Source organism: Trachemys scripta, chromosome 2, assembly GCF_013100865.1.
Source record: "Trachemys scripta elegans isolate TJP31775 chromosome 2, CAS_Tse_1.0, whole genome shotgun sequence".
Classification (NCBI taxonomy): domain Eukaryota; kingdom Metazoa; phylum Chordata; order Testudines; family Emydidae; genus Trachemys; species Trachemys scripta.
Window position 1 is genome coordinate 207,449,680 of NC_048299.1, and position 63,415 is coordinate 207,513,094.

The following is a 63,415-nucleotide window of genomic DNA, read 5'->3' on the forward strand; positions in this document are numbered from 1 at the left end:
AGTAATCAGAAACCTGCTAAAACCAGTTAAGGCGGGCAGGCTAATTAGAATACCTGGAGCCAATTAAGAAGAAGCTGCTAGAATCAATTAAGGCAGGCTAATCAGGGCACCTGGGTTTTAAAAGGAGCTCACTTCAGTTTGTGGTGGGAGTATGAGGAGCTGGGAGCAAGAGGCACAAGGAGCTGAGCATGAGAGGGTGTGCTGCTGGAGGACTGAGGAGCACAAGGATTATCAGACACCAGGAGGATGGTCCTGTGGTGAGAATAAGGAAGGTGTTTGGAGGAGGCCATGGGGAAGTAGCCCAGGGAGCTATAGCTGTCATGCAGCTGTTACAGGAGGCACTAGACAGCTGCAGTCCACAGGGCCCTGGGCTGGAACCCGGAGTAGAGGGCGGGCCCGGGTTCCCCCCAAACCTCCCAATTGATCTGGACTGTGGGTTCTTCCAGAGGAGAAGGTCTCTGGGCAGTTTCCCAACCCACATGGTGAATCTCTGAGGCAAGAAAATCCGCCAATAAGCGCAGGACCCACCAAGATAGAGGAGGAACTTTGTCACAATGGTTAGAAAGCTAAGGTACCATTTGTACACTTCACATTGTAGTTCTTTTTAAAACATCAATCACACTCTGACACTCTTCTCTGCAATGATTGGACAAGTCATTGTTCTGAATGCAGCATAAACCCCAAAGTAATTTTTCCTTAATTATTTTGGTATACTCTAGAAACTTCATAAAAAGTTCTATGGTAAAGGAGACTTGAGAGCATTTCCTATAAACAGTGAGGCTTATAGGAAAAATAAAACAACTTGTTATCTTTACTTCTCATCCTTATGACATCTTTACTCCTTGTTGTTTACTCTTTATTTTGTCACTTTTACTACATTTTTCAATAAGACAGACACTACATGATGATGAATCTGCATGAGATAAACTTGCACGCATGCAGGTTTGAATATAAGCAATAGAGGGAATGTAGTGAAACCTTCTCTTTTGTCCATCTTTCATGCTGAATTTTTATGCAGGATTTTTCATCTCATAGACAACCACAGTGCAAGTAACAAAAATTTGTGATATCTGAAATGATCTTTCACAAAGTAATCTGCAGGAAGCTGCAGTGATAGACAGCATTGCAAATATATGCACACATCAACCTACTATGCTTGGGAATTGTTACTTTTTCGAAAGAACAAATTGTGTCAACAAAAAGCTAATCTTTGAATGCATAGAACAGGGAGAAACGTAGTGGTCAGAATTTATAAAACCTTAACAATGTCAGGTCAAAATGAATAACATACAAGCCTTACAAAGGCATGATTTAATTCAACATCAAGTGCATTTTTTAAATTTTCATATTTCCATAGTTTTTACTTTTGCGCTCTTTGCAAATAGAGCAGAAATGTGAACGATATAATGCAAATGTAACTCTGAATTGTATTAGCACCTTTGGTATTGTATGTGTAAAATCTGTGTTGTATTAATCACTTTCTCGGCATGCCTGCAAAAAGCATAAAGCACCAGGCTTTCTGCAAATGTAAAAAATAATCGACTAGGAAAACAAACTGTGCAGTGTTTGGATCCAATCTCAGTCATATATTCAAGGCTCAACTTGAACAAATCTTGACTCATTCTTGGCAGGATTTAAAAGCCAACTTGCTCTCCCACAGTTATAGAAATTTGACAGCATGTTACTGTATAGATGTTCAAGATGAAGTGCCAGCAGCTGCAAATAAATCAATTATTTTCTTGGTTAGATATACTAGAATCTAAGGACAAGTATCACTACCTTGAATTCCTCCAGAGAAGGAAGAAAGGGATATGAAAATCATGGATAAGATAAAGTGGAGATTACAATACCTCATCACAGAACACAATTTACACTTTGAACTGTTTTGGTTTTAATATGGAATTATAATTTATTACTAAAAACATGTTTACTTATATACAACATACTATGGAACTAGCACCCCCCCGCCCATTTCTTTGTATTGTGTTCCAAAAAACTCTAGGTCTATTTCAATTTTTGCCTCACAGTGAGGAATGAGATGCCATAGTCATTTGAATTTGTAATTGTGAAAGCCAAGATTCATACAGCTTAAATCAGGCGGTGGCCATCCCACTGATCTCCCATATGTTCTCCCATATGAATAGGAGGCTACTCAGGTTAATTAGTCCATTGTTCCTGGTCTAGGAGATATGACACCAGCCCTGGTAGCAAATCGCTGGCTTCATATCATTGAAGACTAGATGTATACATAGAGCTCATAAATTCACATTGATATTATAAGTTGTACATGGACAGATTCCCCAAAGCATCACACCACATATCATGTTCTTTCTTCATTTGCTGTCAAAGGTGCTACCACTTTATAAATGTCGTGGTAATTTGAAATGCTTGAGAGAGATAACACAGAGGAAGGGGAGGGAATAATACTGAAGAGGTAATAATATGGAATAACTGACTTGAAACTATAAATATTATGATAGTATGCCTTGAGTGCAGGGGACTGGACTAGATGACCTCTTGAGGTCTCGTCCAGTCCTATCAGTCTATGATTAGGAAAACACATTTCTAAGACTGTTAATTTGAATCATTTGAGTATGCATTGAGATAATGGGTCAGTTAGGCCCTACAGATGATCTAGAGAGGCTATTTATTATTTTTATTATTATTTCTATTACAGTAGCACTTAGAGGACCCAAGTAAGATCATGGCCCGGCTATGCACTGGGGCACTGTACACATAGTAAGACAGTCCCTGCCCCAAAGAGCTTACAATCAAGATGAGAGAGAGAGAGTGAAAAAGGAAGTTTTTTCCTACATATAACAAATGGGGTCTGAGACACAGAATGATTAAGGGACAAATTATGGACTGGATAGAGTAGGAGAGCAGGGGCATTAGAGGCTACAAAATGTTGAATGTCCCCTGTGCCAGCTTCCTGGATCATGGGTAGCAGCATGGGAGTGGCTCCCCAGGGTCACGACTCCCTTCCCATGCAGGAGTGGGCAGAATGGGCTCCTCCTTTCCTAGTTAAAGCTCTTATATGGATAGAGCATAATAGATAATAGATGAGAAAGAGAGCAGCAACCCAGAGTTCATTTCCTGCCATGTCACTCATGATTCTGATGCATGTGAACACACAGAATCACATTTCATATGTATTATGAAGTAGTGATGGATATTCTACTCCTGGGGGAATTCTGCGCACCTTCTGCAGATTTCTTGGCTCCCCCACAGAAAAATAAGGGGGCTGAGGGTGTATGCTTTCTCACTTTTTTTTCCTGTGCCAGATAGGCACAATGGGGTTAGATTACAGCTCAGGAACTATTTTACTTATCCACTTAAAAATGCAGAACAATGATTAGCAAAACTGTATGACTTTCATGTGTGAAAGTCTGAGCAATTTAAAGTGACATTCTACATTACAGAACATCAAACACCAAAATAAAAGTAATATAATTTAAATGAAAGTCCAGGATTATAACTGGAATGCAGGGTACTGGTTACCAAGCATTTGTAACTTAACTTTCATGTGCTGAACAGTTGGGGGGTGGCGGGGTGGAGAGAGGGTTGTATGGTAATTTAAATACATTACCAAAATAAGTGAAACTGATTTGATTATATTGCATTATTTGACAAATAAAATATGTAGAATTTGACAGAATGTTGCAATCTTTTGCAGTTGTTTGCATTTTTTTGGCACAGAATTCCCCCAGGAGTAATGTTCAGAACAACTGATCAGCTGAACATTCCTCATTGTATAATACTAGATCAGACAGTACCCCATACAAAAGCTTTTTTCATTTGCACATCGGAAGGCAGAGTGGAAGAAGGGCAAACAGGTAAAACTAGAGTTTAAACTTTTGTGTATTTTAACAACGCAATCATTTTAAAATTAAAATTGCTTTGCAACGTGATTAAAAGGTAGTGGGAGACATATTCACCTGAATAATAGGCAGAAAATTATTAACAATATATCTTGTTCATATTCTTACTACCATGAAAACTGTTTAGTTTTGTTTGTATAATCGCATATTATTATTCCTACTTGGCATTTTCAAAATGGGAGCTGGAAAACACATGGCACAAAAAGAAATTAATTTTAGATGTCTTGTATAGATTCAGAGGAGACTTATAAGTTCAAAAGTCTTATACTAGCAAGAAGTCACCTGTTGCACTAATGCTGACCCAATAAAAGCACAATCCAGCAACCCTAGCCTTGTCTCTGGATCACAGAAGCCCAGGGAAACAGGTAAATAACAGTGATTTTTTTTTTTTTTTGCCTTTCTGCATAAATATTTGACTGTATCCTGAGTTTCTTGGAACTTAATACTCAGAACATCTCTGTGTTTCTCCATTCTTTGCTCATCACGGATATTTAGCCATGCTATTACAGAAGGGCACTGGGCATAATATCAGAGGAAGATAAGAATAGTAAAGAAGAGAGGAACTGAGTTAAAGAGAAGCACAGAGCATTATCTAGAGACTAGAAATCTATCTTGCTTCACAAAACACAGCTAGAGGTTGATACTTTTCTTTTGGAATGGCATGTGTATGTGTTTGAAATAATTCATTCAATGCTGGTTTCCCTGAAGTAGTCTCTCTTGGAAAGAGCATTCTTCATTTTCCCTCTGAACAAAACAAACAGAATGGCGGCTTCGTTCTGCCCCTCCTTTCCCTAGCTCTACTTCCTAAAAACATCACTATTCAGAAAAGCACATAAGCACAGCCTTAACTTTAAGTATGGGTTTAAGTCCCACTAGAGTTGACTGGAAAGCTTAAAGTAAAGCATTAAGAGCCAGTTTTTCAAAGGAGTCAATAGGAGTTATCTGGCTATATCATTTAGGCATATTTGAAAATCCCACTATCTATCAGTTTCTTTACCTGCCTAAATATTTTTGAAAATCTGGCCCTAAGTGTTTTCCTAAATAGGGCTATTCTTAAGAACATGAAAGGCTGGTTCTTAAGTGCTTTCCTAAACTGAGGCCTGGGTGATGTGATCCCTGTATAATATATAAACATTCTGTTAAGCGTTAAGAGATCTTTGTAGAAAAGAAGATGTTATAGACATATAAAATACAGTGATCACCTTTTATCACATAAATACAGAGGACTAAGGCCTGAACTGGGGTAAATTGGCATAGCTCCATTGACTTCAATAAAAGAACAATGATTAATACCATCTGAGAACCAGTTTCAAATACTTAAAAGTTGTATTAATTATCTGTATATTTGCCTCCTGTGTGGATGTTACACAAACGACTATTGATCTTTTAGCTTTTTGCCAGAGGTGTTGCTATTAAAAAATGTGTATGCATGGTAGACCTGCTTCCCTGCTGATTGGCAGAAGTAGCACATGTAAAATAACACATTCTGGGTGGGGGATGGGGAGGAATTAGCAAATATAATTTCAGCAGAAAATGAAGCAACTGAATAAATAAAGCCTCATATCTAATATTTTAAGAATGCTATTATTTATGCAGAAAAAAAATCTTCAAGCTAGTCCTTATGTTACTTACACAGTTTTTGCTTGATGGCTTTGCACAGATATGTTAATGTGGAAAGGTCCTCAGGCTCTTAGTCTGCATGGCTGAAGTTTATAGATGTGGTTGGTTTTCTTTGTTTGTAGGTTATCCCTTCCCTCCCCCGCTCCATGCACACACTCCTTGTAGGAAGAAAGAGAAGGGGGATTTGAGTTTCTATGGTGCTAACCACTGGGGGAAAGAATGAGGGAAGATTCACACTACATAAAAGGCTTGGGGTCAGCTCCTACAAGGAGCTGAGTACATGCAAGTGGAGTGGAGATGGTCCAGTACTTCCTGGAACTACTCAGCACCTTACAGGTTCAGACCCTCGGGCAGCACTCCGGTAGGAACAGGAGGGGAAAATGAGTAACTAAACAAATGTCACAGGGAATACATGGAGTATGTATCAGCTAGAGAAAACACATAGAGGCAGATCCCTAGTCCTGTCTAAGTGTCCATGTGTTGCTTGACTAATAAAAAAGGCACTTAAAACCAACTCCAGCAGCAGAGGGTTCCTCCAATGCAGTAGAATCCTTGGATAGCATAAAGGCATATACTACCTTTTCCCCGCTCCTCAATGTAGGGAGCATGTTGGGGTGGAGGGAGCATGTTGGGGTGGAAAGGGACACACCAGAAGTATTGGAGGTGGGCCTGGAGTGCACAGTGCCAGCCAACTCATAGGTGACTGCACCAGCCAATCTAATTCAGAGCAGCCTTTACACTTTTGACCTCCAGTGGTCCCAGGCTTGTGAAATGAAAATATGGTTTAAAACCTCCATTCCCTTTCCCCTTATCAGCTGTACTAGCTTTGGCACAGCTGAGGATCTCAGTCCAGGGATATCTAATTTTCTTTTCTAGGAGGCATGTTAGAGAAAATTAAAATAAAATAATAAAGGGACAACTGTCTGACATAAAATATACATTAATGAAAATTACATGTTTTCAGGCCTTATAAAAGTTCAATAATGTAACAAAATAGGGTAGAGTAAAATCACTAGTGCCAAAACCTGATGAATTAGAGGCATTATCTGAACATGCAGAATTCCAACCAGTACTGATATCCCAAATGCACTGATAAAACAACCCGTAAACTACAATATTCTTCCAAGTTTTATCTTTGAGCAGAGGAGTCAAGTCCAGCAACTGTAGGGGGAGGGGTTTTATTGTCAGGCTTGTCCTTCTGAGGTGATAAATGAGCACATTAGACATGGCAGACAGAAGCAGTTTCATCAGTATGTCCAACTCCAAATTAGGTTGGGACATGACTGTTAGAAAGTGCAGAGGAATTTTTTATTTTCACATCTTTTTATGAGTTATTAGCTCTAACAGGTCTGATTTCCTGGTGCAGCATGATTGCTGAGCAATGCACAACCAGAACGAATTGTCTCTAAACAGTTTTGCCAAGTTATACCATTTTATCATGAGTCTCACAATATTTAGTTTAGTTCTTAGGGCCCCAGCTCCCAGAGTCAAGTGATTACATTAGACTCTCAGCTATCGTTTAAAAAAAAGGTTTTAGCCCTTTTGGTTGCTGAGAAAAGTTTGACCCAACTGCACCCTAAAGGTTCAAAAACCAAAAGGCAAATGCAAATAGCCCAAAATGTAGTACACTTTTAAAATCTCATCATTTTTTGTGCAACCGGGGCCGCTAACAGGGAGTCTTGAGAGGGAGTTTGGAAGGGGAGTGGGAAGAGGGCGAGGTACACTTGCCATTCTTTAAAACCTAAAAAATAAACTACAATCAAAACTTCTGATTTAAACAAAACCCCTATCATTTACGTAGGTAACCATAGGAGAGAATGCAGGCAGAAGCCCAGCAGCAGAGTGGGGGCTATCCTGTTTATTGCGCTCAGTGCAGCATGTATGATTACCTGCCCTGTGGGCAGGTGGCGTATGTGAGCATTCGGTGCAAGGAGCTCCTGGCCCTCAGAGACCGCATACGGGCTTTGGAAGCCAGGATGGCGGAACTGAAAAAGCTAAGAGAGGCAGAGAGGTATGTTGATGAGGCTTTCTGGGACACTGTAGATTTGTCCTACCTCCAGTCAGACAGCACCTGCGCTGTTAAGGAGGACGAAAGGTTCAGGGAAGGAGAACAGTCAACAGGAGCTGACAGAAACCTTCCCAGAGTTGGGACCCTTCTTCCAGATGATGTTGGGGTATCCTCTCACACTCCAGGGGAGGGAACTCCAGTCATTAGGAAAAGGCAGGTGTTAGTATTGGGAGATTCGATCATTAGAAACATAGATAGCTGGGTTTGTGATGACCGGGAGAACCATATGGTGACTTGCCTGCCTGGTGCGAAGGTTACAGATCTTTCGAGGCATCTAGATAGCCTTATGTGCTGGGGAGGAGCCGGTAGTCGTGGTACATGTAGGTACCAATGACATAGGGAAGGGTAGGAGAGACGTCCTGGAGGCCAAATTTAGGCTGCTATGAAAGAGACTGAAATCCAGGACCTCTATGGCATGCTTCCAGTTCCACGCGCAGGGCCAGGTAGGCAGGCAGAGTTTCAGAGTCTCTATGCGTGGATGAGATGATGGTGTAGGGAGGAGGGGTTTAGATTTATTAGGAACTGGGGAAACTTTTGGGATAGGGGGAGCCTATACAGGAACGATGGGCTCCACCTAAAGCAAAGTGGATCCAGACTGCTGGCACTTAACATTAAAAAGGTTGAAGAGCAGAGGAGCATGTGGATCGGACAGAGACTTCTCTTAGAGGAGAGTCTATTGATAGTGATTCTCTAGGTTTTAGTCAGGAGGAGAGGATGGAAGAGGATAAAGTATGGGCCAGATCAGACGAGAAACATTCACATAAAAAAGAATCTGACACATCAGAAAAGGGCAGACAAATAAACAGTGACAAGTTTTTAAAGTGCTTGTACACAAATGCTAGAAGTCTAAATAATAAGATGGGTGACATAGAGTGCCTTTTGTTAAAGGAGGATATTGATATAATAGGCATCACAGAAACCTGGTGGAGTGAGGACAATCAATGGGACACAATCATTACGGGGTACAAAATATATCGGAAGGACAGAACAGGTCGTGCGGAGGGCGGGGAAGAGGAGGGAGTGGGAGAGTGGCACAATATGTGAAAGAAATCAAATGAAGTAAAAATCTTAAATGAATCCACATGTTCCATAGAATCTCTAAGGATAGTAATTCCATGCTCTAATAAGAATATAACAGTAGGGATATATTATCAACCACCTGACCAGGACAGTGATAGTGACTATGAAATACTAAGGGAGATTAGAGAGGCTATCAAAATTAAGAACTCAATAATAGTGGGGGATTTCAATTATCCCCATATTGACTGGGTACATGTCACCTCAGGACAAAATGCAGAGACAAAATTTCTTGATACTTTAAATGACTGCTTCTTGGAGCAGCTGGTACAGGAACCTACAAGGGGAGAGGCAATTCTCGATCTAGTCCTGAGTGCAACACAGGATCTGGTCCAAGAGGTAACTATAACAGGACTGCTTGGAAATAGTGACCATAATATAATAACATTTAACATTCCTGTGGTGGGAAGAACACCTCAGCAGCCCAACACTGTGGCATTTAATTTCAGAAAGGGGAACTATGCAAAAATGAGGAGGTTAGTTAAACAGAAATTAAAAGGTACAGTGACTAGAGTGAAATCCCTGGAAGCTGCCTGGACACTTTTCAAAGACACCATAATAGAGGCCCAATTTAAATGTATATCCCAAATTAAAAAACACAGTAAAAGAACTAAAAAAGAGCCACCATGGCTTAACAACCAAGGAAAAGAAGCAGTGAGAGATAAAAAGGCATCTTTTAAAAAGTGGAAGTCAAATCTTAATGAGGTAAGTAGAAAGGAGCATAAACACTGCCAAATTAAGTGTAAAAATGTAATAAGAAAAACCAAAAAGGAGATTGAAGAACAGCTAGCCAAAAACTCAAAAGGTAATAACAAAATGTTTTTTTAAGTACATTTTTAAGCAGGAAGCCTGCTAAACAACCATTGAGGCCCCTGGACGATCGAGATACAAAAGGAGCACTTAAAGACGATAAAGTTACTGCGGAGAAACTAAATGAATTATTTGCTTCAGTCTTCATGGCTGAGGATGTTAGGGAGATTAACAAACCTGAGCCATCCTTTGTAGGTGACAAATCTGAGGAACTGTCACAGATTGAAGTATCACTAGAGGAGGTTTTGGAATTAATTGATAAACTTAACAGTAACAAGTCACCGGGACCAGATGGCATTCACCCAAGAGTTGTGAAAGAACTCAAATGTGAAATTGCAGAACTATTAACTATGGTTTGTAACCTGTCCTTTAAATCAGCTTCTGTACCTAATGACTGGAAGATATCTAATGTAACGCCTATATTTAAAAAGGGCTCTTGAGATGATCCTTGCAATTACAGACCGGTAAGTCTAACGTCAGTACCAAGCAAATTACTTGAAACAATAGTAAAGAATAAAATTTTCAGACACATAGAAGAACATAAATTGTTGGGCAAAAGTCAACATGGTTTCTGTAAAGGGAAATCATGTCTTGCTCCAATACTTCTGTTAGTCTTAAAGGTGCCACAGGACCCTCTATTGCTTAATTTATTAGAGTTCTCTGAAGGGGTCAACAAACATGTGGACAAGGGGGATCCAGTGGATATAGTGTACTTAGATTTCCAGAAAGCTTTTGACAAGGTCCCTCACCAAAGGCTCTTACATAAAGTAAGTTGTCATGGGATAAGAGGGAAAATCCTTTCATGGATTGAGAACTGACAGAGAACAAAAGGGTAGGAATAAATGGTAAATTTTCAGAATGGAGAGGGGTAACTAGTGGTGTTCCCCAAGTGTCAGTCCTAGGACCAATGCTATTCAACTTATTCATAAATGATCTGGAGAAAGGGGTAAACAGTGAGGTGCAAAGTTTGCAGACAATACTAAATTGCTCAAGATAGTTAAGACCAAAGCAGACTTTGAAGAACTTCAAAAAAATCTCACAAAACTAAGTGATTGGGCAACAAAATGGCAAATGAAATGTAATGTGGATAAATGTAAAGTAATGCACATTGGAAAAAATAACCCCAACTATACATACAATACGATGGGGGCCTAATTTAGCTACAACTAATCAGGAAAAAGATCTTGGAGTCATCATGGATAGTTCTCTCAAGACGTCCACACAGTGTGCAGCAGCAGTCAAAAAAGCAAACAGGATGTCAGGAATCATTAAAAAAGGGATAGCGAATAAGATGGAGAGTATCTTATTGCCCTTATATAAATTCATGGTATGCCCACATCTTGAATACTGCATACAGATGTGGTCTCCTCATCTGTATAAAAAAGATATACTGGCATTAGAAAAGGTTCAGAGAAGGGCAACTAAAATGATTAGGGGTTTGGAACGTTTCAAATATGAGGAGAGATTAAAGAGGCTAGGACTTTTCAGCTTGGAAAAGAGGAGACTAAGGGGGGATATGATAGAGGTATATAAAATCATGAGTGGTGTGGAGAAAGTGAATAAGGAAAAGTTATTTACTTGTTCCTATAATATAAGAACTAGGTGCCACCCGATAAATGAATGGTCAGCAGCTTTAAAACAAATAAAAGGACGTTCTTCTTCACACAGTGCACAGTCAACCTGTGGAACTCCTTGCCTGAGAAGGTTGTGGAAGGCTAGGACTATAACAGGGTTTAAAAGAGAACTAGATAAATTCATGGAGGTTAAGTCCATTAATGGCCATTAGCCAGGATGTATAAGGAATGGTGTCCCTAGCCTCTCTTTGTCAGAGGGTGGAGATGGATGGCAGGAGAGAGATCACTTGATCATTACCTGTTAGGTTCACTCCCTCTGTAACACCTGGCATTGGCCACTGTCGGTAGACAGGATACTGGGCTGGATGGACCTTTGGTCTGACCATTCTTATGTTCTTATGTAAAACCAGTTCTTGTGATTTATAAATCCCCCCCTTGGATTAGAAATACTTCTTAAAGTCAGAATAACCAGCCAAGGAGTATATTCTTGATATAAGTGGGATCCTCTGGTGTTGCAGAGCTGTTATGGAGGCTCTCACACAATTCCACGTCTCTGCTCTTGCTGTAGCAGGGATATGTGGGTGTGGCTAGAAGCAAAAAGGACATTGCCAGGAAATCCCAGTGCTGCACTGGTCCTTAGCTGCCTTTGCAACTCGGGTCCATTTACAGTCATCATAAACTACAACAGCCCTGGAGTAACCAGGAGGTTGTTTGAACCCAGTGCGGGGGATGGAGCCCTGATCACAGCTGCGGCAGGATGAGAGGAGTATAGCAGGGAGCTTTATGCCACCCTTGCATGCACTATGCTCTGTACAGTTCAGGCACACCTCAGGATCTGGGCCAGGCTCTTTAACCTGTCATTTTAAATCCAGAATTTTAAACACTAAGAATCGCTGTGGGACTAGCCAAGAGAGTTGCAAAATAAGACAATCTTCTGGGGAGGATGAGGACATCTCGCCTACCGCTCAATTTGCCTCAAGGTTGGGAAAGTCTTTTTTCCTCACTTATCTGCTCTTCTGAACTCCAGCAGGTCTTATTGAGCAACATGAAAAACTATTTTTAAAGAGCTTCCAGACTGCCCCTCAGGACCATCTGTCTGAATTACCCAGGTGATTTTTTTCTCCCTTTGTGTACAAAGGAAATTGTCATTTCAAGCACATTATAATTACAGTACATTAGCAAAAAGCAAGAAAACATGTTGCCCTGTTTCCTGGCTGGTCCACTGTTTTTGTTAGTAGATTATTGGAGGCCCTATGGGCTGGTGATGTACTTACCATATTTCATGTGGGTTTGGTTTCTCCCTGAGTTAAACAGAACACATACGAAGGCCTCTGCACAGCATTGCACTGTCCATAAGAAAAATACACATTCTGCATTTAATAAAACAGGCTCAGCACTATTTCTCATTTAATAAACTTTACCTTATGGTGGGATAAAAGTTAGGTCTATGCTATGTCCCCTAGTACCAAATGGGGTTAAAATTTCACATCAAAACAGATGATAAACTAAGCACACAATCTGGATTTTTGTCAAATTCGTGAGGCCCCCTTTCTCTCTCTTTCTCCTTTTAACAATGTTAAATAAACATGGGGCTAAATCCTAAAGCCATTAGTGAATTGTGACTCAGTCCTCATTCAGGCAAATTGTTCTCTGAAGCAATGGGAGTTTGGCTTGAATACTGGCTGTGTAAAAACTTAGGATTTAAATTATTGCACAAACACTTTCCTATAAATTCTTTTAAAATGTAATTTCCTCCTCTTAAGATGAAAGCCTAAGTGTGGTGGCATATCACAAGATCTTCTGCACCATTTAAGCCCTTCATAGGGGCTGTCTTAGCAAGGAAATGTTGGTCTGCCAATCGGAAAGCCACAGGTAGGATATCCACCCAGCCTGAAATACATCAACACAGACCAGTTTGTCACAAATATCTATGAGAGTCTCTCTAAGTTTCATTTGTTTGTTTTTTTGTAGAAAAAATATCACCTCAGGGTCCCACTAACATCATAAATCATTTGAGCTTCATTCAGTTGTTTTTATGATGTTAAAAACATCTCAGTAGAATGACTTCATTGTATCACATGCTAACCCATGTTTATTCTCCATTTATTCTCAGTGACAGAGGAATTGTTAGCCTAACTTGGGTGAAACTGGCATGGCAGGTGAAGTTCTGGACCTATTGAAGTCAATGAGAATGTTGTCGCTGATTTCAATGGGGCCAGAATTTCAATGCTTTTGTTTCCAGGAAACTAAACTATCTACACATATATCCAGACCCTAATACTTAGCATATTTTGATTTGTTCTGAGCATTAATATCTTATTATTTTTCCTTGTATAGTTTTATTAGCTCATCACTTCCTTAACAAGACTTTTAGTCAACAGATAATAATGCAACGTCTAGATTCCAATTTCTGAATTGAGAATATGCCAGTTTTCTATTATAAATGGTTGCTTTTCCATTTTCACTTCTTCGGTGTGCAGTCATGTGTGTTTCATTCGCAAAGAGTGAAGCAGAATGCAGTTTAAGTAAAATAAGTGAAACATTATTAAACTGTGTGTACTGTTCTGTCCATGTGGTACTACCAGCCTAACTCCCTGCGTTCCCCATTCCACTAGTGTCCCATCAATAACAGTCCCTCCAGAGAAGATTGTCCCTCAGATTCAAGTTACACTGCTCATGATATATCTTCCCTATTGTCATTGTCTATGCAATTATGTTCACCACTTTTACAAGACTATGATAAATTTTGTACAAAGTATGCCTTGTGAGGTATTATTTGAAAACTGCTGAACATTATTGTCCTAGTAAAATATGTGTATCAACACTGTATGTGAAGTTATAAGATTCTGCTGTACAGCATTGTTATAACATTCATCAAGGTTAAGAAAAGCAGGCCCAAACCAGTTTTTCAGAGACAAAGACACACTTACACGCCAGCAAGGTGTTAAAGAGCTATCACCAGCTTTAGTAGCCATTCTCCAGCAATGGGAAGGTGTGAATGACAAATTTAAATTTAATCATAAGGATGGTTCAACCCTCCCCTCCACAAAAGACTGCTTTTTGCCTGCACCACAACTTGGGGTAATCCTCAAAGAGGAGACAGTGGTATGAAAATGAGAGACAGTGGCCTCCAACTCACCTCTCTCCTCCGTCGTCTGTGCTCAGGATATCAATGACTCTCAAAGAACTGAACTAAGGGGGAGGTGTCCCAGACTGAAAGGAGACCCAGCCTGTGAAATTTACCGCATCGTACGGTGCGACAAAACCTTTTGCTTTTAAGTTCACTTAGCTTGTTACGTTAGGTATTAGCTTGCATTTTACCCGTTTATTTTCTTTTGTAACCAATCCTGACTTTTATGCATCACTATTAAACACTTCAAATGTATCTTTCTGTGGTTAATAAACTTATATTATTGTTTTATTTTAACCAGTGCGTTTGCATTAGAGTGTGTGGGGAAACTCCATTTAGGATAACAAGATTGGGGTATTATCATTTGCCTTTGAAATGGTGGACTTTCTATTAGCTTGTATGGGTCAGAAGAGTACTGAGCAGTACAAGACATGCATTTCTGGGGGAATAAGGCTGGAACTAAGAATTTGTGAGTGTCCCCCGGTATGTAATTCATGAGTGACTGGTCAAAGTGCTCATGTATTTAGCTGGAGTGAATTTCCATGCTGAAGGCAGTGTGAGAAGGCCAGGAGTGGCTGTTCTGACAGCAAAGGAGAGAAAAAGACACACCAAGGTAGAGAATTAAGGGGACACAGCTGTTCAATGGTCCCCTTTATACCCTGGGGAATGACACAGATCAACCATCATATCTATTTTACATAAATTTTAATATAAACATTAAAAACAAATAATTGATGCCCAGACTCCCACCTCAGCCAGAGGTTGTTAGCATATAGCTGAATTGGAGTCTCTCTTCTTTACCACAGACTCAGACAGTTACATAGTCTGTGAGATAGCTTGGGCTCCTCAACAGGTGATCACACTGGGAGTGACCTATTTCTGTCTCCCTGTCATCCGTCTCCAAGTCTAGCAAACTATCTTTATGTGGAGGTTCCTCCCTCCCTATAGGGTTGGCATCCAGATGGCTCACTGTCTCTCCATTCTGTGATTATCTCAGTATCTCTGCAGGGTCTCTCTGGGTATTGTATCTGATGGCTCGTAAGTGCCTCCAGTTCCTTCAGATCACTTGTCCCTCTTTTGTAGTCAACTACTATGACCAAGAGGCCACTTCACTCCTCACTACTCCTTTAGTCCATTCCTTCTGGTCTCTCTCTAATGGCTGTTTTTTATAGGCGTGCCAGTCTCCAGGACTGGTAGTTGCTTAACTGACCTGTTGTACTCTAGTGCCTGCTTTCTTTGATTGTTTGCAATCTCCTCTCATCAGCAGTATCTCCATCCTCCTGGCTGCAAGAGGTCTGCCTTCCTTGGTAGCAGGGTTCCAGTCTTCCTCATTAGTACCTGTGCTGGTACCCCTATGATGGAGTACTCCTGTGTGCCAAATATGCTAACGAGGGGTCTGAACCAGAAGACACAGCCTTATGTAACAGACTTTTAGCTGTCTTCGCAACTGATTCCATCTTACCATTCATTACACTGTGGGTATGCTGGAGAGGAGGTGTTGTGGTCAAACTCCCATTTGCATGCAAATATCTTGAATTCTTCTGATGCAAATTGGGGTATATTGTCAGTGAATACAGTGTCTGGAATGCGATATCTCACAAAGCAGGCCTTCTGTTTGCCAATCACTGATTTGCTTCTTGTACAGGGAGGACGTCAACCTCTCAAAAATTTGAATTGTAGTTCACAGTAAGCAAGTACTGCTTTTCCTTGAAAGTAAATAAGGCCATTTCTATCTTCTCCTGTGGTTGGGAGGGGAGCTCATGTGGTAACAGAATCTTTTTCTGATGGTGGTTATCACATGACTGGCTGGTGTCACACTCTTCTATCAGTGAGTGGGGGTGTATTCTTTCTCAGCCAGTAAACACATTCTCAAATCTATCTAAGAAAACTGCTATTGCCCAGCTATTAGGCATTTATTTCTTTGCATAACATCCTTACATAATGAGGCAGGGACAACAACTCTCTGTCTTCAAACTATGATTCTATGTACTTAGCTCATCCTCATTTTGAAAATGTGGTTCTGCTTCTACTGGTACTTGGCTTTTGTGCTCTGGCCACTCTAGTCGCTCTCTCTCGTACTCGTAGTTGGATGTCCTTTTCCGTTGCCTCTTTGAGTTCCATCAATTTCGCTGTTGAAAGAGAAAGATAGTGCAGTATGTTAATGGAGTCAATGACCTGATCTTCTTTCCCCAGTTCACTGATGCTGGGTATCTATGCCCTGTTCAGGATGTCAGTGAATACCAGTAATCATCCTGGATAATATCTGATCTCTACCTGGCAGTGCTGGGGTTGCACGAAAAGGCACTGCAATCTCTTTGGAGCTCTAAGAAGAGGCTTTGCCAAGACTTTCTCTAGGGATTTGTGGGTCTGCTTGCACTATTACTATGGGTGGCCATAGGTGTACTGGTGGAATCACTCCACTCTAAAAGCTCTTTTTTTTCTAGTTGGAATAACCCTGTTCAGTCTCTGACAAGGCTTTGCTGGCATGAGTGACTGGCTGCTCCTGAAAAAGATCCTTTCTCCAATGCATCACACTGAAGTGTCAGTGGCTGTCCTGGCTGGTAGTACTCTAGGACAGGATCATTCATAATCATTTGTTTCAACATGTCCAATGTTTGGTGTTGGGCACCTCCCAGTCACACTCAACATCCTACTGTGTAAGCTGACATACATGTTCCACTACAGCAGCCAGATGTGGACAGAACTTGCACAGAAAATGTATCATGCTTATGAAGCAACCATACCCCTTTCACATCCACTGGAGCTGGCATGTCTGTTTGCCTTGCTGTTGTTGGGATCTGCTTTCAGTTTGTCCGCTGTGAGTAAATGTCCATCGTATGTCACTTCACACTGTTTGAGTCACATGTTTTTTCAGGGTTGAGTTTTATGTTCTTGTCCCTGGATCTCTGGAGACAAGTTTGTAGTTTTTGTTCATGTTTTCATTCAACTTTTGTATCAATGCTCCCTTGACTTACAATGAGGATTTCATCTGTCATTATTTTCATCATAGGCAATCCTTCCAGCTTTTGAGTGAATCTTCTCTGGAACACCTCTCAGCTGAGCTTATGTCTATCAGAATGCATAGCCATCTGTAGCAAACAAATGGTGTTGCAAAAGTTGTCAGCAGGCTGGACTCTTTATCCAGGCTTATGTTCCAAAACCTTTTCCTCACATCACAGTCTATAAAACTCTGCCTTTGGAAAGTTCTGGAAAGATGTGATCAATTGTGGGTAGTGGGTAGTACCCATTTTAGTGTCTTTGGGTCTATGCAGAGGTATAATTTGCCTGATAGTGTCTTTACCACCATTGTGCTGCTTACCCAGGCTGCAGTGGCCTCTAAAGGTGCTGTGATACCCCTGTACTGTGGACATTCAAGTTTCTTGCATACTGAATTACGTAGTGCCACTGGAATTCTCCTTTGTAGTAAGCACACAGGTTCCACTGTAGGGTCTACTTCCAGTCACAGCTTTCCTTTGGACACCCATCTCTTTTGAAAACACCCTATTGTGCTTTTAAAATTGTCTCTTTTGTCCATGGGATTCCCCCTTTTGCTTCTTGCACTGCAGCTATAAAATTCTGATACTGCGCCCTTCTATAGCTGTTTTCCCCAAGAGGAGCCTGTGATGCTTACCAGGCACCACCATAAACTTCACTTGATACTACCTGTCAATTTCTAGGATAGTTACTACGAGACCATATTTTCCAGTGGGCTACATTATGCTTTCATTGTACTTTATTAGATTGCACCTGCTATCTGTAATGGGAGTGTTCAAGTCCAATTCACCCCAAGGAATCACATTGCAGGAATGCCCTCTATCCTATAAGTCTTGGAACACCAAGGACATACCAGAAGAGTGGAGGGAAGCTAATGTTGCATCAATATATAAAAAGGGTAAATGGGATGACCCAGATAATTATAGACCTGTCAGCCTGACATTGATCTCCAGGCAAAATAATAGAGTGCTCTTACGGGACTTGATTAATAAAGAATTAAAGAAGGGTAATATAATTAATGCCATTCAACATGGGTTTATGGAAAATAGATCCTGTCAAATGAACTTGATACATTTTTGATGGGATTACAAGTTTGGTTGATAAAGGTAATAGTGTTAATATAATATATTTAGACTTTGACTGAGTACTTCATGACATTTTGATTAAAAACTAGAAAGATAAAAAATTAACGTGGCATACATTAAAAGGATTAAAAGTTGCCTAAATGAAAGGTATCAACATCTAATTATAAATGGAGAATCATTGCTGAGCGGTTGTGTTCCTAGTGGGGTTCAACAGGGATCAGTTCTTTGTTCTACACTATTTAACATATTTATTAATGACCTGGAAGAAAAACTAAAATCATCACTGATAAATTTTGCAGATGACACAAAAATTGGTGGAGTGATAAATAATGAAGAGGTCAGGTCACTGATACAGAGTGTTCTGACCCAACAGCCTGGACCTGATATGCTCTCAGACTCAAGGAAAGAGTCAAGTTGTGATCATTGCTGTGTGGTGTGCCATCCGCCCTTGTACAAGCCTGACTGAAACTTTCTGGCACCTTCCTCTGCTCTTACACGCTGCTAAAATGTTTCAATTTGTAACCTTCCTTTCTATGCTGTCCTAGTGCAGGCACTTCTTCTTTACCATCTCATACTGCCTCCCACAGAAAATGCATCTCACTATGAGTATGAAACCTTGGTCACCTGCTCTCCTTCACTGTTGTCTCATTGCATGTACTTCTGGGTTTGTTGTGCTTCCCAGGACTTTCATCCTTTCTCTTGTGGCTTCTCCTATACGCCCCATGTCTAAGCATCTATTGATTGTGAGATCACTTCCCAGAGCAGCCACTCCCGCAGGTGGTGATCTCAAGTGCTGAAGACTATCCTGTTTCAAATCAGGGAGTCTGTCAAGTCTCCCAACTTACGTGTAGCAGCCAATGCATGTCAGGCAGTAACGTAGGGGTCTATCCCCTCCTAAGATTGGTCTCTAGTGAAAAACCTGTGTCATGTGGTATTTTGTTTTGCTTTGGGGAGGCATAGTTCCCCAGGATTCTCAGGACTGCTGTAAAGCTTGAGGCAGTGGTGGTGAGTGGTTCACAGTGCTGCAGACACCTGCTTTGTTCCCATTAAGGTAAAGTAACAGTTTTACTTTCTTGCTATTGTTGTCCTCCTGTTTGGTGAGTTCTGGCTACAGCTCAAACTCCTCCTTCCACTGGGTCCATCGCTGGGTTAGGTTTGTGTCTGCAAAATGCAGAGCTCCAGTGGGCTTCAGACCCAGTTCCACGGCTCCTGCTGCCAGCTGCTGCACTTCAAAGAACTTACAGCTCAGCCACTGCCACCATGTTTCATTGACAAAATGTGAAGCTGAATGCAAGTTTAGTTGAACAAATCAAACATTATTAAATCCCATGGACTGCTCTGTGGCCGAGTTCTACCCCATGTGGCTGAGTTCTTTCCAGCCTAGCTCCCCATGATTCCTGTTCCACAGGTGGTCTGTCAGTAACAGAGACTTTTTGACTCCAGTTCCAGTGATCATGATACAATGTGTTTCTATATAGTTGCTGGTAAAGGTAGGCATTTTCTTGGATCACATAAGCCTCATCATTATTAGAATAATGGGGTTGACCCACTGATTTGGTATGAAAATGAGCTATGTTTCTTTTCTTAAAGCACACAGAAAGGGTACTAATAGCACCCTGAAGAAATATTTAATGTGTTTTTTATGAATCACACCTAGTAATTTATTGCAAGTTTGTGGCAAATGGATTTCTGATGAGGCTTCTGCTAAATCAGGAGCCTCTCTACTCTGAGATGATGTATAATTAGAGCCTGATGAAAAGTTCTGGGGACACTCAAGTGCCAACTACTTCATGTGATTACAATGTTTGGAATTCTTCAAGTACTTCAAGGAGAGCCAGCCAAAAAAGTTCTTTGCCAGGAGTAATGCCTTTAGAGCAAGTGATGCTCTACTTCTCTAAGAATCTAATTAATCTTTTTTGTTTTAGTGCTTCCTTGTGGGTTGCTGTGATAATCACTGGCAAATTCCTAACGAATTCCTATGGAGCCATGTGCTCTTACACACAAGCACAAACTCTTCCCTTAAGGAGCTGTCTGTGGATGATTACAGATGTGGATATAAAAAAATATATTGTCTTGTTTATTCTAGGTAGGATTGATGCAGTATTACAAATAAATCCTCCTTTACCTGTTTGTTTTTTCATTTAGTGGAAAATTAAAGCGTTATAAAACAACAAGTGTCTCTGCAGCATTTAAAAATTACTGTGCATATACCACACTAGTCTTTTTGGAGTATATTTGTCATTTTGTGATTGTAGCAAAACTAACAGCTTTCTGGTTTTGTTGCCTCTCAGTACAACAAACTAGAGTGATTCTGTTTTGGTTTAATGCCTGGATAACATTCTTTTTTATTCTGAAATTTCAGATTCACCTTTATCCAGCTGATATTATTTAAATAAATATCAATTTTTGGTATGCAGTTCATATACTTTTAATTAAGTTATTTGCTTTAAAACCAGAATTTTTCCCTTGTGTTTCCGCTCTGGACTATCTCAGATCAATGTGTAAGGATGACAAAGAACTCCAGTGTCAAAATTACCCAGGCTACAGGTGATATGCAGGGTATTAATAGTGTAGCTTTTGAAGTAATATTTTATTTTGAATAGCGTAATAAACAATAGCTGGCATCATCAAACCTGAGAGTTATTGTGAGCATGAAGTGAGTTTTGAAACCTCAAGATAGAGGGTAACCACAATTCCATTAAAGTAGAGAATTGAGTCAAAGATGTTCCCATTACTACTGCAGTGATACAACAAAATGAAATATGGGGCTATTTCCACATATCACTCCCATGATGAATGACAATATAAACGTAGATGCACTTGGAAAAATACAACACATTTGAGCTTTGTGCCTGATAGAAGCTACAGGAAAACTCTGTGAGCCTTTTAGATCAGAAGTTAAAAAACAATATGAAATAGAAATTTAGCAAGATGTTCTTAACAGATTGCTGGAGATGTTAAATTAATTGAAATGGGAACTAGGGATGAAAAATACATTGTGTGACTGACATTTAAACTCTCACCTTTGAAAAGGAAGCAAGACCTGAGTCCAGAGTAAATGCTCATTATTCACTAACCTACGTTGTCACTTGGTGACAGTACCATATACTGCTCCCAAATTGACATTTTAGAAAATAAAATCATTTTTTCAATAGGATCAGTAAGAGTGTATTAAACCTTTGATAGAATGTTTATTCAAAGGAATGTTTAAGTGGCTCAATGTTTATTGGTATTAAGGCCAAGAAAGCTATCACCAACATTTGTGCTAAATCAATGTCAAGCTCGCAAAGTAAAGGCCTCAAAAGTAATGAAATTCTAAATAAGGTTTCTTCTGCAATATTAACTTGCCACATGGAAAATATTACCATATTTTAAGGTTACATTGATGATACAAACACTATTAAAACACATTTTAAATTTAATTGGGAACAGAAAAGGAAATAATTTAATCACTGCTACATTAGGAAGCAAAAGTTGTGAAGCCAGGCTAACCAGCGACATCTACTTCCTGAGAAAACATCATCCCAAGAGGACTTACCCTCTAATGCTTAACTATCTGGTCCAATTTCCATTTAGTTCAAACCCTCTTATTTCTTTCCCCAGACCTGAAGAAGAACTCTGTGCAGTTTAAAAGCTTGTACCTTCCACAAACAGAAATTGGACTAGTAAAAGATATTACCTTATCTACCTTGTCTCCATCATATCTTGGGATCAACATGACTATAACACCACTGCAAACAGTTTATCTTTTAGACAGATATCCTGTCTTGATTTAAAGACTTCAAGTGATGGAGAATCTACCACATCCGTAATTACTCTGTTACGACTATTCTTATTCATTATTTGTATTAGACTAGCACTCAGTCTGCCCAACAGAGCTTACAGTGTAAATAGACAAGACAGACAAAAGAGAAATAGAGGCACAGACAGGTGAAATCATTTGCCTGAGGTCACCCAGTATGTCAGGGTGGCAGAGCTGGAAATAGAAGCCTGATATTCTGAATTCCAGTGTGGTGCTGGGCCAAATAGTTGTAATGGAGTAATTAAAAATGTGGTAGATTCTCTATCACTTTGAAGTCTTTTGGCATAGTTAGTTTCTCAGAAACTCTGCTTTTGTTTCCTGATCTTTGAGTGTTTAATTTTATATCCTAAGCATGACATTAATGCTAGCTTTTAAAAATAAATCCTCCTCCCTCACCCTCCCCTTTTTTTATTTGCAAAGAAAACAAAACCCAAAAATCCACAGACTATGAGTTGCCTAAGTCATTTTGAAGGGGACTCCCTCATTATGGAGAAACATTAAAATACTTTATAAACTAGCTGTCTAGGTTCTCCTACTATGCCCATCTGCAATAGGGTGTTCATCCCACACAGAACTGGAAAGGGTTAAGATGGCCAGGCAGGCCAATTCACTCCACAGGCTGCACCTGGAGGAGGAGCCAGGGAGCAGGGAACTAATTAGAAACAGGTTCTGCTTTTCAGGAACAGGCCGGGCCTGTATAAAGCCAGGTAGCTGGCAACAGATGGGAGCTGCTGGGAAAGGTTTCAGGAAGGCAGTCAGCAGAAATTTCCTGGGAAGAGGGAGGAGGGTTTTGGAGCTGGTACACCTAGATAGAGAATGGGAACCAGGAGTCAAGGAAGCAGTCTAGGGAAGGAGCAGTCAGCAGTCAGTCTAGGGAAAGCCCGGAACTGCTGAGCTGAGGGTCCCTGAACTGGAACCCAGAGTAGAGGGCGGGACTGGGTTCCCCTACCAACCACTGAGGGAATGGCACCATTGGACAGTGAGAGGGAAGACTGCCTAGGACTGCTAAGGAGAAGGGACTTTGCTACTCCAAAAGGAGGGAACACTGAGTGACCTGGCTAGAGGTCTGAGTCATGAAGAGAACGCTGCGGTTCCTGGAATGAGAGGGAGTCTGCAGACCAGAGGGAGAGACAGAGCAATGGCATGTAAACCACAGAAGGGGGCGTTGACCTCGAGAGCTAATCTCCAGAGTGACCAGGAGAAGGTGCCAGACCAGCGGTGAGTAGAGCACCCTATCACATCATTATTATGGCATGAGTGCCTATTTCGCATTGACATTTAAGTCTTGCCTATACTTTTTTTTGTAATAGCTTTCATTCACATTGACCCAGCATGGCACCCTCTAATAGTCCTCACAATACAATATTCCTCATATTCATCCTACATTTTATTACTTATAATCAAAAAACATTGTTACTAAATCTTTCCATATACTGCACAAAAGAAAAGGGAGAGTGAAATATCACATTTCTTTCAATTATTCATAGGTGCGAGGAAATGAAACGATTCGTTGTGCACTGCCATAACATAATAAAGCTGTCAATGCCTGACAAAAGGCAGCCAATACATGGCCATTGGGTTTCCAGTTAGAAGATGAACTTCAAACACCTTGTTGGACGTGGTTTAATTTTGGGCCAGCTCGATCTAAATTGTTCACCTGATGACATAAATTTAACAAGTTAAATACACTGTATCCATAGGACCAGATTATGCTCATTAGCCACTGCCAGCATGTGGGGCAATATGGAATTTCACAGCCCTGAGGGGCACTCCAGGCACTACTGTATACATACATCAGCATAGTGGGGTGCGGCGTACTCTACTCTGCACAGCCAGCTAGCTCTGCAGGCCAGTGTGGAGGATGGAGGATATAGCCTCATCTCACCCCTTTGATTCGTTGCAAACTGTGAGCAATAGAGAGCCCAGAATCTCCAGTTGTTCCTGTTCTCTGCATGATGGTTTGAATGGGAAGATCAGGAATAATCTGGTCCATAACAAACACAACCAAGGAAAGGCATTTCTTTCTTGTTTCATCAAGAAATTTACAACTCAGTTCTCAGTCCTATCAGACTGCTGGGTAAAAACCAGATGACCTGTTCATGTGAAATACTATTGCCAGATTTCATTTCAGCACTAAATACTAGTGCCAGTGCTACTTTCAGTGGAGGTGACTAGTTTACCTGGGGAAAAAAAGAGAAACTAAAAAAATCTCAACAAAAGCATATTTAATGCAGATTTTAATGGTCAGCATGAGACTCTTAAAGACCTGAATTATTTGTTTAATAGACACCTAAATTAATCACCAGAAAAAGATTTTTAAATGAACGTTTGTATTCCAGGCTATTAGGGAAATATGTGGCCACTGTAAAGTACAACTAGACACTATATAACAAAGAATTATTTCTGCCATTATTATACACATAATGAAAAAGAAAAATGTGACATACATGTTATTATTACCTCAAGTCGATTCCGTGAATATTTGAGACATATATGAAAGGGTGTGTGTGTGTGTGTGTGTGTGCAATATGAGTTTCAGAATATAAAGAATTCAAAGCAGATAGGGATGGGATCAGAATTAGACTGGTGAGGTTCAGAAATAACTGGGGACTTTATCATGGGTGCTTTAGAGACCAGTAAATATATATCTTGCATTTTACCTTCCATACTCCCATCTGTACCACAGATATTTAATTCTACGATATTTTGAGTTTTCTGAAGTACTCCTCCAGAAAGTGGTACTTCCCCCAAATGCATTGCAATGTGAAATATTTCTATACTTTCCTATTTAACAGTACCTGCTTTTCATTGCAAAGAAGAATGTTCAACTCTTGGGGTAAAATCTGGCCCTACTGATGTCAATGGGAGTTTTGTCATTGCATTCGATAGGCCCACAATTTCACCATCAATGTGCAAGCATATCTCTCATCAATATTAAATAACAGTTACCATGGGTGTAGGCAATGAGAAGAGATTCTACCTCAATGCACAATCTATTCAGGGTATCATATACACCCATTTTATATAAAAATAGTGCATTAAAGCTTAATATCTTATCATTTTATGAAGTACTGCATGTATTAGAAGAGGAACTAACCACATTTTCAGTAGTTCAGTACAAATATTAGCAGCTAGTTTTTGAAAATTTTCCATTGTAATCCAGTTAAACTCAGAGGAGATAACTGCACTGACCCCTATGGCAACAAGAGAGCCTCTGAGCAGAATAGTGCAATGGAGCAGCTAAGCAGGGGATTAAAACTCCCATCAGCCACATCTCCGTAGCACTTCCCTTTCCCCGTGTAAGATAAGGGGAAAGATTCTGAACCAGGGAGTGTCTGGGCTCTATTGGAAAGCAGTGGCCACATGCTGAGCCTGGAACTGCAGAGAAGCTGAATGTAGAGGGAACTGTATGCTGCATGTGGAACTTTCTGTGACTGCTGGATTTTACAGGTGAGTTCAGGCCTGTGTTGACATATGGGGGAGCAGCAGTGACTGGGCAGGGAGCCACGCTGAAGGGTCCCAGTGAGAGATACTAACTGAGCCTGGCTTGGAAACTCCTATTTACTTGAATAGAGACTGGACTGGAGAGGGCATCCCAGGTACTAGTCCTGAAGAGCCCTTACTTTTGATTGGACTACCCTGTGAGCCCAAACAAGAATTGCTGTTGTTTTCTTTGAACTCTTAGCTGATTATGCTTCTGTGCCTAGAATATTTGCAAACTTTCCTTTTTATGCCAGCCCTAGTAAAATACCTTTTCACTTACCTATTGTCTAGTGGGTCCCAATATCCACTCAGTACTAGCCCATACAAGGCACATGTTGATAAATGGTAGTCAATTGCTTGACCACACTTTGGTTTGTGACAGGGTATACCAACCTTGCACTGGTGAAGCGAGGGATAACGAACTGCTCTGGGCCCAAGAGGCCATACCCACTTGCTCCCACTGGAGGGAGCATTCAAAAGAGAGCAGTTTAACTCAGTCTAGTCTGACTCAGGAGAAGAGCAGTTCGGTGCAACAGCTTCCTGCTGGGAAGCTGCCAGGACTCCAAGCCACCTGAGTCGAGCCTTCTGGCAGTGCCACAGGAAGCCAGTTGACCATTGGAACCAAAGGGGACAACTCACTGTTGCCTGTAGAGGAGCCTCTGGAGACGAATCAAATAAAACACAAGAGGGACCCTACCTTGAACCCCGAGACAATGCCGGAGGGACTGGAATGAGGCTAGGGAGTCACCCAGGGAAAACACTTGGGGTTATTGGGACCTGAACCCTGTGTCAGGGTGCACTGTTCAGAATCCAGTGTAGTAGGGTGGGCCCAGCTTCTCCTACCCTTCCCTCTCTCACCACTGGGCAATGTTACCCCTGAACTGTAGCTGATAGACAGAGTGGCCTTGGGATTCTCACCATGGGTCAACGCTATCCTGGGGTATTGCCACTTGGAAAAGTGACTTTTTGGACTCTCTCCCTTAAGCGGTATATGCTGGAGCATCGCCATTAAGGGGCTCTGTCAGCCCAGATCACTCAACCAGCCCCCAACATGGTTCATTCTGAAATATATTTAAGAGACCAAAAAAATCAATATTAGTCAGGTTTATTGCTCTAGGCCAATAATAATCTAGTACAGGAAAAAGGTTCAAGATGATACCAGTCTCTAGAAAGCCATCTCATGTAGCACTGTTACATTCACATTACACAGAAGGTGTATACTCCAAGAATTACACCCCTAAAGCCATCTTCTTTATATCCTTATACCAGTTTACAAGTAAAAGGTATGGTATAGGTCGTCTGAAATTAGATATAACTAATCTGTTTTCTACCTTGTTTTTCTGGTACTATGATCTATCTTTATCTCTTTGTTCTGAACACATGTATTCTAGGTGCCAAGGGATTGAAGGCACTTCCTATGTTTGTTCCAGGATAAACATTTACATTTGTTATCCTTTTTCCTCTGGTACTTTCCATTATTAGCCCCTGAGAGTAACTCCCTATCTGCTGCTATGAAAAACACTCATATGGCCTGATCCTGACAGATTTCCTGTCTACTTGAGCCAGAGCTTACTTCAGCTAATGCAAGGTGTTATTGATTACTTGACATGGGTGGATAACTACATTTGGTTAACATAACTTCCCAACTCTTATATTACTGCTATGCATAACATATGTGTATTAGATAACACATAGTGGCTGAAGCACCTGCAGTGCTTACCTCCAGCTTGTAGAACACCTGTCACACTATTGGCTCCTTAGGGGTCTGGTATACACCAGCAATGAGCAATCCCAATAATTACAATATGTCCCTTAACTCTTTATAATATTAGCAAGATTCACTTTGATTTTCCTTCCAATGAAATGAGAGGAACTTTAATTCTCTCTTCTCTTCTCTTCTCTTCTCTTCTCTTCTCTTCTCTTCTCTTCTCTTCTCTTCTCTGATATAATGAACTAAGTGAAAACTGAATCAGTGTAGATTCTTGCTTTTCTCATCGCATATCATGAATACACATTGGTCAATAAAAGTAGCAGCAGTGAAAATGGACCAGATCCTTACCGGACGTAAATCAATGTTGTTCCATTCAAGCCAATAGAGCAACACATACCCACAGTTGATGTTGTTGTTGGGTTTGTTTGTATGCCTATAAAGAACTCTGGTATGACTTGCTGGCAATGAATAACCAATCATTGCAATATGCTCTTCAAGATCTGATTCCAGATAAAATGTAACTGGATTGCAAAGAATTTCTTTGACAGTAAGGTGGTTGGGAATATATTATGTCCTCTCCCATCAATGGATATGCAGAATAACTAACCAGGCTACAAGAAGAATTCTGGCTGGATTGATTCAAAAATATCTTCTCTTTGACAATTACTTAAAATTTATGCTATAGTCAGAGTCAAATTTGCAGGATTTTTAGAAGTTTTAGAATGTTTAAATACTCTCTGGAGTACAAAGTCAAATTTTTATATAAGGCAAAACAGAGAACAAAATTAAATAACACATTAAAAAGAGATGTTATGGCAAAATAGCTCTAATCTGCATGGAGATTATGTTGTCACATTCTCAGCTCATAAATATAAGATAAAACCATATTGCTTGTATGCCTTATATTGAAACTCTACCCCTAAAATACTGATTCGTAATGCAGTACTAAAGTACCTCAACAAAAGTGAGGGCTTTTTTTTTTCCCTTTTCCCAGTTTTAGAATCTGAAGCCAGCAGGAAAAAAATAAATCAGAGTGTTAAGGGGAACCATATCTACTCTAATAACAGTTGTCTGTATTCTGTATGTACTATGAATCAATAACACCCTTCATAATGGTGCATTTCGGACAAATTGATTATTATAAAAAAGATGAAAGCATATGTTATCATTAAGAAAGAGGGAATAAAATACAATACTAGTTAAGTCTAAAAAAAAAAAACTACAAATTTTGCTCTGGTCAAATATATAAAGAATTGTCAAAATGTCAGCTTTCTTAGCTTGAGGCAAAACATGTAGCTTTCTCTGTTTTAATGGCAGTGGGATTCACTTGCCAGACAATCAATTATAATTGACATTTTGCTAGAACAGGAGCATTTGTGGAGTAAAGGACGAGCACTTTCACATTGTCTGTGCTAATCAATTCTTTCTGTAAATAAAACTTAGATAATGTATTTCTGTTTTTTAACTTTTAGATACAAACTGCTAAAAAAACCCACCCTAATTATTGTTTCCTCGGGCCGTTGCTAATGTGCAGCTTCCTGCTGCAGTTGCTTAGCTTATCCATTTGCCATGAACTTCAATGGAAGTTCTGTACAGGAACTGGAATGGGAACAGGCCCCTACTGTCTACACAGCAATCTTTCCACATATGCACAAGTAACAACATACTGTATATGCCAAGATTTTTCAGTTATGCTTTTGTGTCACTTTGGACATGTCACTTGAGGCAAATAGTTCATGATTAAGTGCAGTAGTTAGGAACGCAAGCCCAATTCCCAATATAGGTGCATACATAGTCACTTTGGTGACTACAGGCACCCATTTTGGAAAATGTTGTTTCTACCCTCTCTGTGTCTTAGTTCCATTAATTGTAAAATGGGGATAACCACATTTACGTACCTCATTTAGGGCCAACAGCCATAGTCCAATGAAGTAAATGGGAGCCTTTCCATTGATTTAATGGGGCTTGAGATTGGGCCTATATTTGTAGTCAGCATTTTGAGATGTATGGATGGAAGCTGTAATATCTTTTAAATGCAAATTATTAGCAGTAGTTATAGTTGTCATAATATTCATCCCCTTTAAACTCAAATGAACTGAAAAGAATTAAAAGGATTAAGGAAAAATAGGCCTCCCAGAAATTTAATATTACTTCCAGGGGCAGATTTTACAGATGCATGTATTTTAATGGTGCATCTCAGGAGCTCCCAATCCTCTTTGGTTACTTCATCACTTTCCAATACTCTAGGAAAAAGGAAAGCGTCAAATTTTATTTTAGATTTTAGAGTTTTCAATCACTGCCACCCAAATACTTCTGCAAGTGCTCTGCAGGTTCTTCCCACCCCTGGACACTGATAATTAGCTGATGAAAAGGCAGGTAAATTAATATAAATCTTGTGTCAACTGTGGGTCTGAGGTGCTGACAATGAATTAGAACAGCAATGCGGATTTGGCATTTATTTTTGGGAGCTCAAATATCATTTGCTAAATGCTTTTGTGAGTCCAGATCCACTTGATGGCTTGGGGAAAAGGATTTTTGTGAATCAATGACAGCATAGGAAGGAAGACAATGTTGTCAACATGAAAGAGTGTAAAATCAAAATTGTCTAGTTGTGTACATGGTCGTCTACCATCAGACTTTCATTTTGACAGTCAGGTTTCTTTCTTTCTTTCTTTCTTTCTTTCTTTCTTTCTTTCTTTCTTTCTTTCTTTCTGTCAATTTCAGTCTTAAAAAGAACAAGGACAAAAACCCCTCCACACCAAACACCCCTGGTGTCCTAGATATATATTTAAAAACACAATACCATGAAAATTAAGAAATGTATCTGATTCAAAGTAGTCAAATTGGTGAGAAAATGGAATCTCTGTCACCCAGGAAATATCAACATTTCAAATGTTGTCATTCTGAATTGGAATGAAAAGTCAAAATTTCTTGTGAACGAGAAATTCCAAAAAAATGTAAATTTAGAAACATCCATGGGGTAAAAATGTTTTGTTTAGATCTCAAAATATAATAATCAGAGTATAATATAAAATATTAACTATAATATATATTACATATGCATCAAATATGATATTACAATTAATATTTTAAAGTAATATGAATGTGAAAACAAAACACATTGAATTGATAAAGTCTAAAGAAAAGAGTTTTACTTTATCAAAAGAAAGTGTTTGGGCATTACTGAAGCAAAATATTTTTGATATTACACAAACAAAACCATTTGTTTAGACTTTCCCACTAAAATTTCCCAAAGTCCTATGAAATATTTCATTTCTGGCAAACCTGCACTTTCCCGTGGAACAAAGTTCTGGCAAAAACATTTGGACTAACATTACAGAATAGCAGCACTTCTCCTTCCCCCAAAACCTACCACACCTCATCAAAGGTCTCATCCAGCTCCCACTGAAGTCTATGGGATATTTTCAATGACCAACTCCCTAATTGACACAATATGATTTAAAAACCCTACCTCTCACACTACAGTTTGCTATTAATCAGAATTTTTACCTTCAGGAGACAATACTCAAACAGATGCCTGCCTGGGAGTTCAATACAGTCAAGCTTTTTTCCAGAAAAATCGAATGGAAAGAAGCCCCTTACAAAGACTAGTTTACCAGGTGCCCGCACTTTTATAACAAGAGGGATCCAGCTTAAGAACCTCTGCTAATATCAACTGGGACAATACGGTTACAGCATAGGGTGAGAGGCAGTCTCTCAAGTAGGAAGCTCCCAGGACACTTATGGTATATATAATAAAAGCACTACCTTATACTCTACCCAAAAATGAATAGGCAGCCAGTGCAGATCCTGTAGCATGTCTAATGTGCTGATAGCAAACACTCCACATACCAAGAAATGTGAGATATTTTGCACTAGCGTCAACTTCTGAATGGATTGAAGATGTAGCTCCATGAACAGCAGATTGCAGTAGCCCAGTATAGAGGTGATAAATGCATGAATCTTAGTGGCAAAATCTTTATCCTAAAGGAAAGGCCATGACTTCCTTACCAGACACAGATGAAAGAAAGCCATCTAGGTTACTAACCCTGTTTGATCATCCAAATGCAGCAGGGAATCTAGCCTGACCTCAAAGTTGCAGACTTTGTTCACAAATGTTAGATGTGCATCTTCAAAAGGGCTGTTATAACTTTACCCAACCCACCACCATCACCTTAGAACAGACCTTCAGCCAGCTTGTTTTCATCCATCACCTAATCATGTATAGTCACTGGGAAATGCATTTGACTATAGTAGTATAAAACTGGATGTTATCAGCATACTGAAAATATATCTGCACACAATGACCTCCACTCTTCTAACAGCCTTATATGCTGACTGAATAAGAGGTCCTTATGGTGCTTCATATGAGAGCTCCCTTGGCAGCAGAAAAACAACTGTCCTGGTCTGTGAAAAAAGAAAGAGTCTGGTGTCAGGGCAAAAGCCATTCTCACACTGTGTAGGATGAGGGTGACTTGAGGTAGTAAGTAAAGGAGGTTCTTCAAGGAGTGTCCCTGTCTGTTTTCTGCTTTGGGTGGATCTGTGCCTCTGTGTTTGCAATCAGTGAATTTCAGTAGCAGTGTCTGTCTGGGTCACATATGCGCTGTTCCTGTCTTGTGCTGCCTCTGGTGGTTACATAGCGCTGTGTGACCAACCCCCCATCCTCACCCAGTTCCTTCTCTACTACTCTTGGCTAGAAACAGAGCAATCAGCAGCACCTCTGTGTTTTATATTTAGCTTAGTTTTAACTTTAGAGTACCGTATATACTCATTCATAAATCGAATATTTTTGGTAAAAAAGTGGCGCATCAAAGAGCGGGGGTCGGCTTATAAATGGGTCAACGCCAACATTTGGTTATTTTAAACTCTATGGAATCATTGAATTGAATATCTAATACATTGTCGTTTTGTTTACCTGGAGCATCTGTAGGCATGGAGCCCCTCGGCTCCCTGTGTCCGCAGTTCGCTGTTCCCAGCCAATGGGAGTGCAGGAAGTGGCGCGCCATTGGCTGGGAACAGCAAACCATGGACACTGGGAGCTGAGGGGCTCCATGCCTGTGAACGCTCCAGGTAAACAAAATGTCCGCGAATGGCTTACCCTAATGGGCCAGGAGCCAAAGTTTGCCAACCCCTGAAATATAGAGTCGGCTTATGAAAGGGTCATACAGTTTTTGCTATTTTTACCTAACCATCTTGGGGGGGGGTCAGCTTATAAATGAATGGGCTAATGAACGAATATATACAGTACTAGTTTTAGAGCCCAATTAGTAAGTTAGTTAATAGTTAACTACCCAACCTCTTCCCCATTTATTTTCTTAAAAAAAAAACCCAACAACAACTTTTTTTCTCCTTTTAGGAATTTAAGCTTCAGTTATTAGTATACCCCTTAGTGTAATATAGTTACCCTCTTTCATGGGAGAAACCCTATTCTAGGCGGCATGCCCAGCTCCTTGGGTTTTAAATGTTGCCTCACTTGCCGGTCATCAATCCCTGTTTCTGATGGACATTCGCAGTGTGTCTGCTGCCTTAGCAAAACACACATCCCACAAAAGTGCTCCCACTGCCATTATCTGAAAGTTTGCACCAGGAAAGTGAGGGATTTACAGCTAAAACATCTCATGATGGAGAAGTTTCTGTGCCAAGCATCTGATCTGGGATCACGGATCCCTCCTGGGCTCTGATCTCCAATGGCAGCATCTGACAGATGTTCCCTACCACCCTCTCAGAGGAAGGAGTACTCCTTCAAAAAGGCAACAAAAAAAAACAACAGGCTCCAACCTCCCTTTCTCGGGAACTCACCAAAAAGAAGCATTCCCCGTCCTGTCAGACCCCTTTGGTACACCTCTACCCCGATATAACACTGTCCTCAGGAGCCAAAAAATCTTACTGTGTTATAGGTGAAACCGAATTATATCGAACTTGCTTTGATCCGCCAGAGTGCACAGCCCCTCCTCCCCCCGGAGCACTGCTTTACCGCGTTATATCGGAATTCGTGTTATATCGGGTCGCATTATATCGGAGTAGAGGTGTACCAACTACACCCAGCACATCCACCTCTGAGGCAGTGGGACAATCCAGTTCTGTAGATATTGTAGGAGCCAAAGACCCTAAGCAGGCAGGCTCAGACTAAGGCACAGAGAACGACCCTTGGCACCAATAACTGCGGTAAAGGCATCAGTACCACTGACAACACCTTCCTCGGTACTGATGTTCTCTGTAACGCAGCAGTGTATCCAGCATAAAGACCTTTTAGTCTCATCAGCCTCAGAATCTCCACTCCTTGGTACCGACATTACTCCAGCATGCTCGGTGCCATGCCAACACCAATCAGATCAGCTCCTACTTTATCCAGAGATGATGATGTAGCAGGGAAAATCTATTCCTCCCATCACTCCTTGCCTATACAGACAGCCACAGACCGGGTCCACTAGAACAACATCAGTACCACCTCAGACGTGAAACTCAAAGATGGTACAGACACCCGTGGTTGCTGCCAACAAGCAATTCCTATCATAGCATATCACCACACTACCCTAAGCCTCCCAGTCCACACAGGGAGAGGTCAAGGCACTCTCCCTCTGCACCCTCTGAATCCCCAGAAGAGGCAACTGAGGATCTGGAGGAGACTTTGGATGAGGAAGTCACCCCAGCTGCCAATTTTTCATCCTCCTCCCTGGATGAAGCTATCATGCCCATATCACCCATGATGGGGGATGACTTTAAATAGTTCCAAGAACTGTTTAAATGATCACAGATTTGTTGGAGATACTGCTGGAAGAAATTGGAAAGTTCCAACATAAGTTGTTGGACATCCTCCAGACTTCATCCTCTTCCAAGATTGCCCTCCCAATAAATTAGGCTTTCATGGACCCAACCAAGACCATGTGGCAGACCCCAGCAACACTTCCATGCACTTGCAAAAGAGCGGATACCATCTGATCCCATTCCACCCAGTGTGGTGAAACATCACATCGGACATATAGGTATTAGAAATCATTGAGACTGGCTATTCCATCTAATTTACCTCCATCCCCCCTTCCCACACTCCTTCCTATTCCTCTTCAGGGCCCTTTCTCATGAACATGTATTGTGACAGAAGGCATCTCATATGCTGGGCGTAATAGAACCAGTACCAACACAACACAGAGAGAAGGGTTTCTACTCCCATTATTTTTAACCCAGGAAAGAAACAGAGAATGGAGCCCCATTCTTGACCAAAGAAGGCTCAACAAATTTGTGAAGACCCAATGATTCAGGATGGTCACGCTAGCAATGATAATTCCAGCACTAGAATGAGGGGAATGGTTCTCAGCCCTTGACCTCCAGGCTACATATTTCCATATAACAATTCATCCTTCACACAGGAGGTTTCTCAGATTTGTTCTGGGAACAGATCATTTCCAATACCAAGTACTCCCTTTTGGTTTGTCTGCGGCTCCCCGGGTATTCTTAAAATTCCCCGTGGTGGTAGCAGCTTACCTCTGCAGGCAAGGAGTCATAATATTCCCCTATCTGGACGACTGCTTACTTAAAGCCTTGACTCAAGAAGAGGCACTAGAAGCCTCCCAAAAGACAGTAGCTCTTTTCACATAGCTGGGTCTACAAATAAATGAACAAAAATCAATGTTCACACCTGTGCAGAGACTGGAGATCATCGGCGCCTATCTAGACTCTCTGGAAGCTACAGCCTTTCTACTTTCTCACAGATACCACTCCAGTCAATCGAATTGCTATAATGCAAGCCAACTCACAGACATCGGCCAGGACCTGCCTCCAACTGTTAGGCCATATGTCAGCAATGACATTTTTTGTCAAGCATGCCAGACTACACATGAGATGTCTGCAAGGCTGGCTCAGGACAGTGTACATACCACACAGAAATGGTATAAGCAAGTGCCTTATGATGCCAAGCAAAGGAAAAAATTCTCTATACTGGTGGACTCAGACACACAATATTTGCGCAGGAGTTCCCTTTTCACAGACCTCTCCATTGATGATACTCAAAGTGGATGCTTCTCTGCTAGGCTGGGGAGGGGTGTATCTGCAAGGCTGCTGGAATCAACATTACACATAAACCTACTGGAGCTATGAGCATGCTCACACTTCCTATCCATGATCAGGAACAAGACCATAAAGGTGCTGATGGACAATGTGGCTTGTATGTTTTATATAAATTGTCAAGGAGGGGCATGGTCACACTCCTTATGTATTGAAGCGGTGCTGTTATCGAATTGGTGCATCTGCCACAGCATCGACAACTCAGCCTCTTACCTACCAAGATTGCAAAACACCACTGCAGATGCACTGAACATACATTTTTTCCAGAACCGCAAGTGGGAAATGAACACCAGGGTACCTAAAGTAGTTTCCTCATTCAGCCCATCCATCTCCCATCATTCTTCCCCAAACCCCATGAAAATAAACCAGAAAAAATGCTTCACACCCTGGATGTCCGAAGGGCACTAGCATTTTACATTGAGAAGACAAAGTCCCAATGTTATTTCTTTCCATCATAAAATCATCTAAGGGGGATGCCATATCCAAACAAAGGCTGTCCAAATGGATCTCCAGCTGCGTTGACCTATTATATCGCCATCAACAGCTACAACCTCCACCAGGGACTTGCACAAACTCCACAAGAGCACTCTGCCTCGATAGCCTTCCTCAGCAACGTGCCCATGATGTACATCTGCAAAGCAGCCACTTGAGCATCCACCACAACTGCAACTCTGAAGCCCCTCCCTTCCACCGAGGGGCACTACTGTACATTCGCCTAAAGTGGAGTGCCACAGGGACAACTCAAAGAAGAAGAAAAAGTTACACACCCTATGCAGTAACTGGGGTGCTTCAAGATGATTGTCCCTCTGGGTGCTCCACTACCCTCTACCAAGATTTTTCACACCAGACACTCTGTGGTAGAGAGGGAACTGAGGCGGGGGGGGCGGGAGGGGGGAGTTTGGTCACACAGCGCTATGTAACTGCCAGAGGTGGCATGAGACAGGGACAGTGAATCTGTGACCCAACCAGGCACTGTAACTGAAATTCTCCGATTACAATCACAGGGGCACAGATTCACCTGAAGCGGAACACCCACAGGGACAACCATCTCAAAGAACCTCAATTACTACAAGGGTGAGTAAGCTTCTCTTCATGCATAATTATTTTGCAGTGCAATATGCGGTGATGTGTAGGTTTGTTATTAAGCATATGCACTAAAGACCAAATCTAATGCCCAGCTCACTGCTTGAGTAGGGCTGGAAGCAGGTCATTTTCAATTATGAGTCCTTGACTATGGGGACTATGCCCTAATTTGTGGACCTTCAGATCAAAGCTGTATAACCTATTTGTTCTTCCAGGCCTTTTCTGAGGATGGGTAAATAAATATATAGACTGGTGAAAGAAATTTAGCTGAAGAAAAACAGCATGTGTGAAGCATTGTCAGAAGAGACTCTGGGAAGCTTTTAATTTTGGACATATGGTCTAATTAGCATTTGCAATTACAAAGTTTTTGTGTGCATTCAGAGTACTGCTGGGTGCATTTAATCAACCAAAATAAGTAAGGACCACACTGAAACCCTGACTCCACTGACTTCACCCCAGGATTTCTCCCCAGATTATTCTCCCTTTACATTGAGTAGTCCCTTACTCCACAAGTAGGCCCATACTGTTATCAGTGAGTAAGAGTGGCAGAATTGGGAAGTAAATACATATAGGTGACTCATCTTGTTTAAATATATGTCACATTAGTTTTCTGCAGTTTCTGTAGCCATGTTGGTCCCAGGATATCAGAGAGACAAAGTGCGTGAGTCAGGGCCACCCAGAGGATTCAGGGAGCCTGGGGCAAAGCAATTTTGGAGGCCCCTTCCATAAAAAAAAGTTGCAATACTATAGAATACTATATTCTCGTGGGGGCCCCTGCGGGGCCCAGGGCCTGGGCCAAATTGCCCCACTTGCCCCTCCCTCTGGGCAGCCCTGGCATGAGGTAATGTCTTTTATTGGACCAACTTGCATTGTTACAAAGAGCTCAAGGGAAGGCTTGTGTGTACTTGTATTTTTATGTAACTGATCATGTTCACTATACAAATTATGATACTTGAAGGGAGTGGACTCCATATAATTTCACAAGTGTGATGTATGTTTTTGAGCTAATCAGAAATCAATTTAGGATAAATCCAAAACATAAGGAGAACATCTCTAATATGTATTCTGTATCGCTGAGAATTTGCTAACTGTGTTAGTAGACTGCCAGCTTTTGGAGTACAAGTAATGGGTCACATATGTCCTGTCAAATATGTTATAGTAAATTTGCTATAGCTAACAATAACATCCCTAGCAATCTTGGTGAATGAAATCAACACTGGTCACTATAAGGATCTCATTCAAGCTCACGTAAAGGCAGTGGAAGGATTCCCATTGACTTGAACAGCCTTTGAATTTTGGCCCAACTTGTAGTGGACCCTTACGCTCCCCAGAGACATTCTACCATCACAACACTTGCAGTCTCTAAAGAATAAGAGGTGCATGCAGTTAAAGAGGATGTCCTGATATCCTCTTGAGAGATTTGAAAAAGACTATTCCGAGATCTAACTTAATAGATGGATTCTCCTTTTTTGTACATACTATAGGAAAGAGACTATTCGATGTTCATACTAAGAAATGCTGGGCAAAAAGCAGCAAGCACTGTTTTATCTCAGAGCAGTAGATGTGTGTACACAAACACAAAATGTAAATAACAGATTATTTTATGAAATATGCTGCACGGCTTGACAAATATGTAAACCCTTATTATGAATGCTCTGCCCAATGCAAATATTTTGCATTAACAGCATAATGATTTTCCATCCCAACAAACTTGGTTTAATAAACTGCACAGCTCCCACCTCATTTACTCATCCACTCAACTGAAGTGAAGAAGAAAAATAATTGAAAGGCCAGTAGACTTTGAAAACACGCTTTATTGAATTTATTACGATTTTAAATAGAATGAAATTAAAGGAGTGCTATGTGCCTTGGTTTGGTTTTTGTTCACAACTGTATCACATATATTCTCTTATGAAGATAACTCATAAATAAGCGTACATTAGTTTTCCATTGTTTTCTTTTCCTGTCACAACTGTTGTCCTTAGAAGACAACAAGGTTGTCTCTTTTTCCTTGCCTCATGACAATCTGTCTCCAGAATCAGGTATCAAGACTTAAATACTCCATGTGTCCTGAAAAGAATATGTAGCAAATTCTATTGCTGTGACCTTTTCAGTATTTGGTGTTTTGACTGACTGTCCATTCCAGTCACAGGTTGCTGAGGTTGTAAACAGGAGAGGATAGGAATGGCAAGCGAATCAAATTACAGAATGCTAAAAAGGTCAGAGTAGTACCATTTATATTACCTTTCACAGAACAGATGAAGCAGAAAAAGTTATACCTCAGTCTCATGACAAAAATTGTAATGAATGCAGTAAACAGCACCAATTACAAATTCACTTTTTGTCAAATAGTTGTGCTAAGAAGAGGTACCTGTCCATATCTAATGTCTAATATCTAATGTCTACATCTCAGGCTGTAGGCATATGGGTCTTCCAAAATGATGACTTTTGAAACCTGTTATTTTATCTGAATACCATTTAATTCAGAAATATATTTTAGTGAATTCTTTCAAAAAGTATTCACAAATATTTGTTCAAATAAAAACAATGAATTTTTTTATCATTCCTCGCAACCATTTTTATTTGTTTTCTATGAACATTCACATTAATGGGTTTTTTTTTTTTTTTTTTTTTTTTGCAATTCTTAGTCAGCTGGCATAAATTATTGAAGCCCCAAGACTGCTCTAATTTATGCTGGAACAGGCATACATGAATCCACATGACTGGGGTTTTGTAACCAGCTTATGGTCCCCTATCATACCTACACTCTTCTACATTGAGTGGATTTTGATGCAGAAGAGAATCTGCCCCCAACATATTTATATTAGCACATATTATATTTATCTTCTTAATAATCTACCCCGATATAACGTGACCCTATGTCAAGGCTGTATCCCCACTTTGAACTTTAGGGTACAAATGTGGGGGCCTGCATGAAGACTTCTAAGCTTAACTACCAGCTTAGTTCTGGTCCGCTGCCACCATTCTCAAAAACTAATTCCCTTCCCTGGGTAGCCTTGAGAAACCTTTCACCGATTCCCTGGTGAATACAGATCCAAACCCCTTGGATCTTAAAACAAGGAGAAATTAACCATTCCCCTCCTTCCTCCCACCAACTCCTGGTGAATACAGATCCAACCTCCTTGGATCTAAAAACAAGGAAAAATCAATCAGGTTCTTAAAAAGAAGGCTTTTAATTAAAGAAAAAGGTAAAAATCATCTCTGTAAAATCAGTATGGAAATTAACCTTACAGGGTAATCAAACTTACAAACTTAAAAGAGCTCAGAGGACTCCCCTCTAGTCTTAGGTTCAAAGTACAGCAAACAAAGATAAACACTCTAGTGAAAGGTACATTTACAAGTTGAGAAAACAAAGTAAAACTAAGACGCCTTGCCTGGCTATTTACTTACAAGTTTGAAATAGGAGAGACTTGTTTAGAAAGATGTGGAGAACCTAGATTGATGTCTGGTCCCTCTCAGTCCCAAGAGTGAATGAACTCCCAAACAAAGAGCACAAACAAAAGCCTTCCCCCCCCCCCCGCCCAGATTTGAAAGTATCTTGTCCCCTTATTGGTCCTTCGGGTCAGATGCCAGCCAGGTTACCTGAGCTTCTTAACCCTTTACAGGGAAAAGGATTTTGGAGTCTCTGGCCAGGAGGGATTTTATAGTACTGTACACAGGACAGCTGTTACCCTTCCCTTTATAGTTATGACACCCTATATAACATGAATTCGGATATAACATGGTAAAGCAGTGCTCCAGGGGGGCGGGACTGTGCACTCCAGCGGATCAAAGCAAGTTCAATATAACACGGTTTCACCTATAACACGGTAAGATTTTTTGGCTCCCGAGGACAGCGTAATATCAGGGTAGAGGTGTATATAAAACTGTCTGCAGATCTGCCCATGTGTAATGAGTTCTGTGCTTGCTACATAACATACTCACCCATCAACCACTGCCTACAGTTGTGAAATATATAGGATCACAGGAGTGAAACCTAATTCCCAAATCTTCTTTTTGACTTTAGCAAAGCTCTTTCTCGTGGTTAAAAGGGCACATGTATAATCTGGTATAGCACATACCAGTTTTAAATCTTTTGTATCCAGCACCAAAGCTGACCAGACAGCATTAAAACTATGAACAAGCAGCAACTCAGCTCTCAGAAACACAGTTCCAGCAGTCATGTCTGCAACAGATTTTTCACTGGTACTATACGGATGACTGTGATACAGGACAACCATTTAGTACCTGGCACCCTTACTTCCTCAGGTATATGAAAAAGAACCACTGGGTCACCTGATTCCATTCCCTTTAGGAAAACAGCCAGATGCAGATTTGTGATCTCTTAGCTTATTTTTCAAGGCCAAAGTGTTTGCTGGGGTTCAACTGAATTTGGAGAAAAGATTTCTAACAGGAAGGGAAGGATTTTATTTTATCCAAATCAGTTCTCTTCTCTTCCCTGTTTAGTCTATCTCCTATTTGTCATTCGTTCTCTCAGAAGTTACTTTTAAGATATGCATGAAAAAAACCCACATGCATTTACTATGGCATATTTAATTTGATTTGCAATGATCTAAACTAAGAATACTATGCCCTGGCAATCTGATATCATTGCTCTTCTGGCAAGAGTTGTGATAAGCACCGTAATGGTGATTTTGAATGAGAAAAGCACATTTTAACATTTTTAAGAATATACATATTTATTTGGATTGCATCAGTACCATTCTGCATATATCAAAACAATCAGCGAGGTTAAGTGAAAAAAGATTTTTCTTTATTAAACAGTGCATTGCTTGAAACATTAAAAATACACAGGTCAACAGAAAAGATACCCTTATTATTATTATTTATTTAACATTTATGCTACAGCAATGTTTTCAACTGGTGGGTCATGACCCCTGGGGTTGTGTGCTGACAAAAGAATCAGGGAGGTCATGAGGAATTGACAATTTTATTACAACCAAAGCAAAGAAAATCTCCCTCCTACATGCCCTGCACATCTTTACCCTTTAAGGTCAAATAGTCTCTTGAAACATACTCACAAATAAATTATATAGGCTTAGCATTGTTATCACTGATCCATGTTTTACTCTTGCATTTCTAGTATAGGTAAAAGGGTCATGAACATTATTTACTTTGAATAAGGAGTCACCAATCTGCAAAGGCTGAGAAATGCTGTAATACAGTATCACCCAGAAGCGCTGAGATTAAACAAAGGATGAGGCCGTCTCTTCCTCAAAGAGTTTACAATGATGAAAGCACATTCATTCTGAACCTATTGCCCTCTCTTTCTGTCAGCCACATGGGCCCATGTTTTCTACTGGCTTAGCTAGATCAACAGTGTTTCTATTTTCCCTTTTCCCACTGTCCGTGGTCCTCCCATGGTATCTTCTGGTCTCTTCAAACCTCAATAATGGCATAATAACAAAGAAAAAAATACATTGCCCAAGTGGGATAACACATGCCCTGCCTCCCCCAGCAATCATGGCCACAAGTATTTCAAGTGTAATTCATAGCTGTAGGGTTTTTTTAATCATTTTTTTTCTTTCTTCAGGGAAAAATGATAATAAAACCTTCCTTTTTCTCATTCTTTGCTTCATAGCATTTTTAATAAATAAAATACAGTAATATGTCATACAACCTTGCTAGGTTTTCTCATCTTTTTCCGTTCACAAAGAGAAAAACATGGACATTTCAGTGTAGATTACTTTTTATTTTAGATTAAAGAATACAAACAAACAACAAACATAAAATCTCCAACCCTAACCCTAACCCTAAGTAGCTTACTCTGTAAGATCTTCAATTTTGGATTGTCTGGCACGCAGACAGGCACGCAGATAGTCCTTTAGCAGATGGGTGGGCAGATTTATTACAGCAAAATGAATCATAGCTACATGCACCAAATTTTCTATGACACTTGGTCCATATTTTCAAAGCGAACATATGCAATTGTGTACATTCATTATAATCTCCTAAACTATGCATGCAAATACCAAATGTGCCTAACTGGCTACTTGTATGTGCTGATAACTGATTTACAGGTGGAGACTGGGTATTAGCTTTCATAAATTAAGTAAGTGCAAGTTGATTTGCATGTGCCTAATTTTGGAAATCTGCCCACATAGTTATACAATTGACATACGAATGCGCTTTTTGCTTTAGTTGATGGTAGTGGCAAATTTGCTCCCCTGTTCATACTTTGGTGCCTGGCTTAAAGGGGATCAGCAAAATGATTGTTTACAAAAGAAATAAAAGTACTTCAGGTAATCTTAACACAGGGTAAAATTCTCTATCTATGCAGTACCGTGAAATACCTTGCCCTGAAGATTAACCTATGCAGTGTCATCCCACTATTTTAGTGCATAGTGGGGTGTTACACCACTGGGAATATGTGATCACCCATACTTCTGAAGTTCAGAAGCTTCTGAAATGGGAGCCAGATATAAATTACACAGGTGCTGAAAAGTCCCCATGTCACTTGGGGCCTTCATCACCTATTACTAAAGTGTTTTTCATACATTGTTTTTCACTTTGAACCCTGAAGTTGTTTCTACTCTATGTGGCTAGTCTGATCAGTTGTTAATTTTTCAGCATGCACATGGGTCATAGCTATAACTAGAATCGGCAATATGTAAACATTTCTTCTCACTTTGGAAAGTGTAAGGGCCTGATGCTGCTGCTATCGATGATTTCCAGAGTTCTCAGGTTTTCTGAATGAAGATTTATTATATTAGCAAGTCTTAAAATCTTACAGTAGCACTAAGTCTTACAGTATTGCAAAGATGCCAGTGAGAACTTGTACAGCATGGGTCTGTAGTATGCACTATGATTGAAATTCACTTCTGTGCAGAGGGGTCCAACAAGAATTATATACAATTTAATCCCAGAATATCTACACAGCTGTTTTTAGCTACCTGTTGACTCAAGCTCTGGGATTCATTGCCACACAATATGTAGACCAGTGGTTCTCAAACTTTTGTATCGGTGAACCCTTTCACACAGCAAATCTATGAGTGCCTCCTCCTTATAAATTAAAAACACATTTTTAAAAATATTTAACACAATTATAAATGCTGGAGGCAAAGCAGGGCTTGGGGTGGAGGCTCGAAACCCTCCATGTAATAACCTCATAACCCCCGGAGGGGATACAACCCCCAGTTTGAGAACCTGGGGTGTAGACACATCCTCAGAGACTGATACACCCTCCAGTGACTTTTGCAAATCATTTTTTTTTTCAGTTTACAAAGGGCACACAAAGAAAGAGAATTCAAAATATTCTAAGTTAAAAAGTCAAGTTAAAAAAAGGACTCTAAGTATGCAAAGCATAGAGCCTTTTCCTTTATACAACATTTACGTACGTAAACTCAGCTCTGCCACATTGCATACAGAAAACTTCCATCTCATAACAGCAAGACAGGTCATAGGAAGGAAATACCTGCATGGTCACATCAGCAGAGAGAGACATGATAAGAATGTGATTCTAAAACAAGCAAGTGCTAATCAGAGCTCATGGAAGAACTAAAGACCTGATTCTACATTCCAATTCAATGGAAATTTTGGGGTGATAGAAGCACCTAGTTTACTAATCTGTTCCCAAATTCCAACCCATGTGCTTTGATATGGAGAATCCCACATACCTCTTGCTAGGATCCAACCTTTTAGTTTCCTTCCACAAGCTTTGAGGAAGCAGGAATTTACCACAAATAAATGCCACTCTCAGATATATGCCAATGACTTAATCTTGGGAGGCACAAAACCACAATTCTTAAAAGAGACTCTTAAGGAGCCCTGCCTTCCATGCCTGCTGAGTGTGATTTTCTGTCCCCCTCTAATGATGGCTGGGCCGTGTATACTGTTTGATAAATCTGCTACAGCCTTTGCTCACAGAACTCAGGCAATAGGGCTATATGCTTTAAGATTCCAACACAGGTTCAATCCCTCATGCTAACAGTGAAGTCACACACAGCTACAATAAGACTAGAAGTCCTCGATGTTCAGAAAAATAATAATCCTATATTAACTGACAAATAGTACAAATGGCACTCCAGCCTCAGTCCCAAATAGGATACCTCCTTCCCCTTGGGGTGATGGCTGATGCGTGTGTACAGTGTGAGATTGGCATGGTAATTCCTGTTCCGAAAGGCAAATCCAAAAGATACTAATTATTCAGATGGCTGCAAAGCAATTTATAATATATAACTGAAGGATTAAATTAAGGGTACTTCTTTAAAACCAATGTACACTGGGGAGGTGAAGGGGATCAAGATAGTTTGACAGCTATGCCAGGCTTGGGTGATCTGTGTGTGTTTAAATGACTCTTGTTAAGATCTGTTAAAGTTAGAAATGAGAGAAATGAGAGAAAATGGCAACATACTACTTTGCTGATTTCAGAGGCTGTTTGACGTTTTGCTGTTCAGTTTATATATATAAACTGCACAGGCAAACTCTTTTTTAAAAAAATAAAAAATGCAATAAATGGGGGGGGGAGACAATGTAATTTTTCAAGGCTGTCAGTTCAGCACCTACGAGGAGCATAAATTCACATAAATTTATCTCTTTAAAAGGAAAACATAACAAGTTGTTTTCCCATCTGAGGTTTCTGCATTTTCAATTTCAGTTGCATGTCTGTAAATAAGGATTAGAGTTTCTGATTTTTTTTCTTGCTATTTTCATTGCACTTTTTTATATTCTGTATTTAATTCATTTTCCCATTTTCTATTCTTTGTTTGTTTCAGTAAGGCTAGATTGTGGAGTTATCGCTAGCACTGAGTAAAGGGCAGCGTATGGTCATGCTGCTCCAGGAGCAGACCGGGGACTCTAAATCCCACTTCAGCCCCTGCTTCCTCACTTACTTTCCCCTTTACCTGCCACAGATTACTTTCCCCTCCACCCTGGCTCAGCCATGTTTATGAGCTCGAGAGGTGCTGGGTTTGGGGGGGCGGGGATTAAAGCTCCCTGCATACCCGCTCCCTGCCACTTGCACAGAACTCTCCCTTCTATGCCATAAGCTGCAATGCAGGTAGCCCACACAGGGAGTAAGAAAGCATGTAGGAAGGTCTTGCCCATTGCTATTACTTTCAATTATTTTTTTCTGTTTCTGTCTTTGCTTTTCTTTGTCCCGTTCTCGTCATTGTTTTTTCTTTTTCTCCCCTTCTTTTCTTCTTTGTGCGTTCTCATTTCCTCTTTTATTTTTTCTCTCATTTTCTTCCCTTACTCTCTCTTCATGTTTTAACTCTTCTTTGCCGATTTCTTTCTAGTGCCTTTTCCCACTTCTTTTGTTCTCTTTAGCACTCCAGCCCCTCTCACTGTTTTTTTACCCACGCCCTTTTATTTCATCCTTCCTTTCTCTCTCAGCTGGTTTGTAACTACATGTTTTCCTCCCTGTTGGGTGGCTTTTTTGCACAGCATCACAATAAGAAGCTGTTTTCAAAGTATTAAATGATCCTGTGAAAAGGCATTGTAGAGTTCATGTTTATTGTAAAAAGAACAGGAGTACTTGTGGGCACCTTAGAGACTAACAAATTTATTAGAGCATAAGCTTTTGTGGACTACAGCCCACTTCTTCGGATTATGTTTATTGTCTCTCTTTTATTCCATTTTGTATGTGCTCATCTTACAGCTGGAAAGATATATTTTTTTCTGACTACCAGCCCTGCAGACTCAGATCGGAAACTCAAACTGGGTTCTAACCTGCTCCCATTTAAACAGCTAAAAGAGTGTCTAGATTTTCAAAACTTTTTCAGCACCTATTATACTATTATATTCAATAAGAGTGGTTGGGTGCTGAGCATATTTGAAAGTCCGACTTCTTCATTGAGGTAACTAAATGGAAGCTGAGCTCCTTTGAAAATCTGGCTTCTCATGTTCAACTCCTAGGTCATAGTCCCTTGCTTATGATGGGCCACATGATTGTATAAAGTGACCTTCTGCATGCAATGCTTTATAGGTGTAGTGCATTCTTTAAGATATTACCTCAAAGTATCCTCTTAAAATTTGTATTCCAAACTGCTTTGGAAGATAGTTCAGATCCATGGGAAATTCATAACTAGACCACTATTATTTTTCATCCCGTTTCCATGTACTATAGATAGTTTTTACAAAGTAAACCATCACACACACAAAGGGAGATAGGGCTGCAGTAATGATTTAAAAAATGACTAGAGCATGGCTGGCACGGAAACTTTCCATCCTTCTTGAATATCAATGGTGTGCTGAAGTCATGTTCTGAGCCTCAATATTTTAGTAATTTACAAAATTTATTACCTTTACCAAAAAATGTAAAATGTCATAGTGCATGAGAGATCAGAAAAAGACGCAGGCTGTCTATATACAGGCAGAGGTGGTTGTGGAGAGAAGTTTGGGCAGATTTGTAAGTAGTAGCTAAAGGGAAAATTATAAAAATCCAGTTCCTCTCCTGGGCTTGTGTGGGAGAGAGAGAGGAAAAATACTTCTAGAAAAGCCAGTTTCTATACAGGTAAACTCTGATTTTATGAATGTCAATTTCATAAAATTCTCTATAATACAAAATGCCTTTGTCTTCTCCATGATGACAGGAGGCTATCGTGCTGTATGTCCTCCCTATTATATGTAAACTTCCCTGTAATCTTCCTGCACAAAATCCATTTTACACAGAGGATGTGGAGCCAAATATGGGTCTTGGTTACACCCATACAATGCCAATCAGTGCAACAGGCAAAATCTGCTCCCTAAATTCTGAGGTCCTCAGCCTGTGTAGTGCTAACTACCCCTATCTCTCACTGAAATCAGTGGTGGGTGTTCAACACCTCTTAGGATTAAGCTGCGTTTAAGTAAATGTATGTGCCACAGGACACACGGTGCCTATAAGTGTCTGATGGTAAAAGCTTAGGCATGAGGGCCAATTAGACCTAGTGTAACTCCAGTCACTACAGTCGTCTTGCACAAAGGCTGAATTTGGCCCCTAACATTAATAGGAACTACTATCAAAGGGAGCCCCCCACCCCTTAAGTATGCTGCTGAGGAGGACTGTGTTCAACTATAATGGCATTATAAAGCTAAGCAATAAAAGCAGTTGCCCTACTGACTAACATGAAATATTAGGTTGGTGGAATAAATTACATCTTATGCTCAATTCACTGGTAAATTGCATTAAAGGTATACAGTGTGGGGGGCAGAGAATGCATACTGAGTAAAAAGCCATGTTGTATCATTTAATTTCCTGGAATACTGAAAACACTTCTTTGAATGTTGCTGGTGTGTGAAATCCTCATACCTACATAACACTTTGGCTTGTTTCAAAAAGAATGCCTCATTATCATATCACAAAGTATCCTCGAGCATAACAAAACAGTCACCCTCTTGTCTCTCACACAGCCTCTCATTTGTTTAGACAGATTTAATACCAATAGTTCTGAGTCAATGTCTGGAAATGTTTCTAAATGAATGACCACCAATTTTGCACGAAGAGTTCTGTGGGGGCAGGCAGAGTGGGAAAAAGTAAAGTGTTCTGAGCAGTGTTCAGAGATCTATCAAACCTACATACTCAGCTCAGCCAAGGTCAGTTTGTTCTGTCTTACTTTTTTCTCCTTGTTCTCTTTTATCGTCTCTCACTGATAAGGCCTATCAGGCAAGGGTTCAGAAACCAAAAGTGAGGGCCCCACCATGTCTGTTGTTGTTGGAATGAAATAGGCATCTATTCCAGGTCTTAAATGGCTTTCAATTCCACTGATGCTGAAAGTGCCTGTTATCTATAACTTTGTCATTTAATGGGTCTTTTATCTAGACTTGTTCTAAGAATAGCAAACAAGTGAATCATGTCCAGGGCATAACGGGTCCTCAAACGTAAATTATAAACCCCAGAGCTTAAAAATGTAAGTAAGCAGACAAGAGAGATAACTTTTTGACTCTGAAGATCACCAGAATGCACATCAAAAAGTGAATAGTGCCATTTAAATAGATATCCAGGGCCCCATTTGGCTGAAATGCCCTTTGTCTCTTATTTTTATTTTCTTTCTTTGCTGTTCTGTTGCCCAAATGCTTTGTTTCACTGTTTGCTGTAGTAAATACACAGAGCAGAATCAACAGCAATTTGATGCTTTAACTTCTGCTCTGTAAATTTCATGCTCTCTACAGGACAATGACTAAAGTTGACAAATATTTTCTAAGTTGTCACATACAATCACACAGCTTCTTATGCTGATTTTATTTTTGTCCAAGGACTGTGGCAACAGATGTTAATGTGGTATAAATGAACACATCAATTTTCTCGCACCTGTGCTGACAAGTGTTAGAGAAGTTTGCTTGAGTTCGACATGCTATCTGACCTCTACCTGTCTCTCTCCGTTACATCAAGTTACTGTATCTCCCTATCAAGGTTTCTGTATCCTATTCTGCTGTAAAATATGGTCTGTTTCTTAGAGATGAAAAATCTTTTATGCTTGGCTCACTAGTGAAACAATGGCCCAAGTTTTGTACCTCTGAGGATTAGCAAACAAACACACCCATTCCTTCTTTCCAAGGGCAAAAAAGAGACCATGGGCATCCATTAAAGGTGTGGAAGTTCTTGTCTCTTTTGATTTGTCACAAGGGATTCTTTTTTCTTTTCTTTCTTTCTTTGCTATAACAGTTACCTTAATTATTACTTACATGGAAGCTATCTTTAAGCAAAGGCCCAGTTAATGCTGTTGAAGCATCAGGTTCACAGTTAGTATGCTAACTAAACCACCAGACAATGTTTAAAATTATGTTTGCAGATTTTGTCTGGTGTATGAGCACTGTTGAATATGGCTAGCAAGAAAACAAGAATTCCATTTTGCCAAATATGTTGAGGTTTTGACATTTGTTTTTATTCCACATAGGAATACAAATGAGATCTTGGAAAACTTTTAGTGAAAAACAAAAATACACATACTGGATATGAAAATGCAAGACATGCTCTCTCCACCCCAGAATAATCTGTTAGGGGGCTCACCTGGGACATGGGAGACCTAGGTTCAAATCTCTGTTCTGACTCAGTCCAGATGAGTTGCCCTATCCACAGGACTTTTGGCTACTCTGGGGAAAATCTCTCTTACTATTCCATTGGGGCCTAACAAAGTTTCCTCATGAAAATTTAATCAAAACTGTTGTTTCCACAAAAGGTTTTGAGGAATTTGCTTTTTTCTGGCCCAAAATCATCAATATTTTGTTGAAAAATTCCCAGCCAGCTCTACTCCTGAATACACCATGACATTTTCAGCATAATGAACTTGTTTTGAAAAAATCCTAGTTTTGTGCAAAGTCATAATAACTTAAATCCCACTAGCTGAACAGTGAAGTGGAGAAAACAACAGATTTCATTGTCTTTTCCCCCAGTCTGAAGCCAAACATTTTCTTTGTTTCAATGTGCAATTGTAATTCTCTTAAACACAGGAAACAGAAATTGCTTATGATATCAGCATGGGAATCAAATGGATTCTCAGACCCTGCAGAAGTGTGGGGAAGTACACATACCACTCTAATAGCAGATCCAACTTCAGTTTGGGACTCACTTCATTCAGCCTGTTCTGTGCTTACCATGTCCCAAACCAATTGCTGTGTTCCTTGAAACCCCAGCTCCAGAAATCAGTGCTTTTCGGGAACTATGCCACAGACTTTACAGTAGAACTCATCAGACCATTTTCTTTGAAATTTTAAATGGTACAAAAACTCAGTAAGCTGATTGAAAAACAAACAAAAATAATATTGTGAATTATTTTAAAAAAGCAAAAAAGTTTGTAGAAATTTTGAAAATTTTAAAATGGTCATTTAGCTTTATTTATTAGACGATCATTGAAACTGTAATCTCACTTCCATAGTTAGTGTTTTGAAAGACATCACAAATATGCATTACTCACAGCAGGTTAGCATTAGCAGTAGCACTAACAATGGAATATTCATCTGTTCCCTAGGCTTATTAACAGGGTGTTTAGCAGTACAGGGTTTTTTTCCTCATGCTGTTTGGCAAATCTATATGTTTAGCAATAAGAAAATAAAAATTGTAAATAAATTCTGTATATATTGTATTCCTAAGAATAGACCATCATTTATTTGAGTTAGCACTGACATTTTAGGAAGATTCAAGAGGCAGTTACAATAACAAAGAAAGCAACAGAAACATGGTATGTGCTGAGTTACATGTACAACAGTAAGACAATGTAATCTGTGAGCGGTACTGGTATGGCCCCTGTGATAGAGGGCTAGGCAACAGAAGCTGAACTAGCCCTCTGGTCACTCCAACTCCAGTTAGTGATGGATGAGATCATCATCAGGCTGGAGAGAGCTAGAAAGCTAATTAACCCATTAGCCCAGAAAGTAGAAAAGGCCCAGGAAGGAAGTGCCAGGGGAAGAAAGGGTGGGAGACCTGGGACCCCATAGTTAGTTCCAAGATAGATCACCTACCTTTCCTATCCTTGACTTAGGGGGCTGAGGTGGTTGTAAATATGGTGCTGGATAATGCTGCAAAGGTCGGGGGAGGGATGCTGTAACACATGGTGTTTATAAGCTGAGTCTCCTAGTGGTCTGCAAAAAGAAGAACAGGAGGACTTGTGGCACCTTAGAGACTAACAAATTTATTAGAGCATAAGCTTTCGTGGACTACAGCCCACTTCTTGGTCTCCCTGGTTTGCTCCCGGAGTTGGTGGTGGCTGGTGAGTTTGGGTGGGTTCGGGACTCGGGGGATAGGGCCCAGTGGGGGGAGGAGGGGAGTTAGTGAGTCTCTTCTCCCTTGCAGGTGGGTGAGGTCTAAACGGTTCGCTCTTGGTATTGGCGGTGGCCGGTGATGTGTTCCGTGTAAATGTCCCGGGACCAACGGATAGTGTCTGAGACCATCAGGCGTCTCATGAGCCGTGCATAGTGACGGCCCACTCCACAGATCCTCAGCACTCTCTCATTGCATGGGTCCCAGGCGCCCAGGGCCCCGACAAGCAGGGCGTCGGTGTGTACCTCATATCCCTTTGACCGCAGGGTGTCAGCCAGGGGGGCATATTTTTCAAGCTTGCGGGCTCGGGCTTCACGGAAGGCTGGGGTCCTGTTCTCGAAGGGGATCGTGATGTCGACCATGATGACCTTTTTCCGGACCTCGTCCGTGATGACGATGTCTGGGCGCAGCAGGCTGTCGGTACCAGGGACGGTGCGATTAACGGCGACTTCCCCCAGGCGTGGGTCGATGGCCTTCACCAGGCGATCCTGGACGGCGTTGTGCCGCAGCTGCCAGGCTCTGGCATGGGGCTTGCAGCTGCACAGGACGTGGGGTAGGGTTTCGGTCACGTACCCGCACTTCCTGCAGCACTTGTCCCGGTTCCCGTGGCGGACGGCTCCGTTGAGGGGGACGCAGTTCAGCCGGGCTCGGTGTATGAAGCGCCAATCGGCGAACCGGGTGAAGCTGCCCGTGGGGAGGAATGCATCCGAAGAAGTGGGCTGTAGTCCACGAAAGCTTATGCTCTAATAAATTTGTTAGTCTCTAAGGTGCCACAAGTCCTCCTGTTCTTTTTGCGGATACAGACTAACACGGCTGCTACTCTGAATCCTAGTGGTCTGTGTGTGCAGAAGAATACAGGAGTGTGCCCTGTTACAGCCCCAATTACCATAATATCTGAGAACCTGTAGGGATATTAAAGAAGGTACTAACAGTGATTCCCCCAAGTGACAGTGACCCCCTCATAATTTGGCCCCCACACTTTAAAATCCAACAGTTTCACCAAGTACAAAAATCTCTTGGGTCTTCTGTTAAAACTTGTAAGCTACTGTCTGTAGAAACCATTGATTATATCTATCCTGTGAAAGATATTTTACTACTATGTAAAACTTACAAACAAGTTAACTGACTTTGTTCTTGAAGTAATTGATACAATGTAAACAAACACTATAAGCTGTTAAGTGACTTTCACTTCATTCAATGGCTCCTAGGACAGGCCCCCACCCTTTGTGATTAAAGGGCCGGGAGTCTCAAATGAATTAGCACACACTCTGAAAGTGGTGGAGACAGTAAATTAAAATATGGTTAAGGGATGGAATGTATGCTGATGAATGCTTGATATACAGGGATGGTTAGGGAGGTGCCAGCCTAGAAAAGGAGTATCCATCGGCCGAAGAATGTGTCAAGTGGATGACCAGAAACCCCCGGAGGGTAAACTGGGACCCACCCCATCACCTGGAAGGATGAGAAACACAAACTTTGGACAGTGTGGAGCCACCAGGAATGTGCCACTTTGGACGGGAATGTGCCATCTGCTGATTGAGTCAGCAACAGCAGGATGAAACAGCTCCCATAGACTAACATAGGAACTAATTCCTATAAGAATGGACTCTAAAGACTGATGACTTTGAGTCTCTGGTTCTGCTGCCAGCCTCCAGGAGCATCAGGTGCACCTGACACAGACTCGGCTCCATCCTCATGACCAAGATACCTGGCCAGTAACTTGGCATGAGCAACTTCTAGGCTGGTAACTATAACACCTATACAGAACTTGAATGAATGATTGTGTGAATGAATCTCTCTCTCTCTCTCTCTATATATATATGTATGTGTGTATGTATAAGAAATAAGTAGTCAAACAACGTTGTTTACTTTTATCTTTTGCTTTATCAGTATATTTACAATAAATGTGGCATCTTTGCCTTATCCCTCTTAATAAGATCCTGCTGGTTTTTATTCTATTGGTATAACAAACCTCACAATCTTCAATGTATTTATTCTCACAGCACCCCTGCGATAGAAAAATATTATTTCCATAGGGGACTGGAGCACAGAAAGACTTAGTCATACAAGAAAGAGCAAGGAATTGAACTTTTGTCTTTTAAGTGCTAGGTTTGTACCCAAGCTACTGGAACGTTCTTCCTCCCCAGTATTTAAGGCTAAAGGGAGCAATAGTTTTAAGAATCTTTTGCAGTCTAGTATATGCATAGTTTTTGATGCTTTGAGTGTCCCCCTTAGGTAGGGAGAATCTATTTCTACTCACCCTCTAGGGTCTTATTCTCCATTATTGTTGGTTTATTCTCCCAGGGGGGAGGGATAGCTCAGTGGTCTGAGCATTGGCCTACTAAACCCACGGTTGTGAGTTCAATCCTTGAGGGGGCCACTTAGGGAACTGGGGTAAAAATCTGTCTGGGGATTGGTCTTGCTTTGAGCAGGGGGTTGGATTAGATGACCTCCTGAGGTCCCTTTTAACCCTAATATTCTATGATTGCCCTACACATTCAATAGTCATTTATACCAGTGCAAAATGCATGGAAAATAGATCTAAATTGCTACCATTCTGCCTTGGCAATGTTTTGCATTAATTTTTCACTAACTTTGCACTGATGTAAATGATTACACAACAAGCCATTTAATGAAGAATCAGGCCCTGCATTTAAGATATTTACATGTCTGTGCAATTAGCATACATACAGCAGCTAGTTTCTTTCATCACTGAAGTGCTACACTTAGGAGGCTGTATGTATCTGCTGAGTCAATAAGCTTATTCTAGGATGTCCTTTATATTAGAGGTCTGAACTGTCATAGATTCTTAACACTACACATTGTTAAAGTAACTGGGGCATTGCCTATTATACTGGGGAAACAAGCACTTAGAGCGTAAGAATGGCTAATATAATGACCCTGAGAAAATGCTCCCACTGAAGTCAGTGGGAGGAGGGATTTTGCCAGTGGCTTCACTGATAGCTGAATAGGAACCCAAATAAGTAATTGAACTCAATGAGATCAGAACTGCAAAAATTTTCTCTTACAGTGCATAAGGCTTTCAATTATAATTGGAAAAATGTAAAGGTAATATATTTTACCATCCTTTGTGCTGACGTAGCTCTCAGCTCAGATGCCTGCAGTGACTTTGTTTGCCTTTGGAAAGCTATGACTTCTAAATGTTGTGACATTAGCTAGTTCTATTATTTTTAGAGTGGGCCAAAACAATGGAAATGCCCACCAAAAAATCATGGAGTTTTGTTTCCTTTTTATGTCAAAGCACATTGGCGAAGTCAATGGAGTTTCACCAGTGTATCTAAGAGAAAAAATTGGCCCAATCTCTATATTTTTTCCCAAGGGAGACATAGGCAGTTAGACAGATGGAAATGTGAGCTGTATTAGCCAGAAATATACTGTTATGCACAGTCCTGTAGGTAGGATGAAGACCAAATATGAATGAATGCTGAGAAAATTTATTAATTTTACGTGATAAGAAAAAACTCTTTTACTTTCTAGGCCAAATCGTCACCTAACATTAATCAGTGTAGCTTCATTGATTTCAGTGAAGTCAATGGAGCTATGCCAATTTATACTATTGGAAGGTCTTGTCCGTATTGTTCCTATTCACAAAACATTAATTTGTATGATATTCCTTTTCCACATGGTCACAGACGCGGTTTATGTGATTAAAAGTTTATATAGATGTAATCAATAGTAATAATAGCCTCTTAACCTATACAAAGGTGAAAAACATCAGACCTAGTTCATTCATGCATACAAGAAATAAAAAAAATGTTTCTGCATGTACCTCTTTTAAAAAGTTTCCATATATGTATTGCCTTTGCATAATTGGTGCATTTCAGATTTATTCACTGAACAGGCTAATTCAACAGACAAGTTGTCATTAAATTTCACTAGGTGGAGGTATGCTGGATTTGTATGCTTTTAATGGGTGCAATTCTTCATCATCCTTCATTGTAAAGGATTTCACAACACATACCAATGCAAGAAATATAGATCAACAAATGGACTGCCTACTCTACACTACATAAGCCCACATTTGATCTGAGTGATGGGAATGGTCCCTGACTATGGTATTAAAACATAGAACCCAGATTTTTAATTTAGAAAAGTTTCAATGTGTCTGTAGTACAAATTTTATTGTTCCCCATACTGGTCTCACTCACACAAATGTAAATCAGGTGTAATTCCACTGAAATGTGTACATTTACATTGTTGTAGAAACAGTGTAAGAACAGAATCAGACCCATTGCCTTTAGTGTATTAATCTTTTCTTAGGAAGTACTATATAAAAAGGTCCACATTCATATCTGCCAGGATTGGGTGCAATTCTACTAAAACCAAAAGTGGTAGGGTCACCTGATGAAAAAAACAGCTTGTGTCAAAATCATGCTTTTCCTGAATTGAGATTTTCCCTGTATTGTGAAGTGGAGAAAATTGCTTGTTAACCAGACACTCCATCATATTTCATCTAATTTCATTTTGTTCAAAGACTCAATAGTTCATTCACCACGTTGGTTCAGAGCCCACTGAGGAATTATACATGCATTCTCTGCCACCGTGCTGCTGGTCTAGTATAAGGGGAAAACCCGGCACCATTGAGAAATTCAAATGGCAGCTGGACACGATGCATAACTTTAAAAAAATAAATATAAGTTTTATGGTTGAGCTCAACATGCAGCTTGTGTGATTTCATTTTGCATGGTCTTTCGGGATCAGATTCAAAAGCTGAGGAGAGATTCATCTATATTCACCTCAGCTTGCAAAGGGGGATATTGCTTGCTTTGCCATTCATGCCTTCCTTTCATGGTTTCCATGAACATACCTTTGCTTATGACTGAAGAAAGGTGAGAGTGTGCATGCAAGATGTGTTTAAAAATGATTATGAAACATTATTTGTTCCCATGGAGGCAAATAGGTATCCATATACTGCACATTACACCCTTTATGTTGGAGCTTACCCATTTCAATAGACACAGATGGCTGTTCACATCCCTCTTCATCTCTCAAAACCTATTCTTAAGCGACTCAACACTCAAAAATTGGGGTGGGCATTCTACTTTGACACTGACTTTGTGGCAAAGTCTGGAGGAATTCTAAACACCGAGAGAAATCAATTTTAAGATCTCAACTTCTTTGCAATAAGAGTTACCAGAACTAGGTCCTCAGTTTTACTCATGCTGACCATTCAGTCCCTTTGCCTACGAGACTGTATATGCTACCCTCCGTGTTCTGATGGTCTTGCTCAGGTGTAGAAATTTTCTGTTCGCTTACACACACCATTTGTGTGTAAGCGAACGGAGCCAGCAAGCTGTATCATTTTAGCCTAATGATTGCATGATTCGGTGGTTATAAAGCTTCACGTATTTAAGAATAAATTTCAGCCAGCTCCTCGGTGATCTTCCTGGGAAACATCCTGATCTTGTTCAGTTATTCTTCATCAATCTTACACAAATGAGCAGACCTGTCATGCTATGAACCTCTTGTGAAAGTGCCTTCCCTTTGCCTGGTATGAGAGCCAACTGGAGTAGGGCTGTTACCACCCTCCACTGACTCTCAGGAGTGAACTTGCAGAGAGGATTGCCCAGTTGCTTGAGGCATTATCCATGTGTTTCTATACAGAGTTTATATGCCATGGAGTGCATCTAAATCCCAGTGGCTGGATATACATCATCCAACTGGATCTCCATTTTGAACAATGCTCTTTCAAGGTCCTATGGAGGACCTAGCTGTAATCTGATTGGTCACTGAAATATGCTTCCTCCTACTATAAGGATATTCCCTGATTTCCTCAAGCACCATGGACAAATCCACTTGAGCAAAGGCATGATCTTGAACTGAATCCTCACACTCATCCTGCTTTTTGGCCAATATGGATCTATTAACACTATAGGAGAGACACAAATTTGAGACCTTTACAGAAATACAGTGAAAGGACAGGACAATGCTAATTCAGTAAATGTAGTTATAATCTCATACATTTTGTGGCTTTAGTGGCCAAGGTTTTGGTAGCAGGGTAAGTATATTAGTGTACATCTGACACACTCTACATCAACAAATTATTTAAAATAAAATGTCAGGGGTCAGACTGTGCCTATCCCAACAGTGCAAAGGAGGGAGAGCTCACAAGGAGACTCTGTGCATTGTGCTCGACAAGGATGACCTCCTGTAAATTCCTTTGAGGGAAGTGCATCTCCTCGCTGTCTCTAATGCAAACTAGCTAAGTGCCACAGTGACACCTCAGATGTTTATCACTTGTTTTCCAGTGTTCTTCTGACTAGTTTAAAATTGTGATGTTCTGTTGGATAAAACTTCAAAAGTCTGTTCTGTTCAGGTTCTTATACGGTGCCTATCATAGGGTTACCATATTCAAACATTTAAAAAAGAGGACACTCCAGGGGGCCCCGGTCCCCGCCCCCGGCCCTGCCCCAACTCCGCCCCTTCTCCGCGAGCAGCTTTCAATCAGGCCAGGTGTCCAATCAGCCACGCCGCACTCCGCAGGAGGGGAAATCCCAGACATTTCTACTTCATTAGAAATCCCCCCCGGACGGCCATTTAAGGCTGAAAAAGCCGGACATGTCCGGGGAAACCCGGACGGATGGTAACCCTAGCCTATCATTATGTTATCTGAGTATTAGAAGTTCATTCAGTGTTGAAACTGGCATGCTTACCCATTGCCTCTTCAGTGAGTTTTTGCTACATGTTAGGCAGGTACTTTCCTTTTCCTCTCTTTGGGTTGCTCTTTGTGGCTGGTCTCATCTGTCTTCTGCCTGGACTCTTCTGCCTTCTGCTTAGCTTGGTCTCTTAAGTTTCACTTCCAATTTATTTCTGTGTCGCTCTAACTCCCCAGTGCTGCCTGAGAACATGAAATGGTGATACAGTACCATTAGTGCATTAATATACAATAATACTGAGCCTATAGTATCAAAGTAATCCTCATGGATTGATTGAAGTCTTTGAAGTTAGGAGGCAGGGAATAGCAGGATAAAGCAGTACAGCGCTCCTCCAGCAAGAAGCAGAGTAGGCCCCTTTACCACCCACACAGGAACTAGCTCAACTGCTGCACTTCCTAGGTCTGGGATCTTTGAGGTTCTGACACAGACAACTCCTCACTGTCTCCTCCTATCCATCTCAATAGGAAGCAGAGTGGGGGCCTCTCATCAACTTCCAAGTACCAGCACAAGCTCAGGCCACAGATGAAATCTCCAAACACAGCAATGTGTGTGCCTAATTTTCTTTTTTAAATACCTCTTACTTGTACTCCCTCTCTCGACTGCTTTCCCAGGCTTTCCCATTCTCTTAGAACAGTGCTCAGAGCTGTCAAGACACATGCAATATCTTAAGCATTTGGTGCATCCCTATATCACCAACAACCCCAATGCTTCTCCTTCCTGATTCAGATCTCATCTGGAAGAAACACTCACAGGAAATGCAGTAGTCACTTCACAAAACTTATTGCAAAAGAAGCCGAACATCAGGATCTTAGTCTCCAGTTGAGCAATGGAGGATCTTTATGATCACAAAAGAAACCTTGAACCAGCCCTGTATAAGGGAAACCTGGCTGGATAATACTGCAGGCCTAGTGAGAGCTTATCCAATCCCACTTGGTTACTCAAAACATCAGACCTAATCCCATTCAAGACAAGGATGTAAAAGAACAGCTATTGTATTCCTGTCACCCTCAGATGTAAGAGAGGCCACTTCAAAACAAAGTTACTTGAAATCATATAATTACGGTGTGAATCTAAAGACAAGCCCAATATGTGCATCTTACTAACCTGTACACTGCCATCACCCATGCTGAGAAGACCTCTGATTCAATGAGCCAAAACCTCACAGGTAACCTCTGGACCTACCGTTAACAGGGTCCACCCTAGGACTGATTTTCAGCTTGGACATTGATATAGGGAATAATTAAAAAAATGACTACCATCTCCTCCAGACAAGAGATAGCAGCCAAGAGCTCCCTAACCCAGTCAAATTCCAAAATATACCTTAGGTAATTCCACCTCACCAAAAGCCACATAATAGGACACTTAATGATTCACTGACAGCTCACTAACACTAGCCATTAATATTTTTAATTGAAGTATCCATAACTTTCTGATTGCTCCATGAATCTCCATGGCTCTTTGATGATGTGACAGAAGTAGCAGAAAGGAACAAAAATCAAGTGTTACTGGTAGCAGAAAGCATGGGCAAATTCAAGAAGACATAAGGAATCCTTGAAAGCCTACACCCAGGCTGTTGAAGAAACCAAGAAATTCTCTTGCCCCCACTGTAGCAGCTGCTAGATTATGCCCCAGCTGAACTGTTCACCACCATGAATTGTGTTGACAATCCAGTATGACTCCTTTCAACTTCAAAGACCAGAACTATTACCCTACTTCTTAGAGAATATCACTTACATTGGAGATGACTTCTCAGGTCATTGGGATCAGACAATGAACACAGACATGACTATATTATTTCTATCTAGTGATATATCTACTTATCTTGGTATTTATATGGTTTTCATCAAGATAGCATGCTGCATATCACTGACTAAGGCTTTTTCAAGACAGGAGAGAGGTAGTAGCACAAATTAGCCAGAAGAAATTACAGAAATGATATCATCTTCCTTGATTTGAAGAAAAGCATCAGCCATTTCTGACTCAGACTTACATTTTGGGATTTGTATTATATGCCTGGCTAATGCTTGAAGCACAGGTGGACGCCATTGGCAAGCTTGCTGTTGTCCATAGGTATCTTTCAGATGTACATCTCACTATTGGGCACGTGTTGTACAAAATTCCCTTAATTCCTCATAACACAGAAAACTATGTTTTCTCATCAGGACATGGATAAGTTGATAATATTTTGTGGGGTTTGCATGTATAATTTGTCAGCTTCATATGAGGATCCCTCATACCCACTAAAACAATAAACATCATGGCTATCCATTCCAGCAGTCCTAATGCAGATAATCCTCGCACTGCTGCCAGTGGAAATTTTGACTTCATAAGGAGAACACTGATGGGATAACAAACAAGGGTTGTCAGAATTAAACTTAGATAACGTGAATCAAGCTCCAGAATGAGGAGTGATAGTAAGAGACACGAATTTATAGCCCAAGATTGCAGATAAGATGGTGTTGCATGGCATGTGATGCAATGAAGCATTCGAAGCCATTAGGCAGTGAATTTCAGCAAAAACACATATTATGTGTATGCTACTTCATAACAATGAACTTTAGAGGAAAACATTCAGACATTCATTTCCATTTGTACTGTCTCATTGTTTTCTTGTACTCTCCCATTTGGCTGCATCCAACTGTTGTCTTTTTGGGGCATGGACCATCTTTTTCTTTGTACAGCACCTAGCACAATGAAAACCTGGGGTTCCTAGGCACTACAAATTATAATAATAACATTGAGCCAAGTACACGACACAACATCCAGTGAGTGGATCAATAGTTTTTTATGGAATCTTCCCTATAATACACTATATCTTCCCTATAATGCACTATAATAACATTTGATGTCCATAGAGATTATACCAAAACCGACATGTCATTTTATACGGGCATGCAAACATTACAGCATGCAGAATTGGAAATGTTAGTTCTACCTCAGGCCAATCATAGACTGGCATGACCCCACTGTAGCACAAACAAGTAATATACGTCTCTGGAATTGGTTTATGAGAGTTCATTTCAGAACTGTATACGAGAGCTAAAGTGAATTTGGCTGAAATTGTCCAAGCAAAAAATAGGTTACAGATATTGCAACAAGTCTATACTCTTCCTTTTTTTTTAAAAAAAAAAAGAAAAGCTATTAAGTTTCTTCCCAGTATGTACTATTTTTAGCATTTACACAAATCCTAATAAAAGCTCTATTTTCCTATATGCGGATGACTTTACAGATGATCATTAGTGCTTAATGACGATTTACGGGATGGGACGTGTCAATCCAATCAGTGAGTGACTTTTTTTGTGTTGTCCATGAAGTGCTGCCCATGTCACCGGATTTAAAAAGCAGAACAGCTTCAGGAGTTTTTATCTCTGCATGACTGCTGGCTAGGGATTTGAACAGAAAAGAAAACTACAAGAGGAAATTGGTTTGGACAAGAAGAGCTTCTGTACATAATTCTTATTAATTTGAAGATGAAATGCAGTCTCTTAGAAACAAAAAGATAGTGTGTGATGGCTTATTCAATATGGTTATTGCTATAGGATTCAGCCCCATTTCTTGAGGATTAGAACTGACTGGCCTGCATTGCCTATTTATTGGCAATGGGATTACTAGAATTTAGTCATGCCACTACCTCTCTTTTCTTGGAAATGAAGTGAGTAAAGGAAATAGAGGAAATCAATGATAGAAGTTTCTGTGCAAGTCTATCTGGTTTCCAGTCTACAAATCAGCTATAAGACAACCATTGGGGAAAACCGATTTATGCTTACTAAATCCTTACTTTGCTTTTGAACAGTCTTGCAATGAAGAAAACTTAATCTGATGCTAGAGAAAGCACTTGTCACAGAGGTTGATATTTGCATTTAGACTGGGAGGTCTGTTCCAAAATTTGGACAGGAACTTGAGTACATGCTAAATCAGCCAAGGTAGAAATTTGAGCAAAATGAGTTGAGGGAGGTGTTCATGAAGGGATTTCTTCTCTATCCCTTCTCAGCTAAGTATTCTCTCAGTGTGGATTTGACTCCATATACTGGTGAAGGCAGGTTTAAGAATCTATGCATGAAGAGGGGATAAAGACTCACGACAACGTTTTAAGGCAGAGGAGAGCAGTATATTAACATGTCAGAGGGTTGTCTTTGCCCTACATGCTGGCTCTCGATTTTATTGGCTCAGCTACTCAATATCTCCTTCAGTCACCAGTGTGTCGAGCTTTACAAAAACCTTGTCATAACACTGGTTCTTAAAATCAATAAGACCAATACTATTTAGAAAACATCCTGAAAGGAGGGACATTCCTGGTGTTCAAGGGGACATGGTTACTCAAGTGAAGAACTCCTTTCTCCCCACACTGTACATTATTTTGAGTGCCCAAGGCATAGAATACTTTCAACATGTCATCATTTTGGCTGAGCAGATATTGTTTAAGGAACAAAAAATTGTCTTCCTATTTGGTATTCAGTTCATATTGTTACAGCTATGAAGATATTCCAAAATGCATTTCCACAACCAGTCCTGAAAAACTCAGATTCATGCTGGCTATTCATATCTGGATTCAAAAGTGAAGCACAACCTTAATGGCTTATCCTCTATGAACTGTACTTAGTCACATGATTCACTGTTAGCTGACTCTGAGTGCAAGTAATTACACACCAAATGCAAAGAAGATCACAGCAGTGAAAATCATAGCATAGCAGTGAGAACCAATGCATCATAGCATTGAGAACTCTCCTATTCAATCTGGCAAACATCTGGCTTTAAATGTGAATGCTCAACTTAGACTTGTAGTACGGAAAGCAACACAGTCTAATCCAGAGTAGTACATCGATTTATTATTATAGTCTTTTTCTTACAAAGTGTATAACAAAATGCCTTCAGAGTAATAATAGAGATATAAAGTTAACATTTAAAAAATGAAAGCAGGAGAAAGAAATAAGAGTAATAAAAGATCTGTTTTGAGATTACATGTAATAAGACACAGAGGAGCAGGGAGGCAGAGAGATTCAGGAAGGCTACATCAGGTGGCTGAAGATGCAGAGAAGGGGACTGTGCTTTTGTGTGTTTTTGGCTTCATTGGCTTGTGAGTAGCTTGTTGGTTAGTTTTTGGCTGGTATCTTGTTGCCCTATTCTGTACATTTCCCCTGAAGCCCTGGTACTGGCCACCATGGGAGACAGGATACTGAACGAGATGGGCCATTGGTTTGACCCAGTATGGCAGCTTCTGTGGTTTATTATGAGGATTTGGGATTGGCCCAACTGAAGTTATATGGACTGTTATGCATTAACATCACTAACCTTGTAGAGAGTAATGGTGCCACAAACTGTAATCAAAAGGGATTACAAAGAAAAACCTTGCCAGACAAAATTGATTGTTTTATTTGATAGATGACCAAAATTAATAGATGAGAGAGGTAAAGCTGGGGGAGGGAGAGGGACATATCTGATGGACTATATACTTGATTGAAAATAACACGAGTTTGGAATATTTTTTCATGCTGAAATGAAAACAAAAATTTCAACATTTCCCATGAAACAAAATTCTGGTAAAAAGGTTGGGGTTGGTTGAATGGTTTGATTTTGATGAAATCAAAGTGTTTCATTCAATTTTTGAGATTCTTAATTTTTTTTAAATAATATAAGTTAAAAGAAATTTCAAAATGAAGTCATCATGAA

At 40.4% G+C, this 63,415-nt stretch overlaps 1 long non-coding RNA gene across 1 annotated transcript; it reads right to left on the minus strand.

Moving 5' to 3' along the window:
* Nucleotides 1-1,388: 1,388 nt before the first annotated feature.
* Nucleotides 1,389-50,890, minus strand: LOC117873440. The gene is made up of 5 exons (XR_004644731.1): nt 50,774-50,890; nt 15,623-16,289; nt 12,305-12,376; nt 5,514-5,659; nt 1,389-1,716 (listed from the first exon to the last, which is right to left on the minus strand). It is a non-coding gene; the product is annotated as an uncharacterized LOC117873440 (long non-coding RNA).
* Nucleotides 50,891-63,415: the final 12,525 nt, after the last annotated feature.